A 69,630-nucleotide genomic window follows, 5' to 3' on the forward strand; every position below is an offset into this window, starting at 1 on the left:
CATCTTGTTTCTAATCTTCCATTTGATGGGCCGAAATTACCACCACGTACGGGCTGAATTCACCTATGGGCCGAAAGCGCCAGCTTTTACAGGCCAAAATTACCTGCACGGCTGCACTGATTAAATTGACTTCAATGGGCTGTGGGCTTATCTACCATTCGCTGAAATTGGCCTTCTTAACGCGCGATGTAATTTCAAATCCGCGGTCAAGTAGACTTGCTCCGTGGTCCGTGTCGAATGGGAAAAGAACGCCAACTTTCTCCATCTCAGGTACGTACAAACACTCTAGTTACCGTCTCTCTCGCTGCATGAGTGCTGAAGTAAAAGAGAGATGTATGAGAGATAAAATAAGTTGCTTTGCATGCTGTCAGCAAAACATCGATTCTTGGCGTATAAAATACAAGGAGACAACCAAAAAATTTATTTTGTACGTATGCTGACTCTAATTAGAGATGCCAAATGGATGGAACGTGAACGAGAAATTAATTAGCCTATAATTATGAAAAGTCGGCTTGAGAGACTGTCCCTTGTATGCGGAGTTTTTCTGCTGACGTGATTTAAGATAGAACCCATAATAGACTCTACCATTGAACATGCCCTCCGTTAAGATAAAATGTCATCATTTTATCTACCTAATATACCATTTTATCCGCCTAGTACGGTGTTGGAGGTACTAAGGATTACATGGTGAAAGGTCTAAAATGCTCCTTATTAATGCATAAACCAATTTTTCTTTTTTATACCTACAATGTTTAACTATTCGTCTTATTTTAAAAAAATTGTGATTAACATTTTTGTTTTTATTAGATGATATATTATAAATAGTCCTTTATATGTGACTATTTTTTTAGTTTCTTGTAATTTTTTTAAATAAGACGGATGAATAAATACTAGGCACAAAAACCAAAAGTTTGGTTTATTAAGGGACAGAGGGAGTAGGGTTTTGGTGGGATCAAGGATAGCATGGATGTGGTGCTGGCATCGAGGGCTAGTGAGGTGATAGGGGCCACTGGGGGGCAGTACATGGAGTAAGAGTGTCACGCCCTGAGTTTTATACTAGCCAAGAAATAATTAAATAATGCATTAAAAATAATTTGTTAATTAAAGTTCAGGAGAAACTCAGTGTAATAAATTAATTTAATTAATTAGAAGCTTTTCGGACATTCTAAAATGTCCCAAAAGCATTTTAAATTATTAACAGGATTTATATTTGAATTGCAGTCAGTAAAATTTTCTTAAATAAACTTAATAAAAATCGGCAAAATTGGAGGCAATTTCTTTTTTTCCCTCCTTCCTTTTTCTTTTCTTTTTCCCTTCTCCCTTTTTTCCCTTTTCTTTTTCTCTTTTCTTTTTTTTCTCCCTGGCCGATCTCCTCCTCCTCTCTCACTGTACGATCTCCTCCTCCTCTCCACACCATGCACACCACCACCTCACTCCTCCCTCGTGCTCCCGCTGCTCGCCGTCACCACCGCGCCACCCTCGGGTCGCCGCTGCTCCGCGTCGCCGTCACCATCGCTCGGTCACCGTGGCCGCTAGCGCGCTGTCGCCGCTTCGCCGCTGCCGCGTCTCCCCGGCCACAGCCGGTCCCTCTTCGCCTTTGCTCGCCTCTGCACGCGCAAGTGGCAGCCGCTGTCGGAGTGCGCCGCCTCTCCCCAATCCCTCCCCTTCCTCTCCTTGCCGCTCTCGGGCCAGCGTCACCTCGTTGTGCCGACCGCGTAGCCGCTCGCCGCTGCTCGACCGCTCTGCGCCGCGCCATGCCGCTCGCACTGCTAGTCGCTGCCCTGCGCCCGCGCACCTATCCCGTCGCGCCGCACCTCACCGTGTCGCCGCGCCGCTAGCCGCGCCACGCCACGTCAGCCTCGAGCGCTCGGCCGTGCCGCCCGCCGTGCTCGCGCCGCCCCTCCCTTCTTTCCTCGGCGCCGCTTCGCCGCCGTCGCTTTCCGCATGCTCGCCAACCACCACGCCGCAACTGCCGGGTGCCGCCTTCTCCGCATCCGCGTGCCGCCGCCAACCACCTCACCGCTTCTCCCGGCGTCGTCCCCTTTCCCGCGCCCGCTGCCAACGACCTCCCCGCCCTACGCGCGGTAGCCGCCACCTATAAATCCCCCTCTCCTCGAGCCGCCGCTGTGCCCATTGCCTCGCCGCCACCGGCCGAGCTCGCGCCTCACCGCCGGTCGCCATCGTGGGGCCGTGTCATCACCCATTCCCGCTCGTCGCCGATGCGCCGCCGCCCTCCGCCCGCCGGTGAGCCTCTCCCTCCCTCTTTTTCACTTCGGCCGCCACCGCCGGCCGGTGCGTCGTCGTCGCGCGCGCATGTCGTTTGCCGCCGCCGACGCACCTTCCCAGCGCCTTCTCCTTCGCCTTCGCCGTCACCGGTGAGCGCCCCCAATTCTTTCTCCCCGTCTTCTTTCTTCTTCGCCGCCGCCACCGGGCTCCCCGTGCCGTCGGCAGGCGCCAGGGGCCACGCGCCACCGCCGCCGGGTCTCCACCCGACATCGTCGCCGTGACACCGTCGTTTCGCTGCCCTCGCCTTCCCCCGCCGTCGTCCCATTGCATCTCTCTCCTCTTCCCCTGTGCACGCGCCGCCTGGCCATCGGCGTCGTGCGCCACGTTCGGCCTACCGCCGTCCTTCGCCGTGCGCCGCTTCCATTCGCCGCCGCCCGTCGTCGGTCGTCGCCGCCGCCCGTCGTCACGATGCGCCGCCGCCGCCTACCCGAGCCGACACCGCCTCGGGCCCGCTCCGTGCCACTATCACCGTCGACGGCGGTGCTCCGCCGCCTCTTGGCCATCGCCATAGCCGTTGTCTTCGCCGGTGCTGGGCGCCATGCCTCCACACCGTCGGCCGCCGACCGCCGCCGCTCGGCCACTCCCTTCCCCCTCCGCGCCGCCCATTTCCCCTTATCTCTGTTCTGTGTGGCCGGCTAGTGGGGCCTGCTTGCCAGTCGAACACCCTCCCCTCTCTCTCCCTTCCCAACGGGGTCCACCCGTCAGCCACCCCCTTCTTTCTCTCTCTCCTCTCCTCCCCGAGCCCACTTGTCATACTCCCTTCCCCTCTATCGTGCCACTAACCAGTGGGTCCCATCCGTCAGCATTCCCTCTCTCTCCTTGCTGACGTCAGCTCCTCCAATTAATTACGCAATAAATCAATTAAGGTTTTTCTGTTTAGTTTAAAAACACAGTTGATCTTCTAAAATTCATAGCTAATTCATCTAGTCTCCGTTTAGGTCCATTCAAGTTTCATTAAATCCAAAAAAATACCAAGAATCCATTAAAATAGTTTCTTTCTCTGTTTTAGTTGTTTCAGCCTGTTTTGTTTGTCGTAGGTTTTAACCCCGTCGCAGCGCCGTTCGTTCCCGAAGTCGTCGCCGAAGTTCCTCGTGGGTCTAAGCAAAGCAAGTGGCACCCTTCTTTGATCATATTGAATCTATGATTATAAAATCCCCTGCTTTTACATTCAAACATGCATCGTATTCAAAGGTATTTACTTTATTTACCTATTGAGCATTTACCTATATATATCCGTTGATTCCCACTTATTATTATTGTCATCCCAGGGTTAATTGACTAGACTTAGGGTTAGGCAATGCTTAGCCATGCTTAGTTCAACTAGCTCACCAATTATCATTTAATTAACGTTACACTTTGATAGACCTTTAATGGTTGTGATCATGATTAATCTCCCGATGTGGATTAATAACAACTAAAATATTGCTTATGGTGGGCTGTGGGTGCATGGTTTTGAGAGTCGCACCATGGCAATTAAGGACCGGTTCTCAGGAAACCCTGAAAGTCTTACACGTACTAACCACAAGCCAGAATGGGCAACGGTGAGACTCATAATCTAGCTTGTCCCTATTCGACGTACCAAGGCAAGGGTGAGCATGATGGAGTATGGACGGGCAATCGTGGTGTAACGAAAGCCTCTGCTGCTTCGGATTCACCAAGGCACAAGAGAGAACTGCCCGACTTGGTGTAAAGGAGGGGGTAAAACCTGAAGTGCGGTGCGATTGTCTAGAGAGGGTTAGGTGAAAGGTCTTATCATGGTTTCCGTACTGAGGTATCGTGGTGATACGTTGGGGCATGGTAACATGCTTGGGAGCCATGTCTTGTGGGTAAGTTGTACATCTCTGCAGAGTAAAACTATTCGAATAGTCGTGCCCGCGGTTATTGGGCGAACTGACAGATTCACTGGGATTAGTTGAACCCCTTTAATAATTTTATCAATCTTGGAACTGGTTTGACCCTGCACGTGGTGTAACGTTGGCAGTGGTTTGGGTCTGTCGCAACGTGGTGTAATGTTGGACAGAGGGTTGACCCTGTTGCAGTGTGGTGTAATGCTGGACAGTGGTTTGGGCCTGTTGTAACGTGGTGTAACGTTGAACAGCGGATGTTTATTTTTAAATATTTACTTTACTTTTATTTTAGTCTATTTTATTTACTGTTTTGCTAAATTACTGCAGCTTTGTGCAATTTAACCTTAGCCTATCTTTGACACCCTATTGCATTCACTAATCTCCCTCTCTTGGGTGTTACTTGTTGACTACGGTGGTTTGTACTCAGCCTTGCTTAATTTTTCCCCCACCAGAGCAAGTGCCAGAGCCTGAGTCAGAAGTCAGAAGAAGGTTGTTCCCAAGGTTGAAGTGAGGTTCAGTCCACCGTCTAGAATGCCTGTGGTGTGGAGCCGTCATCGCCAGCTGAAGCTGAAGATTAGATGGTTTTAGCTTTGTTTTCTTTTTCTGCTGTATTTCGATAGATAAGTGTTTTTATTTGTTTTTAAGTTGTGGAACTGTGTATTAATTTGTCATAGTGTGTACTCGGGCTGATTCCTGGACCGAGATTCAATACATGCTATTGTTTAGAAATTTGGTGTAAATTTCTGGGCGTGACAAAGAGCAAGTTTAATAGTATAGTCAATTACTAGCTCCAATTCATCTATAGTCAATCTAATAGTCAATTCATACAATAGTTATCTACAAAACATCAATACATGATCTCACATATTATACACATATTTTGTTTTGGAGTCTATGTGCAGCTGACTACAAATTAGTAGCTCACCTCTCTTCTCTCTCCCCTCTTATCTCTTTAAAATATGCTTATAGCTGTCTTATAGCCTGCTATTGTGCCTGCTCTAATGGAGTAAAATTCGCCCATTTCATATTCTAGGTAGCTATATTTGGAACAAGATTTGAATATAAAATTAGCTATATTTTAGGACCGAGTGAATATTTCTTACGTGAGCTAGGTAGGATATATATCATGCATTTCCTATAGAGCAGACTTGTTTCCATACATGCCATAGCCATATGACATGTATGTATGCATATGGTCATGCCTGTAACATCTCATTTGTTGTGCCAGGATAGTAGAGGCTGTTTGGATCAAGTAATTTTTTTTTCGTCCCTTGTCATATTTAGACGTAGATTAGAAGTATTAAATATAGACGGATAACAAAACTAATTGTATAAATAAATGCTATTTTTTTGATAAATTTTTTAAGCCTAATTAATCCATGATTAGCAAATGTTTATTGTAGCACCACATTCGTTAATCATGAACTAATTAGGCTCAATAGATTCGTCTCGCGAAATAGTCTAGAATATGAGGTGGGTTTTATTAATAGTCTATATTTAATACTTCTAATTAGTGTCTAAACATTCTATGTGATTGGGAAAAAAAAGTCCTAGCGATCTAAACACCCCCTAATGCTAGAATCTTGGAGTTGTTTGTACTATTTGACTGTTGTCTTCCAGCAGATTCACATTAAAATTCAGCATGTTATGGGCTTATGGGCCCAATCACGCGGGGTGATGGCACTGTAGCACAATGGGTACGGATTATGTGGGAGTCAGTTTCTTTATTAGTGATAAATTTGGTTTAGTTGATTTGGATGCATTTGGTTAATTTTTTTCTGTAAGTTAATTCTTTGTTAAGAGTTATCATCCCATTGAAAGGGGCAATATTCAACCTATACTCCTTAAAAAAATAGTAGTGGTGGAGTGGTGGCTCTACCACAACCACACCATCAACTCCCCACAATTCTGACATGTGAAAATGTCTAAACTTTAAACTTATGTCCTTTTTCCAACGTTTTTAAATTTGGTAACAATGTATTGGTATTTTACTACTTCTATTTTAAACGTGCGTCCTCTTTGCAACGTTTTTAAATTTGTTAACAATGTAATGGTATTTTACTACTTTTCTTAAATTGAGAATGAAAATTCTAGCCATCCTCCATTCAACCTAGCATGGGAACACCTTTACTGCTAGTACTAAGAGCATTCCCAGGAGAGCAGCCATCCAATCCTCCATTTTAAATTTAGCGTACACAGTTAAAAAAAATGAGCTCCAGCGAATCCGCCATGCCGTCCGCCAACAATAGCGCGTCCGCCAAACAAGGAGAGAGAAATCCCAAAAATGGCGTGTCTCTCTCCTCACACCATTCCCACTCCCGTGCTCCAGATCTAGTCCCCGCCACCTCTCCTCTGTCGCTTGCATCGGCCGTCGCCCGTCGCTCGCCCGTCGCCAGCCTAGCGCCGCCTTCCTCGATCGTCGCTCATCGCCCGCCCATCCAGCGCCACCTGTCTACGTCCTCGGGTCGTCGCCCGCCTGCCACCGCCGCCGCCCGCCCATTGATGCATGTCTCCTCGGGGTGTTGCCTGTCCGCCGTGGCTTGCCACCGCTTGCCGCCTCCGCCCGTCGCCCGTCGGACACCGCCCGTCACCCGCTGCCCGCCGCCTGCGTTCTCCCTCGGCCGCATCGCTCTTCGTCCTCTCCTCAGCATTTTTATTAATGAGAATGATAGCAGTGAAAAGGATAGGAAGACATCTTGATAGATACGTTGTTGACCTTAATTTTGTTTTGTTGCTACAAATTTCTTCACTCAAATGAAATATATCAATTACAAAATTGACAATTAAACATATATCCATTAAAATATAGCCATTTCTAATTATTATCGCGATAAATAACAACAACAAAATTATTCGTTCAAAATATATTCCTTAATAATACAAATATAAGATTAGTTGGAAGATATTACTAAATATAGGAGAGTGTGATATCGATGATGTAATATAGATAGTTTGTTGGAGTGGAAATGGATATGGATGAGAATCGGTATTTGGATGATCAAATATGGAGCATCTCCTGGAGATGCTCTAAGGAGCTATTCTGGAGGGTGATGTGATTTGCAGGGATTCAGGGCCTTGGCCTCAATTTTGGTCGGGGACGGGACATGGAAGGGTTTACACCCGTGGAGAAATTGAACGCCCAAAAAGGCTAAAAGCCCACTCGAATACAGAACAAGCTGTAGCTCCCACACACTCTCAATCTCTGGCTCCTCTTTGTCCCTCATGGGCGAGTAGACGACGGTGGCGGGTCGACACGGTGACTGCAGCCCATGGCAGCGCGGTAACCCGGTGGGGTGACGCTGCGGTCAATGTCCTTAGCCTCCTCTCACCTCCACACAAAAGCAGTGACCACTCGTCACGTAGGTGCCTTAGAGATCTGGCTGATGATTGATCGAGCTGACAACATCCATGCAGAAGTCAGTATCTGAAAGTGGCTTGCAAGAATTAACACTAACGATGCTTCCGGAAGCTCAATAGAAATACAGCTTAAATCCAATTGGTTACAGAAAAAAAAAATCTAGCACACGGTATTTTCTCAAATTGTGATTATTACTCTATACTCTCCCCATCTTAAAATAAACTTATTTTTCAGTTTTATATGATTGTTCATCTTTGATGATTAATATTTTAATTGTTATTAGATAATAAAACATAAATAGTTTAAAGTGATTTTTTGTTTTTTTAAATAAGACAGATATCAAACGCTAAACACAAAAATCAAAAAGCAAAAGTCCTTTTTTTGATCGAGAGAGTACACCACATGATAAACTTTTTCTCTGCTATTTCGTTGACGATACGGTTGCAATTCGGTTGCCGAATCGGAGTGGGAGTCCATGTCCGAGTGCGAGCTAGGCTCATGCGTGTCCCTCACTATATGCAAGATTTTGAGATGAGAAATTGATTCATCATCATTGCTGCATTTTGTTGAATCAATCTGTCAAGAAGCTCCGGTTCGATGGACACCGGCGGCAACTCGCTGCCGTCGCCGTCGTGCGCCGACGACAAGAAGCGGCGGGTCAGCTACTACTACGACCCGGGCATCGCCCACGTCAAGTTCAGCGACGACCATGTGATGGTGCCCGCCCGCGTCGCCATGGCGCACAGCCTCGTCGGCGCCCACGGCATGCTCGGCGACATGCGCCGCCTCCGCACGAGGCCCGCCACGGAGGCGGAGATCCGCCGCTTCCACTCGTCGGAGTACGTCGGCCTCCTCCGCGAGCTCACCCCGGAGGGCTACGCCGACGACGGCCCGCTCCAGAAGAAGGCCAGGCGCCACGGCGTCGGCGACGACTGCCCGGCGTTCGACCGCCTCTGGGAGTACTGCCGCAGCTACGCAGGCGGGTCGCTCGCCGCGGCGCGCGCGCTCGTCGGCGGCGACTCGGACATCGCCATCAACTGGTCCGGCGGCATGCACCACGCGTGCCAGGACATGGCCAGCGGCTTCTGCTACGTTAACGACATCGTGCTCGCCGTCAACGAGCTCCTCGGCCGCTTCCAGCGCGTGATCTACGTCGACATCGACGCGCACCACGGCGACGGCGTGGAGAAGGCCTTCGCGGAGTCCAACCGGGTCATGACGCTGTCGTTCCATCGCTACGGGATCCGGAACGGCCAAGCGTTCTTCCCGGGCACCGGCGCCGTCGGCGACGGCGACAGCTACCGCGTCAACGTGCCGCTGGACTACGGCGTCCGCGACGAAGGCTACCACGCGATGTTCAAGCCGATCGTCACCAAGGCCATGGAGGTGTTCCGGCCGGAAGCCATCGTGCTGCAGTGCGGCGCCGACTCGCTGTCCGGCGACCGGCTCGGTGGCATGGAGCTGTCGGTGCGTGGCCACGGGGAGTGCGTCAGCTTCCTCCGGGGGTTCAACCTGCCGCTGCTGCTCCTCGGCGGCGGCGGCTATACCATCAACCACGTCGCCTCCACGTGGTGCTACGAGACGGCGGTCGCCCTCGGCAAGGAGAGGGAGCTCCCCGACGAGATACCCCGTCACGGCTACGAGGACTTCTACCTGAACCAGGGGTACAAGCTCCATTACAAGATACCACCGGCGCCGGCGAAGAAGAAGTGCAGAAACGCGGCGCCGGGAACGATGCAGCAGGTCCTCGAGCGCCTCTCCGGCCTCGAGCTCGCGCCGAGCGTGCAGTTCCACGAGCGACGCAGCAGCAGCGCCGCCGCCGCCGGCGACGACCTCTACTACGAGCATCCTCCGAGCCTGGAAGACGAGGATTCCGCGCAGAGGCTGCACCGCCTCATCATGGACAAGTCTAGGGCACGCACATTGGACGGCACCCCCGACCCCTAGCTGCCACGTGAGCCCAAGCCTCTATTAGACACCACGGTCTACACTGCAAGCTACTATATAGCCATGGATTTCTGCCTCGGGACGACGAAGCGACAAGACCAAGCGTTCATGCTCATAATGTGGCACCCCGCGCAAAAGCCGATGGCTCCAAGCCGAGACGCCTGTATCTTCTGCAGGAGGCGCGCAGCTCTGCATAACACTCCCACGAGCCGAGCTGAAGTCGTGGCTCCTACGTGACTGAGCCTGAGTCGCTTATCATGTAGGAGCACTATGTGTGCCCTTAAAATGTAGGCGTACGTCAGCACACGCCTGACGTCTGAACTACATGCATCACATGTAAACTGTTGTTGTGATTGCTTGTCATTTAATAAAATCACACGAACATTTATTACACTATAATTAACTACAATAATTTATAATGCAATTACTATGTAACTAGCATATACTAATTAGTATATAATTCTAACGTAACTAAGTGTAAGCTATGTACAGTAATTTTTATATACACGAGGCTTTACAGCTAGTTATACACTAGTTATATTGTAATTGTATCATAACCACAATATAATTATATTTGTACTCATATTCATGTAATTTTAGAGGGGGGGGGGGAATTCTGTTGAGAGTGATATATAAAGGTAGTCTCTATTGTTATTTCTCCTCTTTATTGGTCCATCCTTAAAGTTTAATTGTGGATTATAGTTTTATGTGCTATTCTCTCTTTCCAAATAAATTATAAATATTTATGTTTATATTACACTAAAAATGAAAGATAAGCCTTTACTGGTATCTTAAAGGCAATTAGGGATAAGATAAATAGAAAGAAGTTCGAACAGAAGACGATCAATGGGATAAGCGGTACTTGGGATGAAAGTGCACCTAGCTCCCTTGTAGGTTTTGGATTATTGATGGCAAACTATACGATGGAATAATGATATTTGATGAGTTAACCACATATTTAGTCCTCAAAATGAAAAGTGGTATGCACGGGTGACCCCTACTAAAGAAATGAAAAAAAAATACTTAGGGATTAAGCCAAATAATTTTGTTTTTTTGGCTTTGAAATTAATCCTAGGGAAGTCCTACTATTAAGAGGGGATCTTGCATATCTCGATGTGTGTGTCCAAGTACTCAAATATATGCTTAATCGTTAGAGTGAGACACAAAGCACTGCACACAGAAGGAAAAATGATATCTATTGTTCAGTGGTGATTGAAAATTCTGATCGAGGTGATCGGAAGTTCCTATCAATTTCCTTTGTTTGGCAAAGAGGCTTGATCGAAAGATTCAATGATGATCATCTGAGAATTTCCTAGGTGTTGATGAGAAGTTCCAATGGGTGCTATCGAAATTTTCGATGCTTGAATCTATGAGTAACGACTAGTTTCATCCCACGTGTCACTCCTTGAGCAGTTTTGACAATCTAGATGGTGCCTTGTGGCGTTACAACAAAAAAAAAAGTAACTAAAAACACAGCGAGCTGCATGAGTTGGTGATCGATGGCCGGTGCAGGAGTTCACCGGCATCCCCTCCCGCCGTTCGTCTCAAGCGTTGCGGCTTCTGCTACTTGCTTCGTACCACATATCTGTTTCATTTCGTATCACATATCTGTTTCATAACGTAAGATTTTTGATTTTTTTTAGCAACGTTTGATTATTTATCTTATTTAAAAATTTAGTATAAATATAAAAAATAATAAGTTGTGTTTCAAGTTCTTTTAATAATAAAGTTATAAGTCACAAGCAAAATAAATGATATTTTCATAATTTTTTTGAATAAGACAAATGATTAAACATTACAACTAAAAAAGTTAAACATCTTACATTATGAAAGATCTTACATTATGAAAGAGTACCTACTTTGACCTCCTCTCTCTCTTGTTCGGATCCAACCTAAGCATCACGAGCTTGAGCTCTGATGTGCCGGAGCCGATCACGAGGTCTGGCCGCCCCATGGATGCCTGCTTGAGCTCCTCCTTACTATGGTCATTGTTGGAAGATAACGGCGATAAGGATTCCACTCAATAGTGGCAAAAGTTTTTACCACCATCGCAAGCTCATCTCCGTCAAGCTCCATGGCAACGACTACTTTGAGCTACGCTTTGGCAATAGCAAGAAGTGAGCAATGGCAGACCCATATGTCACTAACAAAAGATGCACACCATAACTTCGAACACAGAGGATATCATTCTGTGGCAAAAGGGGTGCTGTAGCGCACCTAGACCTCTACTGACATTGTAGGCCTTATTCTGTTGGCCTTAAGTGAATTGGGCCTTCCATATAGACCATAAAATACTGTTACATGGGTGATCATCATTCTATGTCTAGCATTTGACCATCTGTCTTATTTAAAAATTTTATATACAAATTCAAAAAAACTAGTCACGTGTAAAGTATTATTCATGTTTTATCGTCTAATAAAAATAAAATATTAATCGCAAAAAAATTTCAAATAAAACGAAGACTCAAAGATTATATCAAAAAACTAAAAAAATAAACTTACTTTGGAACGGAAGAAGTATGATTTATATTGACGGATCCAGATCCTCAACTGTCAGGCCAAGGATCACTTATGAATAGCATAGTAAATCATCGCAATGAATAGTGTCAATTTAGTATAGATACAGTACCACAAACACTAGTTATTACTGTAGTAAAGTTGCTGTAGCAGGGGACGTGAACCGTTCGATCTTGATCAAATGGCTACCAAAGCTCCCCAACGCCGAGCACTGTTCATCCTATACATTGCTACCTCCAGTGCAGAGGATCCCGATCATACATTGATAGTTTGATGCTGGTTTTTTAGGAACTGGCATATAGTATGCTGATTTCATGAAATATAGAATTGAGTAAAAGTTATTTATATGAGTGTAAAAGAGAGCTATACATGAGCTGAGGAAGAACTCTAGGTAGAGGCTACACAGTCTCTTTTCACCCATGTTATATTTTACTAGAATCATAGTGTTAGCCGTTGTTTTATTCAGAGGACTATTTGGTTCATCTCTTTCTGTAGCTCCTAGGTAGGGAAAGCGTCCCCTATTCATCAGCTCAGTCGATCTGATAAAATTCCTAAAATCTCTACTAAATCACTATTTAGATCCGTGGTTCACTGTGATATGCCATGGAGATAACCTCGGTGATATTTTCGACTACCTTCGCCTCTGATCAAAGTGGTCGTCTTCCATGTCACCATCTTGAGTTGGCTGTATGTGACCAGCTCGAGCAGATTCCTGATGCTTATCATAGGCAGCAGGTGTTATTTTGCCAGACTCGACTTCTTAGCTTATCGGAGGTCCATACCTGCCATATCCACATTCAGTTCATCAAATGAAAGAGGTTTCTACATGATGGAACACTGCTATGAGCCATCCATCAACAGCACGGAGAAAACAATACAAAGCAATCAATTGGTGGTTGCATGGAAAAACCAATATCAAGTAAGTGCTCCTTTGAAACTGATAAGAATGCAAGTCTAAAACAGAGGCAGCCAAACACAAAAAATATTCGAATAATCGTTTGAATAGACCTCGGGAAAAACATAGGAATTGGATAAGAGAAGTATGCTCAAATTTTTCAAGAGGATGAACTCTTGCTCACTTCCCTCAAAAATCTACATGCATTGTGTCATTCTTAGAAATTTCATATGATTTGATAAACTCCAATAGGATAAGTTCCTATAGAATTTGAATCCTACGGAACTGGTGCGCAAATCCTTTGATTCAAAAGATCCTTAATTTTGTTTTCCACAATCATGGTGTGTCAATATTTTTCTGCAGAAGTGCCAATATAGAATCATTTAGATATATTTCTTGGCTAGTACGATAATGAAAGGGAACTTCTACTCTTGTGAATTATCTCCCTTCATCTTTTGCTTAAATAGAGAGATCGGGACAGTGCACAAATTATGTTCACAAACTATATTGTGCCAAGTTTGTACTTGTTGGCTAGTACATCAGATATTCAAGGCTTCTCGCAGGGTGTGCAATTGTCATGAATAGTTTCACGTGGTATTAGCAAGCACCAATAAGAGAGAGCAAATTTGTGGTCTACTCCCTCAGTCAAAAAAGAATCAATTTCTAGAATCTGAATACCCAGTTATGTATATTCACCCCTAAAAGTTTTTTTTTTCTCGCGGCGGAGGGAGTATGTCAAGCCACTTCAAATAGTTCATTAAAGACTCGTGAATTGTAATATCAAGTCACTTAAAAGAAAGCGTTGCATAATAGTCATCAGTCTAAATTGTTAATAATAGTACCACAACTGCGAAATTAAGTAGAAGTACAGCATGCATACGCGCAACTACACAGTAATTGTTGACGCTAAGTCTGATATGTGAATGTATCTGGTCTGCTTGGGGGACATGATGCCATGAGTCTGTCTGGCAGAGTATGGGGGTGACTGTTTGGCTTTTCTAAGCCAAACGACATATTTACAAACGAAAGATAATTTATGAATAAAACTTTTATATATGTATTCTTAGCGATCTAAAAGCCAAGGCTAAAAAATAAACTACAATGCAAAAGACCCAAAATAAACTCTAAATTTAAGGTTGAAAATTCAAATTTTGGCTTATAACCATAAGCATAAGCAAAAAGACGATGGTGTATCTTACCAATAATCCCCACTGTTGTAACTCAGGTTCAGCTGCAAAGAAATTGCTCATTTTCTGTGTCTGGGGGAGATGGCTCACACAGTGATTCCATCGGCGTGGTTGCTGACATGATATATGAGGAACTATGAGAGAGGACATTTTGTTAAAGTAAATAAACCAAGCATCAATGAACTTACAAATCATGTGCAAGTAGTGTCGTCTGTGCAACGTGTCATAGTCTGTTGCAGTTGGCTGGTAGGAGATCCCCACTCTAGCCATATCACCAGACACACCTGGTGTTAAATCAGCCGTTCTCTTTTGTACAAGCAACCCGCGGCCATACCCTCTGGACAACTCGGTGGCAACAAACTTCATCCATATCAGGTTAGATTTCACCTCCAATAAATCCCACTTCCATCCTGTCTCACCCCTAACAGGCCACACAGCTTTCACGACTAGTCGTTCCGCAGGATTAATACCCAACAGATGATGTAACCATCCTAGCACATCATAGAACATCACTAGCTCCGATGAATTCAAACTGGAATCAACATACTGGAAGTTGGTTAAATCAACCCCGCTGTCACAATATTGCACAAATCCATCGCCGTAGAAAACCCTGAACATCACATTACCTGACATGTCTGATCCAACATCAAAAAAATGTTTATTATGTCTTTATGGATCAAACTCAAGACAATTTAGTGTATAACTGTTGGGTGCTAAAGTAAATACACAGTTTGTAATCCCTAATTTGTGTAAAATAAATCTTAATAACAACTAATATATAATCATTCGAAACTAAAGTAAATATACTGTTCACAATCCCTATGTGGTCTAATGTGGACTAACTTCTAAACCTCTCTAAAGAATGATTCAATTTAATCCTATAAATAATTACAACTTGACTTATCTTAGTATAATATTGACATAAACAAAGTATTACCCTCAAATTTAAACAGGAGCCTACACTGTTCATCAATCCCATCTAGTCGCCCATTGCTGGCCAAGTGGTCAACCCTCACTGCTGACTAGCCACCCTTGATTCATTGGCCCACCAGTGTAGGCTAGTGCGGGTAGTAGGTCCCGCTGCTATGTGCCACCACCCCAACGCACCAAGACTGCCCCAACCACCTCTGGCTGGTATGCCAGGTGAAAACAAAAGCCAACAGCATGAAGTAGTTCCCAACCATTTCAATTGTGGTAGGTTGTACTCATCAGATACAACATACGCCTGAGCCTAGTCGTACTCAGCCTGTGTGACGTGTTTTGGTGTTTGGAAGTTGTATCGGTCGAACTAGCCAAGTTTGACGTGACCTGTGTGCAATTGAAGCGACATAGTGCAATATGCACCATTCCCCTGATGTGGCGCTAGGCTGGACAGCTTATCGGTTGTGACATGGACGATATGCCCATGTTGGCTGGACTAGTTCCACGTGATCTCTACCATAATGCTGAAATTATTCTAAATCTGTGGTTTTGTTCACCTGTCAAACATTTCTACAATTTTCCATTAAAAACAATATTCCTAAAAATATCGCTTTCCATTTGCCAACAAGGTGCTAGAACCACTAAAAAAACTTATTTAGCTGTCCCCTCAAAATGATATTATTTCAGAAAACTAGCATGAGTAAAAGTTCTACAAATCCAAGCATTTAGGATGTTTGGTGTGAGACAGACCTTCAGGATAAAGATCAGCTTGTGGAGCCCTATGAGAAAGGGGAGGAGCAGAATATTCTGAAAGCTGGGCTCTGATCTCACAGAGGATCCGTCGCCACCACTGAAACTGAGATAAGGCCTGCTGCTGTTTCTGTCTCTGTGCTAATAACTCCTCCTGAGCTAACAGTTGATCAATTGTACTATTCAATCGAGCATTCTCCAGGGGGGAGACTTGTGGAGTCTGAAATAGATAAGGTCCAGCTCCTGAATCATCCGTAGGCTCTGTAGATTCATCGTTATTATTACCATTAATCATCACAACTGAAATTGGAGACTAGATGGTAAAAGCGTCGGCCATGTTACCTTCAGAATGTCTCACACTTCGTTGGACATAGATTTGCTCAATATTTAAGCTATATGTACTGAAGATCATTATAATTTTGTGAACTCTCAGATCAAACTTTTCACACTTGACTTCAACTACCTTAAGTTGCTCAGATGCAAACGGATTTTCTGTTGGGTTGTAACCCCCTTCCTTTTCCATCCAATTCACAGGTGTCTGTACCAAACAACATAATATAAATTCAATGGCCCATAGTCCATGCATCATATCTTTAAACAGAAGTATTCATCAAATGTATAAAATGCATACCTCGCAAAGTTGGAGAGTGAACTTCTCTAGAACAGGTGTATGTTGCAGAAAGCATATCAGTGCAACAAGATCATTTGCCACACACCACTCACTGAGTAACAACGTCTTCAACTTACCAAATGTTGGGCACCACATCAAATCCCTTCTAAATATGAACTGGAAAATAATAACAAATGGAAAAGTATGACAAACACACTACAATGATCAGTCATCAGAAATGGCCCATTGATTGCTCCACTGAAACAAGATGGTATCTGGTGCTGCTTAATTAGGTATTTAAGGGACATAGTTGAGCAGACATAAAATGAAATGTTAAGATGTAAGTGTGAACTTACCACTCTAGGAATGGCAATCAACTCCAAGCTTTCTGCCTCTAACAATCCCTCAAGTACCACACAATGTCCGGTGCTGGCCTCATTACCACCACAATTGTCACAAACGTTATAATCACATGAACCCCCAAATTCTTCTTTACCACACTGATCATCACAGTCAGTGAGTTTTATAGATCCTGTTAACAATGATGGCATACTTTCCAGAACAGGGGTACTCCCCCAAAGTGCAGTTAACTCCAGCGCAACAAGACTTGGGAGTGAAATTCGAGTCCGAGGATAGGAAGAAAATACGCAGCCAACTGCGGACAGCCGTTTGAGGGATTCAGACAAGATTCTGCCAGATTCAATATGGCAACTCCTCATCACTAGTTCCTCCAGTGCCGGGCAGGTCGAATAATTGAGGAAGCAGTTATTCAGCACCACATTGCAAAGCTCCAACCTTGTCAAATACCTGGAGACAAGAGACAGGCCTTCCAGTTCAAAGCTGTTGTTATCCACGCTTAGATGAACCTGTAGGAGTCGAGCTTGGCACAGCAGCGCATGGCGAATCCACAGGTTGATAAGTGGATCGTCCTGGCTCCGGAAAGTACCGAGTTTTATCTCACACGCATCCAGGCGCGCGCTGCGGTCACGGAGGAGCAACAGGTGGTTCACAAACCTGTTCAGCCGCCTGACGCCACGCCGGTTGAGCACCCTCCCCTCGCCGGTGATGCGCAGGACGGGCATGGACCTCCACAGGTGGCGCCAGCGCCTCGCGAGCGCGCTGGCCCGCACGGCCTCCGGCAGCGGCAAGAAGGACAGCACGTGCTGCAAGGCTTCGTCCGGGAGGGCGCCGAGCCGATCGTCTCCGCCCCGCGGCTGCGGCATTCCGTCGAACAGGTGGCGAGCGCCGGTGCTTGCTGGAGCACTGAGATGGGCGGCGCACAAGACGGAGAAAGCATCAGAGATGGATTCCTCGCTGCATCACCTGAAGATGGATAAAATCTTTAGCTGAGATTTCTTCACCTGTGGAACTCGGAGTCTCGGAGTAGAGGGCAGAGTGGTCAGCAGCGGGTGCCTCCTTCCACGACCACGATGCCGGCAGGACGGCGGCCACCTCTGGCCGTTGCCGGCCGGTAGTGGTAGGAAGACCGTGCGCGGTGGCTTGCGCTGCCTAGGTCCTTTATGCTCTAGAAGCTTCTAGAAGGCAGTGAAGAGGAAGGGGCGAGGTTTGGGGTTTTCGGCTTTTCGCGATCAACCGCAGGCTGAGAGCGGTGATTTCACTCCCCTCACAAATATTTGTACTTTAGAACATGATTTCGTTAAAACTTCTAAAATTCCAAATATAAATAATTTCATAAATACTTAGGATAAATACAAGACAAATGATATACATATATTCTTCTTTAAAAATATTATCATAATATCATAAACTTATTAGATTTTACAAATTTATTTTAACACGATTTGACTTGTCGGAATTTTAGAAGTTTGATCAAATATTAACCTAGATTATAAATATTTTTATTGGAGGGAGTACTATTCTCGTCTCAAAAATAATTTTATATTTATTTATTCTAATCTAAGTTTATTTTAAAGTAATATTATATTGGAATCTATAAAAGTAAAAGTAAAGAACAAATGTATTGAAACTAGATAAAGTGTTTGACAATTACATTAAGATTTAAGAAAGTTAATGGTATTCTAGACTTTTTGTTGTTGCATTAATATGTGTAAGATGGTTGAGAAATAAAGTTGAACGCAGTGTTTGATATATGACCTCGTTACTTACTGGGTCTATATATCAGTGATCACGTTAGAGGATCTGAATCCTATGAATTACTCGCTCCATCTAATTTTTTATCAATTTTATCTCAAAATAAATAAGAAATTTTGTTATGCTAATAATTTAATTAACTAATTCTTATCTAACCACTGAGAATCCATATACTGGTCCTTGATCCAGTGTTGTTATAGGCAGGGAAATTTGCCCTTGTTCATATGGTCATCGGGTATGTCATAATGCCCTCTCATCCTCTATTATCATATTGTATAAAATAACACATACATACATAATATCAGCGGGTTGTTCTTGTTCTCCTAGTCGTGCTGGGTGACGCATGATGGCCCAAATTTGTAAAACCCTGATAGCTCGTTCCACATCTTTTATTGCTCTTTCTTGATGGACTGCAAACAATTTATGCTTAGCACTTGGAGGTCCGTTGATTATTTTGACGAATGTGGCCCACTCTGGATATACACCATTAGCTAGATAATATCCCACGTTGTATAGTGAATTGAACAATAGGTGCTCTGCCTTGTAGTTGTTCGGTGAGTAATGGTAATTGGTCCAAAAACATTAATGTCATTGTTTAAACCATCAACTCCAAAATATCGAGTACACATATTTATTACAATATGGTTTAACCTATAATTAATTATACAAAGTTATAGTAATTACTACTATTTTGTCATAGTTAGTTCAAATAATAAAATTAATAAATGGTTGGTAGAAAATAAATTCAAATGTTTAGTTTATATATGACTATATTTAAAAAAATCATAATATCTTATTTATATTATTAAATTAACTCGTAGTGTTAGCACGTGTATAGCACTAGTAGCAATATAATCCATCGGGCCATCCAGCAACTGTTTTACAACATTGTCCTTTGTAACAACAGAATCAGGTCCTAGCTGAGGCTAAACTTCTAGCAAATTTAGCAACCCTTAATATAAGTGATGATAGAACGGTTGTTTTGAGCATCACACTCTAGAGCTTCAACAAATGGAGTGCCGAGCTGCACACCATCTCGCCTGAGTGCCTGATGCTGACGCATCGATGGGAAGAGCATGTCCAGGGGCAGTGGCATGGTGCGGCATGTAGCGCATGGTGGCTGTGGCTTGCTGGTATGTGAGGTCACCCTGCCAAACTTCCTTCCCCTCAGATGAGTGAGGCTTCCAGGATCTTCGTGCAGTTTGGGGAGGGCAGGAGCAGGGGCAGCAGCCGCAGGAATGGCTGGTCTGAAGGGCCAGCGCTCCAGTAGTCGGCCAGTGTACGCTTCATTCTTCGATTACCCAAGCTTTTGTACGAACAGGCTTGCTCTTATGCCAGGGGTAAGTGGAAGGATTTCACTGGAAGAGGTACAGAAGCTGTTTCATGCTTTTATTCAGGGTCGTTCCTGGGCCAGGGCGAGAGGGGCGATGGCCTAGGGCCCATGAAATCAAGGGGCCCCCAAAAAACATATACATATGTATATACCTGTATAATAAAATGGGTCAAAGAAAATACTTCGTATCAGGCCTAATGGCCCATCAGCCCAGGAGCAGGAGGCCAAGAGTCAAGGAGAAAGGATTAAGGAACGTTGCTGCAGAATTAGTGAAGATCGCTCCAGGCTGGCAGCCGCATTGCCCCATATCTCGACGTCGGACGCGGAAGCTATTTCTTTCTTTTTGCCATGTCCTCGACTCCTCGTCTCCTCGTTCCCCTTTCGTAGTTCCACTTCCACGAAACGCAACATCGTAGGTCGCAGCCACAGCGGCACAACGGCGCCACTTAATCCGTCAATCGTCAGTGGCGACGCTAGGAACATCCGAACATCCCTGGGACTGGGAGTCTGGGACTGGGAGAGATCAGTCGGCGCCAACGCACGGCTGAAGCCTAAAAGTTTTTGCGCAAGATGATCTCACTTTTTGCCCTGGCATGTGCCATGCTGTTTTGCTTGAATGTTACCTGTGCAGCGGGCGTTGCATGAGTGCATCATGTTTACCTGTTGGATTCAATTGTTTATTGATTAGTCCCAGTTACAAGTACTAGCAATAATTTATAAATCAAGCTATGTTAAAATTTTAAGCACGTTCATTGATAACCTGAACACAGTCTAGTGACCAATCTATAAGAGCTAGGGGGGCACAAAAACACGGAGGCGTGTACAGGCTACAGGGAAGCAGTTTTTTAGCACACGGGTGTATATACACCCGTTGCTTGCATGCCATCTAAATAGTCATAAAAAATTATGAAAAAATTTAACAAAATAGTTTAGTATGAGTTATATCACTCCACCAGCATGCAAGTTTAAATTAACTTCTACAAGTTATAGCAAAAATAACAAAAACAGTTATGAATATACGTATATTTAGTTTCAGTTTTGTTTGTTTTTTTGCTATAACTTGTAGAAGTTGAATTTAAACTTGCATGTTTGTGTAGTGATATAAATTATATTAATCTATCTTGTCAAATTTTTTCATAATTTTTTATGACTATTTAGATGGTATGCTAAAAACTATTTTCCTAGGCTATAGCTAAGTAAGAACGTTCAGGACAAATGAGAATAAAAGTATGTCATGCACCAAAAGTAATTAAATGCGTCATGCTAACTACTCCGTCTTACCAGAAATTGTAGGAGTCAATATTACATGCAATGTTTACAAAACAGGCATCGACAACAATCTAATTAACCCATAAAAAAAGAACCTAAAGATTTCAGAGTTTTTTTTTTCTTGTGAAGGTATACATGCTTTAAAATGAAACCAAAGGAAAATAGTTAGTGAAGGTAGTTTTAAAGAACAAATACACATATGTACTCCTTAAATTACCTGTTGGTGATCAACATGTCTTCTGATCTTGCAAAATCATAAATCTCTTTCTGCAAAAGCGCTAGCTTCTTTGCCATGGGAAAATTTAATTCCTAGCTGAAACTGAACCAGCAAGTGAGCCAGAGAAGGAGATGGATTTCCACTGAAGATCTCCACATGACGTCAGAACTGTTGAAAGCACAAAGTCATCAACTTCATGCCCTTCTCGCTGCATTAGGTACATGTACTTCAAAGCTTCTTCACATAGGCCATTCTGAGCAAATCCTGTAATAATCACTTTCCATGTTACCAAGTTGTGTTCTGGCATCGCGTCAAAGACTCTTCGGGCTTCATCGACTTTACCACACCTCATGTACATATCAATAAGTGAGCTTCCCACAAACACATTGGAGAAATCTTGAGTCTTGTTAACAAAGCCGTGGATCTTCCTTCCATATTGCAGTGCCTCCAATTTCGCACAAGCTTTCAGAGCTGAGGAGTAAGTGTAGGTGTTTGGTTTTACACCATCCCATAACATATCATCTAATGATTTAAGTGCTTCAACATTATGACCAAGATTATTGTATCCAGAAATCAGAGCTGTCCATGAGATGGCATCACGGTCAGGCATCGCTTCAAGAATTATTGCAGCATATGAGTACACTCCACATTTACAGTAGAACCAAACAAGTGTACTCCCAATTTGGAGATTGTCTTGCATAGAATTCTTTATTATCTGAGCATGCAATTCCTTTCCAAGATACAGTGATTGTAAGGAGCCACAGGCACTAAGGAGACCAACAATGGTGAGGTTATTAACAAACACTCGACGCATCTTCATCTTTCTGAACAACAAGATAGCCTTTTCACCATGGCCACTTTGTGCATAGCCAGAGATCATAGAAGTCCATGTAATAGTGTTTCTTCGTGGCATCATATCAAATACTGTCTGAGCATCAAAAATTTCACCACATCTGGCATACATGGTGACAAGGGCACTGCCGACATGGATATCATTTTTGTACATTTTCTTCACAACAGCACAATGCAGCTGCTTCCCAAACCTCACAGTTTTCTCTTCTGCACAAGCCTTGAGGACACTGCAGACGGTGAACTCATTGGGGCGAAATCCTTCCGACACCATTTCTGAAAACATCCTAAGAGCTTGGTCCCCATGCCCATGCTGCACATAAGCTGTGATCATTGTTGTCCATGAGATGACATCGCGAGAGGCCATCTTATCAAATATAGCTGAAGCACTAGCAACATTACCACACTGAGCATAGAAATGCGCAACAGCACTGTCCACAATCACATTGCTCCACCCACCTTTGACAATACAACAGTGGACCTGCTGCCCTAGCTTAGCATCGCAACGCTCGCCACAGGATTTCAACAAGCAAACAAAAGTCAAGCTGTTACCTTGCAACCCGCTCCCCACCATATCAAAGAAAAGCCTCACAACCTCGCCGTAGTGGCCCAATTTCAGATACGCATTCATCATCGCTGTCCACGAGACAACACTCCTCTCCGGCATTTCATCGAACACCTTCCTCGCATCCAAAACCTCGTCGAACTTGGCATACGCGCTGATCAAGTTGTTGGCCACGAACGTCCCCAGGCAATCGAGGGACCGGACAGCAACCGCGTGCACTCGCCGGACGCCGCCCGCGCCGCTGCTGGAACGCAGCCAGGACGCGAGCGCCTCGGCGTCCGGGAGGCACGGCGCCGCTGCCGAGCCCGACGAATCCCCAAAGGGCACTCGCTCCACAAACCCATAGCCACCTCCTGAGTGGCTCCGTGCTCGCAGGGGGGACCGTCTCTCGGCTGGCAGGGAAGATTGCGCGCGGAGGCGTTGGTGCTCCGGCTTCCTGCTCCCGCGCTCGCCGGGGAAGCTGTTCGTACGCAACGGCGGGAGCGGGAAGGCAATCTGTACTGGTGGGGGAGGAGAAGCAGGGCAGAAGAATAGCATCTGGATCCTCGCCCCGCTCCGCCGCGCGGGGGGGTTGGAGTCAGTCGGAGGAAGAAGAGTTGCAACGCAAAGACGCCACCGCGACGCACGGAGCGGGACCAGGAGGAGCGCAAGCCCAGCAAGCGAGCAGCGGAGGTAGCGGCAGCCGCAGCGGCTCTCTGGACGACGAGCACGGAGACGTCGCGGGCGGCGGCGGCGGCGAGTGGAGACTGGAGAGAGGTGTGGTCGTGTGGAGTGGAGTATGGAGGTGGCGATTTTTGTGAGGATTGCGGGCGGGTGGACGAAGATGGAAAAAAAAAAGGAAACTGCCGACTAGATGGGCCGGATGGGCTGCCAGTAATAATCTTCAGGCCCGAACAAATTCGGCCCAAGTATCAAATTATGCGTCGAAAGGAGTTTAATCTAAGGCAAAAATTTTTCCCAAAAACTAATTACACAGTTATGTGAGAAATCTTTGGATACCTAAATGAAGCATTAAATATACATGAACATTAAAACTAATTACATAGTTATGTGGGAAATCGTGAGATGAATCTTTTAAGTCTAACTAAGACATGATTAGCCATAAGTGCTACAATAACGAACATGTGCTAATGATAGATTAATTAGTCTCAAAAGATTCGTCTCGTGATTTTCAAACGGAATCTCAAATTTGTTTTTTTATTCTTGTCCGAAAACCACTTCTAATATCCGGTCAAACGTTCGAGCCGACCTTTTTACCAAAAAATTTTGGCAACTAAACAAGGCCTAAACTAAGTTAAATTAGGAGGGAGGAATTCGCAACAAATCATCTTATATTGGGGAATCTCAAACTCAATATGCCATTTAGGGTGTTCTTTCCCCGATTAACAGGCAGGTCATGAGGGGGGATGCTACCTAAATTCTAATGAATTCGATTCTTTTTTATAGCTTTTTTTTTTTACAGCGGGACTATTTGGACGTAATAAATGAACAAAAAATAAAACGTTGCAGGCAAATAAATAAATAAATAAGAGATAACTGAAACCTGGAAGAGACAAATGTCAAATTAAGTGATTGGATATTCTGAGAAGCAGCAATTTTCCGTCATTATAATGATGTGACATTCTCCTCACTATTTCCGTCTCATAATAATATCATTTTTCGTTTTTCTATGTCCAACGTTTGACTTATTTAAAAAGTTTATACAAAAATTTTAAAAAAATTAGTCACGTATAAAGTACTATTCATATTTTATTTTATCATCTAGTAATAATAAAAATTTTAATCACAAAAAAATTCAAATAAGACGAATAGTCAAATGTTGGAGGAAAAACGAAAAATGAGGTTATCATGGGATGTAGGTAGTACTTGGATACATTTCCTTTTGCCCAAATAATTTTGCTGGCTATGGTCCAGTTTATATATCTATCGAGACAAAATCATGGGGAAATGCAATGCTTACTACAAGCTCTGTACTAAAATAAACGAATTTACGTGTATTTTTAGAATTTTTGATTTTTTATCTTATTTGAAATTTTTTTATGTTTAATATTTTTATTGTTATTACATAATAAAACATGAATAGTATTTTAAATATGACTAATTTTTTAATTTTTTAATAAAATTTTCAAATAAGATGGATGATCAAACGCTCAGCCCGAAAAACCCAAAAATCTTTTTCTTTTTGGGACGGAGTAGGACAATTTTGGTCATGCAGGCATGGAAAGAACACACAAACGATCACACACAGCAGTGTGCGCACTGACACAAAGCCACTTGAAAAATGTAGATGAGTCAACAGTACAAGATAGTTTCTGTAATTTCTAGTTAATTGCACCAGTACTTCAGTAGTTCCTACAAACGGAATTAGCATGCATATAGGAAAAGCAGCTTTACAGCTGGGAACATAAATATGTTAAATTATATCTCAAATATACATTACTCCTAGTTCTATACAACGCCTATAAATATAGGTCATTCTTGGGTATTCTTTGTCTTTCGTGGTTTTTTTCTTCTTCAACTTGGAGGAGTTTTTCCACGTTAAATCATATCTCTTGATTTATTATCTCTAAACATAATTCATTGTATATTTCTAGATATCTCTCAAGATTATCCACGAATATCGCAAATCCTCTCACAATTTATGATTATCCACGAATATCGCAAATCCTCTCACAATTTATGCTTGAGGTTGGAACCTGTCCAAGTTCCAGCATAATTGAAATCTGCACAAGCAGAAACTAAAAACGATGGAGCACCGAGCACCTCAGCTTAAAGCTAGTCACCTTGATCAAAAATTGGACACTCTAAGAGGTGTGTGTAAATGTTGCGACACACGATCCTAGAAGGATGCCGGAAACACCTTGGCGGAAGGTGGTGTTAGAGCAAGTTGAATAGTATAGCCAACTTCTAGCTTCAATTCATCTATAGTCAATCTAATAGCCAATTCATACAATAGTTACCTATAAAACATATACTACCATGTCTCACCTATCATACACACACTGTGTCGTAGATTTCGTGCTACAGCTGACTACAAATCTATAGCCCACTGTTCTTCCCTCTCCTCTCTTATCTCATTAAATCTCTCATCTCTTATCTCATTAAAATATATTTACAGCCGGCTTATAGCCTGTTTTTGTACATGTAAGATATATTTATAGCCGGTTTATAGCCATAAGCCGGCTTTTGTACCTGCTCTTACAGGGTCTCGGGCTCTCTTGATTTGCATGCCGTCTGGGAGCAATCGGAGACGTTGCTAACATTCGTGAAGACTTTGCCACTATTTAGGAGGGACATTGGTGATGCCTATGGGAGACATAAATCATTCTTAAATCTTTGTGAAGATGATGTCACGAAACCTCCTATGTTTGGTTGAAAATCAAATGACGATGACATTCTAATGGTAATTATGGCAGCGTCCACATGAATTGTATTTAATGGTAATAGCGGTAACATGATCGGACATATGACTGGTCTACAGCTCAACTATTCTTCAGCATTATCTTCTACTTTAGTTTGACATCAAATGATAATGGTGACAGGAGTGTAATTCAATCTACCTAGTATCGATCATTAATTTCAAAGATATGTTTTTACTAGTTTGAGAAATATAAGAACTACATACAATTCATAGTTTTCTTGTTTCAGTCAAGCTGTTAAATTGTAATCTGTAGTCATTTGTTTTGTAATCACTATGATTGTTGACTACAACTTTTGTAAAAAGTTTAAGGCTGGAATGAATTAATTCTATTATGTAAAAAAAGGAACAGTTCATGCAGATTTATATAGGTCACCAAACATCACCAACGAATTTGAAGTTACACAGTCATTTTACCAAACCTCACCAACGAGTTTGAAGTCGGTTTTAAGATTTGCACAGGTTTCAGGCAACAGCACCTGGTGACTGCAAACTTGTTCTACATCCATAGCGAATTAAGGAGAATGATACGTTGATAGCTTGGATCTTCTTTAACTCTGCCTTGGGATGAATCCGGTCCAAACGAAATTAAAGCCTGTTAACAATGAAAAAGCGTTATGCATTTAGAGAGGCCTTTCGTTGAAACAGTAGTGTCAACTGTCAACACAACAAACGAGGCAATATAGCTCACTTCAAAATAAAAATGCAAGAAGACATATACGCAAGATAATGAACAAAGGAACCATAGAAACACAAGATAATGAACAAAGGAACCATAGATACACAAGAATCAAAATTTCACATGTTTGTACAAAATAGATCAGGCTGGCAGTAAATTCAAACAAAATTAACTTATATTGCATGGTGCGTGAGTAAAAAAAATGACAAACATTATAGTAATGTCAGCCAGCTACAGAAAATGATGTCCACAGTTATACAACTCGCAGGTCAGGGACTCAGATAAACTGAATGCAAAATGTGAAATTCGATACAAATACTTATTGCATCTCAGGTAAGTCTGTCAATCAGACGCATACAGTAAATTATGTACCTCGTTCTTTAGCCAAATATGAGATTTTATCCCCTTTTCCTAATTTGTTTAATATTTTCTTTGCTTATTTCAAAAGGATGTAAAAAAAGAGGGAAAATCATTTATGAACTATCTTTGATGATATTGTATAATATGTGTTTGATCAAATTGAACCCTAGGTAAACATCGATATTGAATATTTTTTTAAGGGACAGCTGACAGGCAGGAGCCTGCCTAATCAATTAATATAGGACACTTGGGGCTCATTTGGAGGTCGGATTCTTAAAACACATGAATAGGAAAAATGTAGGATTTGAGTGCCATATCAATCCAAATTCCATAGATTAGAGAAACACATGAAAACCACAGGCATAACCGTTTGGATTGAGCGCAGGAGTTAGAAGAAAGAGATAGATAACTTTTCCAAGAGGTTGGACCTCATGCTGAAAATTCTCCAAAATTCCTATGTTTTGAGTCATTTCTAAGAAATTTCAAAAAAATTTGAAAGAGACATTCCTTTGTTCCAAAGAGCCATGTAGGATTTTTTTCATAGGAATCTAATCCTTCAAAATACCCCAAAATTCCTTTGTTCCAAAGGAGCTGCCAAAATTTATGATCTTTGCTACAAGACACTAAAAAAACTTGCCTTTGCTAGAAGACATCGAACCATGTGGTAATTTGCTGTAGGGCACTAATGTGAGGTGTCTAGCAGAAAGTTACCATGGCTTTCAATGTTTTCTAGAAAAGACAAGTTTTTGGACTTTCTTACAGCACATACCGCAGCCTTCGAGTATGCTTTAGCAAATTTTGCCATTAATAAAGCAGAAAGAGAGGTCTTATAAAAGCCTACTCAGGAGTATGAGTTGTAGTTTAACTTTAACACATCTTATACATTGGTTCAATATACTTGAGGTTACTCCATTATTAGAGAACAAAATGTTTATTCTCAAACCAACTATAAAGTTTTCCAACTTTTCAGTTTGCACCAAATATGAATGTGCCAACTTCTATGCATACATTTTCTACAGTTTAGGAGTTTCTTTGCTTTAATTCTCAAAGATATAAAAGAGAAGTGTAGAAATAGAGGAAGTCTGAATATCAGCAGTAGAAAACTTACACTCATACGATGAAATTGTTTGTTGGATAGTAAATTTCTCAGGAGGTATGCCATAGCTGTTCAAGGACTTCATAAGTTTGTGAAGTCTCTGGTCGATATCTTCACATTTAACTTCAACTGTCTTAAGGTTTTCTGATGCAAATGGCTGTTCTATCAAATTGTATATTGCTTTTGATTGCAAATTGATTTCAGGTTTCTGTAGCAAGGAGAATATTATAGTAAGATAAATCATCTGTAGATGGTAGCTTTGATAGCATGTAGTTATCTACGATGAAAACAGATACCTTAAAAAGCTGAAGAGTAAGCTTCTCCAGAAATGGGGAGTGTTGAAGAATACAAATTAGTGCAGATTGTACAGGAGACTCAAACCACCCACTGAGTAATAAAGTCTTCAGATTATTAAATGTAGGGCACCATCTCAAATCCCTTCTGAGTATAAACTGGGCAGTTTGGAATAGCAACATCAACTCAAGGTAACTTTTAAAGTACAGTTGTATTGTAGTGAAACAGTTAGAAATTTATGGCATTTAGCAAGTATTAATTATAGGTATTCATTTAAACAATGCAGCACAATTACATAGCCCAAGCCATGCTAATTTCATTAATTTAAAAAAGAAATTCCATTTACTACATTCTACAGATATTGAATGAATTCATGAGAGAATTAATAGCAATAGGTTACCTTTCACAACATAATGTTTTGAATATACAGTATACCAGTATACATTGAATGATATAAAGAAACTCCATATATTTTATAACAGTCCTAAGTGAAACTTGGTGTTTGAAGCTCAAATTAATTTGAGCACATGCAACTTATCAAATGTAAGCAATCAAATATTTACTGATGGAAAGACAGAGGTGGGAAGTGTACCATTTCAGGATCAGCTACCAACTCCAAATGCATAGCATCAGCCAAACCTTTTAGAAGCACACAGCCTGCACTGCCATCGTCAATGCCATAACAATGCGCACAGCCAATAGGGCAATACCCAGGGTCATTGCTGCGGCAACGATCCTTACAAGAGGAGTCAGACAGTATAACTTCCGCTGTTACCAACACTGGCATATCCTCAAGGAAAGGAATTCTACCCTTGACAGCTGTTAGTTGCAAGAAGAGAAGACTTGGTACAGAGATAGTTGCCCTCATGTCAGACTTGAACTTGCATTCACAGATGCTCAGACGCTTGAGGGACATGGAAGAGATTTTGTCAGCAAATATGGTGCATTTGGTCATATTCAGCACTTCCAGCACCGGACAGCTCGAGAAATCAAGAAACATGCCGTATACACTCAGACTGCCAAGGTCCAACGTAGTCAAGATTCCCGAGACCACAGGCAGATTAATCAACCGAAGCCCACCGATGTGGAGAGTGAGCACGCGAACTCTGCACGACAAGACGTACCGGATCCAGAGGTTCACGAAGGACATGTCGTCCTTGGAGTTGGAGAAGACGCTGAAGTCGAACACGCAGGCTTCCAGGGGCGATCGGTTGCGGAGGATCAGCAGATGGTCCATGAACTTGTGGAGCGCATGGCCGCTGTCCCTGGCCGTGACGCGCAGGACGGGCATGGACGCCCAGAGGTGGCGCCAACGCCGGGCGAGCACGCACGTACGCACGACCTCCTTCGTCTCCAGGAACGACAGCACGTGCTCCAGGAGGACGTCCGGAAGGGCGCCGATATAGTCCACGCCGCCGCCGCCGCCGCCGCCCTCCACCGCCTCCCTCTTCCTCCTCCCACGAGGCATTCCGTCGAACACGCCGCGAGCGGCGCCCGGGCAAACGGCGAAACCTGCGACTACGACGACGAAAACCTCACCAACGTCACACGTACACGCCTGCGCACGTGCGTGCTCGCAGCGAAAGAGCTGGATCGCCGCCTCACCTGCGAGGATTGGATTGGGAGGCCGGAGAGGAAGAAGACGACGACCCGATCAAGATCAAGGTCAAGATGCAGGGAGGGGTGGGTCTAGTACGCGATTCTCGCGCGCGCGAGCTCGTTCAGATGGGCCTGAGAGATGCCACGTGTGATTTTTCTGCGAGATTCTGGGCGCGTTCGATATTCTTTTCCCGTTGATTCCGCCGTTTCTGTTCCGCATGCACCACGAGTCCACGAGCAGGCTTTCTCGTACTCTATAACTTATTTCACTCGTTTTCCACGAGCATGTTTCCTGAACCGGTAAACATTATATTTTTTACAAAAATTTTCTATACTAAAGTTGTTTCAAAAAATCATATTAATATATTATATATTTTTTACATACATAACAATTAATTAATTATATACTAATCTATCACTATATTTTTCGCTCCGGATAACTAACCCCTACCCCTCTAAACGAACGCAGCCTACGTATTATATATACATAAATTTATACATATAAACTTAATATGTACTATATATATAATAAAAAAACAAACTTAATACATAGAAAGTAAAAAAAACGGCTCAGGACATGCAACCCGTTGATATACATGTAGTAGTTAGATCACTCATTTATATGTAGAAAAAATTACTCTGTACATATAAATGTTTGGTATAGTGATTCTATATAAAGAAATATAAATTACAGAAACTCTCTTTATATATGTATATGAATTATAAAAATGTTTGTACATATTAACTTCATGTATACTGGCAAATCGCCTGTGCTTTACAACGGTATTTCAAAAATATCATTTAGTGAGAGTAGTTGACACATGTAATCCTTGATTATTTTTTTCTAAAAAAATACAAATAAAAAGAGGAGACATTATAAACTTTAAAACCCATTAAAAATAAAAGCCCACAAAGCTCATTTAAAAACCCTAACCCTACTCTCACCCTCACTCACTCCCTCCCTCGCTCCCTCTCCTGCGGTGGCGGCGGCGCAGCAGGCGCGCGCAGGCGACGAGGGCGGTTGGCGGCAGCCCAGTGGCCGGCGGCAGCGGGGCGAGGTGGCGTGGCACGAGGGCAGCCCGCGCGGCCACGCCACGAGGGCAGCCCGCGCGGCAACGGCGACCCGGCCACGACAGCAACGGCGTTGCTCCCTCTCCGATGGCAGTGCTCCTCCCACCTTGTCTGGGCCCACGTGGGGCCCAAATGTCATCCACTCTAGTGGTGGTAGCTTCTTTTAGAAATTTTTTAAAAATATTTTAAGAAATAATTTTATTACTAAACCTCCGGGGAAAATATTTTCAAAACTGAACTTTTTTGGCCATGCCAATACTAGTGGCGTGGCAAGACAACACTGTCACGTCGCCTGTTCGGGCATGGCATGACGTGTCAGTCTTGCTATGCCATTGTCAATGCGTGGCAGCGCCATTGACAATGACGTGGCAAGTCGTTTAGCTGCGCCAATGTTGGTGGCGTGGCCAAAAGGTTCATGGCATGAAAATATTTTCCCCTGAGGTTTAGTAATAAAATTATTTCTTAAATAAAAAAATTTCCTTCTTTTATACGTGGTATAGATAGTTTGTACGTGTATATATAAACCGTAGAAATGTTCATTATTTTTAACCTTAAATTTAGAGTAGATTTTAGAGTTTTTTATCTAGTTTATTTTTCAGTTTTTCTTTGAAGTTAATAAAAACATGTGTATAAAAGTTCTATTCACAAATTATTTTTTATTTATAAATATACCGTTCGGTTTTTTTCAATAATAAGCCAAACAGACGATCACCCATTTTATTTGCAATCGGATTGCAGTATGCCTTAATCGGTGCGAATCTAATACCGTATTATCTCTGATTTTTGTAGGGATTTGAATAATTTATCATTAATGATACACGTCACTCACAGTATGCCTGCAACTGCATCCAGATGACAGAGCGATCTGAAGATTACATCGCATCATATATCATATAAGAAATCACATATTTCCATGTGTTCCTTTGTTTGGGGAAGAGGTTGTTGCTACACGCCTCCGATTCATGGATAGTTTTATAGATGGGTGGAATATAACGTGTTTTGTACTTTTGAGTGATCAATGATATACCATTTGCTACACTCTTCATTTCAGGAAATCTGGGTGGTTCAAATATGTTCCAGCAGTCAACTTTCACTTCGGTATTTTCGCACCAGATACGTGAACAAACTTTCCTTCACAAAAAGATAATTTCAGTTATACCTTTTACATTTATGTGCTATTGATAAAAGGAAATTCATAATGCCGCAATTTTAAATCTAATGAAGGATTCAATTTGCAAGTATTATTTAGAGCCACTAACACAATACGGTGCCAACTCTGGTGCCTAAATCCAAGGTGCAAATATTCCGTCTTTCCTCAATCTTTTGCTCTTTCTTTGAAATGAATTTGGGAATATATAGCACAATTGATATTAACTATTTTTCTCCCTGCGATTTCGAAGGTTCATTCATCAATGCACTATCACCCCTGTAAAACAATCGAAGGTTCCATACTACATGGTTCAGTATTTGCTTGTGTTATTTTTTTTTCAGATTTCATTTCGCAACACTACAAATCTACAATGGTGCATGCATGGACCAAATACTGTCAAGCATTATGATTTTGCACAGTTGCTGTACTGTAATATTAGACTTATCAGCTGCATGAAGGAAACCAGGACCATGCTTAAAATATATCATGTCTCAGGTTGCTCGGTACATAACCCTGCGTGGTCCAACGAGCAGAATTTAGAACTATATACGGGGGCGGAAACCGAAATTTTCTAAGCCTAAGGCTTAATGATTAAATTTATACTTTTTGGATAAATTTTAACTAAAATTTAATACTTTTGTAATGCATCTTTTCAACCAGGCGTGGGGCTCAAGCCCAAGCTGCCCCACGCCTGGATCCGCCGCTAAATTACAAGCAAAAATAACCGTTTCTGGGTGGTTGACCTAATAGCAACACACAGCAAATCCAAAAGTCTGCCCTTCAAGCTATTCACAGAGAAAAACACAACGTGTTATCATCGTTGTGGTGTCAACCTTCTGAATAATAAAAAAGGTAGTGAATCAAGCATCATCATCATCATCATCATCGCCGTCTTCCTCTCCATACAACTCTTCGTCTTCATCTTCATCCTCATCCTCATCCTCATCCTCATCATCCTCTTCCTCTTCCCCTTGGTCATTGTCATCTTCAGAAATCTCGATTTCCTCAAAACTGAAAACTGCACAAATAGAAAAGTGTTGTAAGTGTCAAGACATCTCGGCTGAAAATTCACTTATAGATGTGGTATTTCAGTAACTCCAAAACTAAAATTTCAATTCCATTGACAAACTTAGTCCATTGGATCACTAGTCCAAAATACAAATTGACACCACTACATTGATCATCCAGCAATAAAATCTGATTACATCGACCACTTCATCCGAAGAAAAGAAACATAATAAAATACCCTCACCTGGAGAATGCACTGGCCCTTTTCATATGGTTGCAACCTATACTGCAGACTAGATGGATTCTCTAAAGCCTGGACACCACACAACGATAGAGAAAATGCCAAGGTACATGGACTATACTTGGGGATACGCAAAAGGCTTGGGTATCATTACATTCAATATCCCTGCCCAACTAAGAACAGCCAGCAACAACCCAATATACAGCAACTAAACTTAACTTCATAGAAGATTGAGCAACCCCTATGACAGAGCGCTATACTACTGGCTTGGCCATCTTCACTCTGTCCATGACGCAAAGACTTGCCTCTTCAGTGGTGGCTGTGATAGGTAGCGTCCAGTCTCTACCGATAGACCATGCGGATAGCTGTTGTAATCGGTAAACAAGATGCTTAGACTCCAGAGTTCAATGGCAAAGCACTGAGAATACAGCCCCCACCAACAAATATAATCTATTAACACTGAAAAACACTGAGACAAATTGGCCATACAAAATAACTAAGTATTCTCATCTAATTATTGGCTGCTAGATGTTCTGACGTAGCTGTGCATCTTAGTGGCTACACTTGGCACCTCTCGTAGGGTAAATCAACCATAACAGAAGAACAATATTTTCTCACAGTGGTAGAGTTTGACAAGGAGATAAGCCACCTGGGAGGCACTTGTTCACATGGCAAATGACATGCGAGTTATAAGAGCAAGTAATAAATCAGAATTCCAGATGGCAACATCAACTACGGCCGTGTTCGGCTGCCTAAGCTAGTTATCTTATCTCCCTCGTTTTTCACACGCACGCTTCCTGAACTGCTAAACGGTGTATTTTTTGTAAAAAAATTCTATAGGAAAGTTGTTTTAAAAAATCATATTAATCAATTTTATATTTTTTTAATAATTAATAATTAAATAATCATGTACTAATCTATTACTATGTTTTCCCCGCTGGATAACTAACCCACCCCTCACACCTAACGAATTGGGCCTACCTCAGATTAATAAAACTAATGCAAAAGAAAATCAAACCGAATGAACGGTGGATTTATACACAGCCATATTACATAGATGTCATGCTGGTTATGTGATGCAAGAAAATTTTACGAAATTTTTGTATGGTGTGTCGGATACTACCAGCCAAAAAAGTAGGTTAGATAATGTCTTCCAATCAGATCAAATTCAGTGCATGCTTTCATTTCTCTATTAATCTCTGTTCATAGAATACATTTCCAGTGAACTTAAGAGTAATTGCATTGCTTGCATGTTTCATGCATATGAAGATAAACTTTTCAGAAATACAGAAAGAGTGAAGAATGTTGTTTACGTATGCCAAATGTAGATAGATGCTTCAAGACTTTGAGTACACTCTTATCAACCGCTTCACATCTGATTTCAACTCTCTCAAGGTGTCCTGATATTGCAGCTGATCTATTCATTGGATGGCAGTTTCCTTTGATCTTCATTGCATGTTTAGGACCCTTTCAGAAATTTAAGAAAAACATTTTTATAAGAACAATACAAAATGTTTAATAACTTCAACAAGGAATTAGTTGTCCAAGTAGGGAGGGTATACCTCGGAATAAAGCTGAAGAATGAGATTCTCTAGAACTGGTGCACGTTCAAGAATGCAAGCTAGTGCACTAAAATCATCAGGGACACACCAGTATTCGTTGAGCAATAAAGTCTTTAACTTGCTAAATAAAGGGCACCATTTCAAATCCATATTGAAAATAAACTGGAAAAAAGAACGGAAAAAGAGATAAATAAGTCTCACAGTGAATGAGATAATTTAAATGACTATTTGACAAGAATGGATGTGAAAGGCCTAGCCAAGCATGTTGAAGTCTAGAAGTTGATACAGAAATAGTCATAGAAATAATTGGGAAAATGTACTTGACTATTAACATGTAAGCATACCGATCGGATTTCATCTATCAATGCCAAAGTTTTAGCTTCTGATAAACCATCCAGAAGAACACAGCCGTTGATGTACTTGATATCATAACATGACCTACAATCCAAATTACCACAATCACCAGAGTTGATGATACTATATCGACAACAATCCAAAGTCCTATGGGCAACTCTGACAAAAGCTTTAACTAATGATGGCATCCCCTCAAGAACTGGAGTCCGGCCATAAAAATCATCAAGCCGCAGTAAAACAACACTTGGGACACAAATACGAATCCGTGATGTTTGATTGAATTTGCAGTCACTGATGCTGAGAAATTTCAGGGACGTCGACGAGATCTTGTCACACAGCAACTCACAGTGCTCAAACTCTAGATGCTGCAAAGCCGGACATCTGGAGAAATCGAGGAATCCGCCCGCTAACCGTACACCAGTAAGCTCTAGCCTCATCAAGTGCGGCGAGACAAGAGGCATGATGTCTAGATAAATCTGGTGAAAACAACAGGCTCCATCCTGGATGTAGACTTGGAGGGACCGAACCTTACGCAGCAGAGCGTGCCTAATCCAGAGGTTGAGGCGGGCCGTGTCATCGCTGTCTTCTTTGAACTCAATGAACCTAAGCACGCACGTGTGGAGAGGCGCGCTCTCGCGGAGCAGCAGCAGATGGTCTACGAACCCCTGGAGGCCCTTCACCGTCCACGGATCCTTTTCGCAATCGCCGATGCGCAATGCCGTGACGGACTTCCAGAGGTCGAGCCACCGCCTGGCGAGCACGCACGTCCGCACCGCATCCTGCGACGGCAGGAAGGAGAGAACGTGGTGGAGAACCGTGTCGGGGAGAGACCCAATGCGGTCGACGCCGGCCGCCGAAGGCGCCTCCTCCTCGCTCCCCGTAGGCATTTCGTCGAACAGGCGGGCGGCCGGTCGGCGCTGTGCGTAAACAGAAACCTCAAATCAGACTCCGGCAACACCATCGCTGGAGAAGAAACACGGATACCGTCTATCCACAGGGGCACCTTTCCTCGCCGCCGGTGGCTTCTTCACCGGCCGGGGCAGGGAGGGGCGCGGCGCGCCGCTGCCGCCAACGGCGCGGCACTCGCTGGGGCCCGAGGCGGCGATCAGGCTGCACGGAGGGGAGGCCCCGCGGCGACGAGGTGGAGAAGCAGGTGCGGGATCGATGGCATGGAAGGATCGGGTGGAGCTCGACGGCGGCGGCGGCGGCGCCGCCGCGACGAGGTGGAGAAGCGGAGGCAGGCTGTGGTAAAGAAAGAGAGAGAGAGAGGTGTCCACTTTTCACGGCGGCCAAGTTTGGATGGGCCTGAATAAGCCCATCCAATTTAATGGGCCAGAAAAGGCCCACTCAGATGAGGCCCGATTAGGGGTTCACTCGATGTGGTAACTTTTATTATTATTATTTTTGTGATACGATACACTCCAAAGTGCAATCACAAGCGCTCATATACAACAAGCGCGTGCATGCATCCCAATATAAGCTCTTCGAAAAGAAGGGACCGACATATTTTAAGGTTAACGAAGTGATAGGTGCCTCGTTGTCTATAGGTTTATCGTCTACTATTAAAATAATAATTACTGCATCCGTTTTAAAATAAGTTTGTTTATTAATTTTTGGATACAATATTTTGATTTTTTATGTTATTTAAATTTTTTTATGATTCATATTTTTATTTTCACTAGATAATAAAACATAAATAGTAGTTTCTAGTTTTTGAACAAAATTTTCAAATAAGATAAATGGTTAAATGTTGGACACAGAAATTGAAAATTGAAGTTTTTACTAGTAGTCATAAATGGAAGCACACGTGTAAAATATGAGTTGAATTCATATAAATAAGTTTCGGAATTATTTTATTTTTTAAACATTTTTAATAAATAATTTTATTACTAAACCTTAGGAGAAAATATTTCTATCGGATAAACCTTTTAGCCACGTCAGTGCTAGTGGCGTGGCAAAACAACGCTACTGCGCAGAGTGGTTGGCGTGGCAGGCTTACCACGCCAGTGTTAGTGACGTGATAAGACAATACCAATAATGGCGTGGCAAAAACTTGACGTGGCAGCGTTGTTTTGCCACGCCAATTTTGTTGGCATGGCCAAAAGGTTCATCCGAAGAAAATATTCTCTCGAGATTTATTAATATAATTATTTATTAAAAAAGTTTTTAAAATAAAAAAATTTCTAAGTTTCGTCATCAGTTAAACCGATAATTAAGTGGAACCCTCCGATCCTACAATCCTGATTACTGAGACGGCGTAGACAATGGCAGTAAAATTTTGGTTCTTTTGTCTTGTTTCCGTTTGTGCCGGTTTTTCTTGGTGATATCGGTATGGAAAATACATAATGTTGTTTGTAAATGTTTAACGGATACTCCCTCTGTTTTATAATATAAAATATTTAACTTTTTTACGATCAATGTTTGCTAATTCGTCTTATTCAAAAAATTATTTCCAATTCGTCTTATTCAAAAAATTATGAAAATATCATTTATATATTTGCTAATTCGTCTTATTCAAAAAATTATGAAAATATCATTTATTTTGCTTGTAACTTACTTTATTAAAAAAAACTTTAAGCATGACTTGTTGTTTTTTATATTTGTACTAAATTTTTGAATAAGACAAATAGTCAAACATTGTAAAAAAAATCAAACATATCTTATATTATGTCACATTATGAAACGGAGGAGCTCGTTTGAAACGCGTGGATTTCACCGAATCTTCGGTTGGATTAGTTTTATTTCCTTTAGAATATATTCCTCCTTGTCGGAAGAGGTCACAGGTTTAGGTTTACATAAGCAGGCTAGCAGAGTAGCACCAAATACGGCAAATCACACTCTCATACACAACTAAAACTCCAGCAGTTAATAGAGTTTGTAGACTCATAAGCCATCATCCTCTAACAAGGCACAGAAGAAAGGAACTAGTGCTCTTGGCTTCAAGAGAAAAGCAATGATATTCCTCTACGAGGACAAGAGCACACCACTGCTCGAACAATCAATTCATCAAATGTAAGACAGCAATGAGATACGCAATAAACTAGGTATCGGCATGTTAATAACACACGCACCAATAGATTGGAGTCACAGTGCTAGCTTATAGATCAGTCAAGATATCTACCCCAAAATAACATGCATGATCCAAAGAGCAAAGAAAATAGCATATGACACGAGAAACCCAGCTCCACATAGACAATCCAAAAGGGGCATTACTAGCCAAAACAGTTATTTTTAAGGCACATAAAGTTAGAAGGACAGCAGCGTTCATGGCTCAAACTTCTAATAATAATAATCAAGGCATATTAGGCGTTGTTGCCGTTCGTCAACATCATGATCATCCAATTCTCAATGCTCCATTTCCTCGAAACTGAAATCTGCACGATACGAAAAATGAGTTAGGATTAGCCTTTCATTACATCCCAGAAATGACAGCTAGCAATTTGCACCAGTTCATGGCAAGAAAGATCAACCAATGGCTCCTCAAAACAGAGAAAGATCAATCCAACCTAGGTAGCAGAGTGGCTTGAAGGTGAAGGTAATTTTCAAAACTGTTTAAGAAGAAAAGGTATGAAGGCATTTTACATATTTTAAATGTTGACAGGTAGTTCAAAACTTTAACAACTGTGTCATCAACCATGACGCATTGAACTTCAACCATCTGAAGGTGTTCTAATATTCCAGCTGATCTCTCCATTTGATTGAAGACTCCTTTAATTTTACTTTTCTGTCCCTGTAGCAAATAAAAAATACTCCATATAGATAATAATATAAAAGAAATAGGTAATAACTTCAACAGGCAGAAGTTGTCCAGTTAAAGAAAATATACCTGGTAATCAAATTGGAAAATGAGTTTTTCTAGGATTGGTGAGTGCTCAAGAATGCAAGCTAGCATGTGAAAGTCATCACGCTCACACCAGTATTCATTGAGTGACAAAGTCTTCAACTTGGTAAATGTTGGGCACCATTTCAAATCCCTTTCGAAAATGAACTGGGCAGAATGCAAACAAACTAGATAAACAATTCCGCAGAGTTCATGTGGATATAAGCAGAGTAAGTGAAAATGTGGGATAACATAAACAAAGTTACAGATGGAAGTTCAAGCATACCGAGTCATGTTCATTTATCAGCACCATCGTCTTAGCTTCAGATAAACCTTGCAAAAGAACACTATTGTTATCCTTGATACCGTAACAAGGGACACAGCCCTCGCGATCACAATCCCCAGTGTCCGAGTCACTGCAGACGTCGTTAGTATAGTCCACTATTCTGACAAATGCATCAACTAATGACGGCATCCGCTCTAGCACAGGAGTCCGGTCACTTAAGTCATCCAGCCGCAGAGAAACAAGACTCGGGGTGTCAATACGTACCCGCAAGGTCTCACTGAAAGTGCAATTAGTTATGCTCAAAAGCTTTACGGAGTTGGATGAGATCTTGGCACACTCAAATGCACAAAGCCTAAACACGAGATGCTCCAATGCTGGGCAGCTCGAGAAGTTAAGGAAGCTATCATTCAGGCGTATACCGTAAAGATGTAGCCTTGTCAAGTGCCGGGAGACAAGAGGCAGATCATCTATCGGAACCAGCCAACGATCGTTCTTTCCATACAAGACGTGGAGCTGGAGGAACCGAGCCTTGCGGAGCAGAGCATGCCTGAACCAGAGATTCATCCGGGCAACGTCCTCATCCTCCATGTTCTTATTGCCCTCACGGAACATTAGAACACATGTGTCGAGAGGCGCACTATCACGGAGTAGCAGCAGATGGTCAAGAAACCCCTGGTTCTCCTTCACGCTTCGCAGGTTGATATTATGCTCGCCGATGCGCAGCCCCGTGGCGGACTTCCAGAGGTGGCGCCATCGCCGGGCTAGCAGGCACGTCCGGACGGCCTGCTGCGCCGGCAGGAAGGAGAGCACGTGGTGGAGCACCCCGTCCGGTAGGGCCCCTATGCGGTCGCCGCCGGTCGGGCGACGCGACGCTCTCTTGGCCTTCTTCCCCCGAGGCATTTCGTCGAACAGGCGGCGGGTGCCGTCGACGTCACCCACCCCGCCTGCGAGCCAAGAACCGCTCAGGCGACACGGAGGGAGAATGCAGATAGCAACCAGAAATGACGCATCTTCCTCTCGGGGTCGCCGCCGGCAGCCTCACCCGGCGGCCGGAGACCAGAGTGAGCCGAGGTGAGACTGCGCTAGCCCGAGCGGTCAAGTCGTACGGCGGAGAGAGAGAGAGGAAAGAACGTACCCGGGGGACGAGGCGGGTGGAGAAGCCGGAGGCCGTGACGTTGAGCGGAGGAATTGATCGCCGTACCGGAGAGGAGATTCGGAGGGAGCTCGTCGGTCTTACGGCGGACGAGGAGTCCAAGGTGCGGCTGCTGGAAGATGACGGAGGTCGGTTGCACAAGAGATCAAAAAGTAGGTGAGCTTTTAATGTGATTCCACCAAAATGTGATATATATATATATATCTTATATATATATATATATATATATATATAATATCGTAACCTGGGTTCGTACTTTTTTTTAAATAGGGTTATTTGAATCACATGAATAAAAAAATAAAAAAATATAAAAAATATTAAATTCTAACAGAAATGTGAGTGTAAGACAGAGAATTACAAAACATAGAAAAACACATAGGAATAGTCGTTTGATTAGACAAAAAAAATATAGAAATTTGAAGAGAGATAAAGAGACGTTTTTTTTCATGAGGTTCTACCTCTTGTTAAGTTTTCTCCAAAACTCTAATGGGAAGAGGCATTCCATATGAATTTCATAGGGTCTATTCCTTTCATTCAAAAGACTTTGTAGGAAAAATTCCTATAGCAATGAAATCATGTAAAATTTCTATAAATTTCCTTTGAGTCAAAGGGGGCCTTAATTAGATCATGTTATTATGAATATATCAGTTTAGAAAAATATTATTATAATTCAACTAATTGGAAATATATCATTACAATTCTTCTCTCTTAAAGACATACCATTTTCTATTCCATGAAGACCGTTGAACCTTCGTATTGTCCAAAATGCCCTTAGAGTCGGAGGTGGGCGTCAGCCGAGCAGAGTGGATGACGGCAGCTGAGCGGAGTCGATGACAGGAACTGACCGATGTGGCCACGACACGTAGACGAGGACGGTGGAAGGCTGGTGCGACGACGACGCAACGATGAGGGTGGCCTACCATCGCGGAGATGAGTGCGACTAGGGTCGGCGTGGCAACGAGCGGAGTCTATGGTGGTGCGGTTGAGCAGAGTCGACGCAGCGACCGATCGACACACAGACAAGGATACTAACCAACATGCAGACGAGAGTAGTAGGGGGCTAGCGTGGCGACGACGAGGGCGGCGGGGGACTGATGCGACGACGTGGGCGGTCAACCAGCGCAGCGATGGCACGGAGACAAGGGCGGCCGGGCCACAGCGACAGTGGCGGAGAAGATCGAGATGAAGCAAAGGACATTGTTCAAGGCGTAGAAAATAACATATGTCTAAAAGAGGAATAATTGTAATGGTATATTTTCAAATAGTTGAATTGTAATGTCATTTTTCTAAACTGACATATTTATAGTGGCATGAATCTAATTAACCCTTAAAAATATGGGTCGTGTCATCACTTTCACCTTATTCGATCCGTTTTTATCCCTACTTTAGGTTTAGTAGTTTAGAGTCGATAAGTAGATCGGTAGGTTGCAGTCGGCTGCTTCACCCAATCCCCGAAGAGCAAAATGAAATGTATGGTAAAAAATATTCAATAATGCGAGACGAGGTGACACTCGCTAACCCCAGTAGTCAAGTCATACGGCAAAGAGAGGGAGAGTGGCGAAAGAATGTACCCTAGGGAACGAGCAACTAAAAAAGCTGAAATGCGTGCGTGAGGTTGGGCAGAGGGGTGGAGGGATTGCTGGGTCGGAGTGAGCTCATCTTAGAGAGGACAAGGAGTTGAATGGGCAGTTGGTGGTTGAACACAGAGGAGGTTAGTTATAGAGGAGATCAAAAGATTGATGAGTTTTCAATGTGGCTTCGCATCCTACCTAGGGCTTAAAATTTTGAGAAAAAGGTGACGGAAAGCTTATCAATTAGCTTCTTATAATTTTGAAAAGCTAGTTTTTTTAGCTTTTATCTTCTAGTTTGTTTTATACATTCTATAATAACATATTCGAAAAATCTGGATGAGTATATAGACTATTTAGGAAGTTGAAGATTGTGGGAGAAGCTATATATCTAGCCGAAAACTTCCTAAATAGACCCTTGGTTTGGTTGGGTGTTTCATGCTACTTATGTCACAAATATTTCATTTTCATATCTTTATTTGTCCCAAAAACTTTATAACTTTGAAACAATTATTGTATTTGAGTTTGTGAAATTAGAGGGCAAATATATTAGAGTTTACGAAAATGAATTACTGTTACAAGAGTTGTGAAAATCAAGGATATTGTAGTCTGTTTTTAGCCTTTATATTAGTATACGTGAATATGAAAGTATAAGTCTTTTCGGGACATATATAGCGGTCTAAACCGGACAAATGGGCAAGCACCAACGTGTGATTTGTACGTTTAAAAATTTAGGGAAATCAGATTTCCCCCACATATCTTTTCAAAATCTATTTTCCAACTTTTTAAATATTTAGTTGAGTTATTTGCGACAAAAATCTGAATAATCTATAGAGTAATTTTTATATGACTGCAACCTTCTTTCTGTCAAAAATATCAGTTATAATACAACTTTGGCCAGAAATACTAGTGGTAAGACATTTTAGTAAACTACAACAATAAATAGTAAGCGTATGATTTTATCAAAAGCCTACACGTTTTGGGCCAACCTATCATACATACCAAATGCAATACCCATGCTGGTGTAACTTGGGCCCTATATGTCATATACATACAGTGGTAAAACTATAGTTTTGAGATAAAATCATTTGTTATTATCACAGTTTTATAAAATAAGCATATAAAGTTGTAGCAAAGCAATAATTTTAATAAAATAATTATCTACGAGCCTACTAGCTATTTTAAACAAGGCCTTAGTTTGTTGATTAAAAGTTTTGTGTGAAAATATACTCATTGCATTTTTTTACACATAATTCTGATGCTATTTTGTTCAAAATACTATTGGCTTAGAAGAGAAAAACAATGGTAGTAGGGCGCTACTGGAAACATAGGATTGCAGAACACATCAAAACACACATGAATAATTGTTTGAATTGACCATATAAAAACATAGGAATTTGAGGTGATATAAATAGTAAAAAATTTTCAAGAGATTAGTCCTCTTGCTAACTTCTCTCCAAAAACTTGCAAATCACTCCATAGGAATTGCATAGAACTTAATCCTCCGTTTTAAATAGTCATATAGGAAAAAAATACCATATATGGCTGAAATCCTATCAAATTTCTATTTTCCCAAATCCTTAGGTCACGTTACTTTTAAGGGTTGATTTTGGCTTATTAGTTGCATGTAAAACAAGAAAGATTGTTAGAATATGATTAATTGAGCATTAATTATTAAAAATAAAATAGATTTATTAATCTTTTAAAGCAACTTCTATATAGAAAGTTTTTGCATGAAACAGACCGTTTAGCCATTTGTAAAATGTGCCAACAAATATATAGAATAGATAAGCTATTTAAGCAAAAAAAAAAACAGACCCTACGACAGAAATGAAATATGCAATGAGCTATTCGCTTCATTCAAAGAAGACTTCTTTTTCGCCTAGCTTACAAAAATTAATACAAAGCCATGAAAACTAAAAATGCCCTTCATTTTTTTTAAAATCCTAATGCATTTGTCTCTTACTTATCTAAATTCCAATGTACTTGTTCTCCTGATTTACCAAACTCCAATGCAATAATTAACCTTCTCTAGGATAAATGAGTGAAGCTAAAAGTAAAATCTTCAACTGAAGGCTGAATAAAATCATAGGTTCAGAAACACGGAGGGGAGAGAAAATGATGCAGGTATTGTGGCCAAAATCCTGTCTGCTCAAACTTCGAAGTGACTGAACAGGAAAATATCTTGAAGCAAGGAAACAAGATAAAAAGAACAGATATTACCAGGATAGAAACTTGCTTAGCATTATGAGCAATCAGATCGTTACTACTGGTACTGTCGAAATCAGAATTCCAAAACAGATATTACCAGGATTGAACATTAACAATGAGCCTCAGGGAATGAAGCGTTGCATTAACCCAAGGCCTGAAAGATAACTAATGTCCAATACGCCCATGGAAAGAGGTTAATAGTTTGACTTTCAAAGGCAATTTCCAAAAAGTGCACATCAGAGTTGGAATACTGATCAATATACTTTGCTACAAATTCTTCGTCACGCATACATACACAACTGTAAAAGCCAAAACCTTCTTTTACCAAACCATGCCTCGGCACTAGCCGCTTCTCCAGGCTGAGCGCAAGCAACACAGTTACATAGGTCTCTGCAAAATGTAGTCAGGCTCCAATCTGACCTTGCTAGCCAAGAAAAAACTCTATCTTGGTGCGAAATTTCCTCTCCGATAATTCCAGAATTTGGACACTTGCAGAGCGCGGAGCAGAGCTTGTCCATGGAGCAACCAAGTGTGCTACTCAAGAATTCCATCGTTCAGAGGTATATATTCAAATAACACAAATCAAATCAAGAAGTAGACAGTTCCCAGAAAATCTTCCCAGCCAGGACCTTGGCTCTGAGAAAAACAATAAGCATATGAATGAGTACTGAAGAACCATTACAGGCACTTCGTGGAATATAGTTTTTTTCCCTATAAGTACCATCGATGTAAATATTCAAAGAACACTAATCAAATCACTCACGCCACCATTTGCTAAGACGAATGATCACTGCTGCTGCCTCACTCACCCAGGACAAAGGGTTCCACATGAACTTGAGGAACTTAATAATATACTCCTCCATAAAAAATAGAGAAAATGTCAGGCGTTCATAACAGGAATGTTTTAAGGTAAACGATGATCGGAAAAGGCAGTCAACTTACACACTTCTCCAATCTGTTTGCACCAAAAAGCTTGCAAGTGTTCAGCAGCATCTTCTGACAAAAGCCCCTATGAGATGTATTCAGCTATGCAAACTAGATTCTCCACAAAAAGCTTATAATTTTCATAGAATGCTTCCAACAAACTCGGCCATCCTAACAGATGTACTTACCAAATCAATATATTCTGTCACTATTAGTTAGTGCTGAGAAGCTATTTATGTAGACGTTAGCTGACATGAACTTAGAATTGCTGCTAGGAATTTTACCAGGCACCTAGAAGACATATGTTAAAATGATAAACTTTACTGTATCAACCAGTCATTTCTTCTCCTTACCCCAGATGCTCACAGGAGCTGATGGGGATCATCCTAACAACAATATAAAGAGAAAAGAAAAAGAGAAAAGATCAGGCAGCCTAGCTGGATGGCAGTGCCGTTTTTGAATGGTGAGGATGGAGCAGCAGTCAACAGTACACTCTAGCATGCCACAGGCCTTGATGCGCCGCTTAAGTCACAACCGGCACCATCAGAACATGCAGCCGCAGCACCTCATGCCTCAACATGCCAAGGTTGTATCAGCAGGCTATTAGCAGACGGGCCAGCAGCCATCAGAGCATACTGACGATTGAGGTTGCACATGGACTTGTATCACAAATATACATCAAAATTAAGAAATATACACTCGTACCTAGATATGCAATTGGAGTTGAAATTGATGGTCGTTCTTAGCATTCAAATTACCACATAGAAGTGAATCCCTCTCGTAGCGATATTGGTGTGGTCCGGCGGATCTGGAGGTGGCGGCAGGGGCACACCGGAGGCTATACCAGGGTGCTGTGGAGGTCAACGACGAGTTCCACCCAACTTGGATGAACAGTGACCAACAGTGATTTAGTGGGTAATTTGGGTATGCAGTGACAGAGTAGGGAGGGAATGGGAATGGGCGCCAATGGCGGAGGGCCACTCCCACTGGGTTGTAGTTGCCCCCCTCAACCTCCGTCAAGGTCGCCCTGGATGAGCGGAGGCGGAGGGGGCAGCAAGAGCAATGGCTGGGAGGACAGCGATGACGGACAAGGTTGGGAATTTGGTTGCTAATTGCAGTGTTAATTGGAAGGCTGATCCAACTTGATATGTTGGTCGTTAGATCCTAGGATACAACGGGTAGGAATGATCCGTTTACACACTAGTGTGGGTGGATCTTGGAAAGAAAAAATTGGTACATTTTAGATTAGTATAGATATAGATGAGCAATCAAGGGATGGAGTGATAATGGCATTTGCAAAATTTAACAGAACAAGAGCATAGATGAAGAAGCAATAAGACATCACATATTGACATGAGCCACATGCATCAAAATAAAGGCAATCAAGTAGCAGCATAATCTCCACAAATTGAGCATGCATAATATTACGAGGGATCAGATAATTGGTTGCTGTTGTACTAAAATCAATATTTGAAAGACATTACAAGGAGTGACATTAGCTGAGCCTGGATTACAGCAAGAGGTGTTCAAAATCTTGACTGCTGAAAGTACCTGAACAAAAATAGCTGCTGAAGCAAAGCAACAATCCATGAAATGAGAAGTAGGGCCAGAGAGGAACAGCATCAGTTGGAAGATGTTGGGTTAGATCTGGGCAGGCAATTTCCCAGCACGAACAGAGGCATAGGCATCTGCGAGCCCAGGAACAGCACTCTCGTGGCGATCAATATACCGTGCTACAAAATCTTCCTCAACAAGACATACAGACCTGTAAAAGTCAACATCATTTTTAATCAACCCCTTCACTGCAAGGACTTGTTGAACATAATGCCTCGGCGCCAGCCGCTTCACAAGGCTGAGCGAAAGCAGCACAGGCCTCTGCAAAATGTAATCAGGCCCCAATGCAACCTTGTTGACCAGGAACTCTATCTTGCTGCGAAGATTTTCCTCAGATAATCCCAGAATCTGCGGTGCTCTACAGACCGCAGGGCGGAGCTTGTCCATGGAGCAACCAAGAGTGCTACTCAAGAACTTCATCCTCGCAGCGGCCTTGCGTTCGGGGACGCAGTTATTGGTTGACAGCGTGTACTTGAAATAGCTGGAGCTGCGTGGCACACCAAGCTCGTCGGCACGCTGCACAAATGCTTCCACCTTCTTTGGATGGTAGGTTAGCAACCTTGCGGAGCATCCAGCCACCTTGACAATATCACAAACAGTTAGCCCGCACTTCCGCAGCAGCGCAATGTTTGGCTTGATCACCTTCTCGATGTCGGTGGTGAGGATTCTGTAGTTTCCTTTCAATGCCTTGAGAAGCGCCTCGAAGGAGCCATGGAACTGGATCCAGAACTCGAGCCTCGAGGTGATGTCACCGGAGCGGAGGGCTGCTGCCCCTCCGGCCAGGAGCAAGCTGCCAATTTGAGGGTCGGACAAGCCGACGCGGTCGCGTAGAGAGGCGACGCGGGGGCCGATTGTGTTAGCCCTGGCGCAGAGCAGCCGCGGGTCGGAGGCCACGACAGCGGCGAGCTCGGCACGGGACAGGCCGACGCCGGAGAGGAGGGCGACCACGGCATCCGGATTGGTTGCGGACTTGAGATGGCCGAGCTTCTGGGACGCTTTGACCGCTTGGTCGGCTGAGAGCCCGCAGGTGTCGACGAGGTACTCCTCCACGGAGAAGGCGGTGGCGGTGGAGAGGCGGCGGCGGCTGAGGTGCAGAGCGGAGAAGGATGCCGCGGAGGCGGAGGAGAGGAGAAGGTGGCGAAGGCGCAGAGGGGAGGCGGAGGTGGTGGCGCGGAGCAGCGGGAGAAGGCGGCTCCGGAGGTGGAGCATGGCAGCGGCGCCGCCGCCGGCGAGGGTAGGGGCTTTTGCTGGGCAGATCCGATGGGGACGACGGCCCAGTCTGACACTCTTATTTTAACTCTTTTTCTGCTATATAATTAATCTTCATATTATTAAAGAGTAGAATATATTGTCGTTGCTTAAACTTGCAATGGGATATTATCTAGACATATAAACTTGTAAAATACATATTTTAATCTTGGTCTAATGTATCATTTAAAGTCTCTGTGTAGATAGATAGCTCGCACATTAATTTGTTGGTTAACTATGGCGAGAATTTTACACGTGTAAACGACTTTTACTAAAATCAACTTCTCACGAACTCTCTTAAACCATACTCTACCACCGTAGGCAAGTAGTCAAGTCATACAGTGAAGAGAGGGAGAGTACTCGCTAACCCAAGTAATCAAGTCATGCAGCAAAGAGAGGGAGAACAGTGAAAGAATGTACCCTAGGAGACGAGCGACCAAAAAAGCTGAAACGTGTGTGTGGGGGTGGACGAAGGGGTGAAGGGATCACTAGATCAGAGTGAGCTCATCTTAGAGAAGACAAGGAGTTGAATGGACAGTAGTTGGTGGTTAAACATAAAGGAGGTTAGTTATAGAGGAGATCAAAAGATTGATGAGTTTTCAATGTGGCTTCACATCATGCTTAGGGCTTAAAATTTTGAGAAATAGGCGTAGAAAACTCATCAATTAGCTTATAATTTTGAAAAGCCAGTTTTTTCGGCTTTATCTTTTAGTTTGTTTTATACATCTATAATAACATATTCTAAAAATCTGGATGAGTATATAGACTATTTAGGAAGTTGGAGATTCTGGGAGAAGCTATTTGGCTGAAAACTTCCTAAGGGCATGTTCAAAGATAGAGTATATTATGGGCTCTTATCTGATCCATGTCAACAACAACAACATATTTTATAATGGTACACATAAAGTTAGAGTCAAGTATGGTTTCTTCATTAATATAATAAAATATTTTTATTATACTACTTTCTTTTTATCCACCATATGTAGCAAAGTTTTCTTTAATAAATACTAAGAGTCGGCTCTAAGCCGTTGTCATGCATGACAACGGTTTTTCTCTCTCATTCTCTCTTTTCTTCACGTCAATAAATTTGCTTACATGGCGATTAAACAGGACAGTTAATAAACATCTTTGTACGTGCTCGAAACAGATCCTTAGTTTGGTTGGGTGTTTAGTGCTACACTAGATGGATACTCCGTGAGTTGCTGCGGGAGAACTGTTTGATAATATAGTAGATATAAGTTCTAAAAAATTTCTTACCTGCTATACATTTTTTCATGTGTTTATATATTTGTGCATTTATCAATTATTCATAAGTTATAAATGATTGGGTTGTATGATATGTCTTTTAGGGAAGAGATGCAATTTATACTCTTGATGAGTCATCCAAAGTCTAAAAATAATTAAGGTAATGTGAAGAGATGCAATTTACACCCTTGATGTATTATCTTAAGGCAAAGAACAATTGAGGTGATGTGGTTTATTGAGAAAAGAAAGAATTAGCATTAACTACACTTAGTGGTTACTGACCGTCCAGATTAAATTCAATGGTTAAGATTTACAAAGATTTACAGGTGACGTAACTCAACCACAATTCAGCTTTGGAACTTAACTTTATAGAAATAAGGGATATGTCACAAAGATTTCATTTTCATATCTTTATTTGTCCTAAAACTTTATAACTTTGAAACAATTCTTATATTTGAGTTTGTGAAATTGAATGACAAATACATTATAGTTTATGAAAATGAGTTACCGTGGCATTAGAGTTGTGAAAATCAAGGGTGTTGTGGTCTTGTTTTAGGCTTTATCTATATATACTACTTTAGATGTCTCTAATTGTGGTAGTAGTGAATCTGCCACCCTATTTTTCTTTAGTTCTTTTGCAAAATAGTATATGGTATTTCGTGATATTATGAAATAGTGGTTCAAACAAATGATATGAGTATAGTCGATAAAAAATCTCTATAACATTTTGTAATATAATTCCATAGCAAAGTATGGGTATTTTGCTAGTATTAGTATATGTGGGTATGAAAATATAAGTCTTTTCGGGACATAGATGGCGGTCTAAGGGGAATTTAACTTTTTGCCACTTTTATAAGTTGCTACTCTTCATTTGCCACTTTTATATTTGTTCCTACATATTTGCCATGGGAAAGAGAGGATTTCCTAACTATTTGCGAGGATTTCCTAACTATTTGCCACTCTTGCTGGCATGCCAACTAAGCTAGTTTGTTTGAAACAATGTCACCAGGTACCCTTTTTGCCCCATGACTTGGCTGCTCCATCCTTTCTTGATTATGAGATTAGCACATCAATTGGCAGTATAATTATAATAGATGAAAATGCCCCTTCACCGGTGAAAATAAAAAAGAAAATAATTGAATCAAGAACAACATGAACATACATGAGCTCATGAATCGGGAAAAAAAGGATAAACTAGTATACTCAGGACATATACATCTGAACATATTGAGCTATATGAACTACTCCCTTCGTCCAAAAATAAATTATTTTTTTAGTTTTTACCTATAATGTTTGACTCTTTATATTATTTAAAAAACCTACGATTAATATTTTTATTTTTATTAGATGATAAAATATGAATAGTACTTTACATGTGACTAATTTTTTTAATTTTTTTTAAAAAAATTAAATAAGACGGATGATCAAACGCTAGACACAAAAACCAAAGAATTAATTCTTTATGGGACAGAGGGGTAGTTAATTCCAAACCCTAACAAAATAAGGACTTAATTAATTAATTGGTTAAGTTTAGATCTAAAGGAAAATAGAGGGACTGAGAGTGCTGCTTCGCCTCCCGTAGCAACCAGCACTTAATTAATTGGATAAGTAGGAATGGCTGAGAGTTAAATGCAAGGGAGGGCAAAAAGGACATTTCATGATTATGTGCCACGCTGTCAATCCTAGTTGGCCTGCCGCATTGACGAGAGTGACAAATAGTTAGGAAATCTTCTCTTTCCTGTGGTAAATTTGTAAGAGTAAATATAAGATTGATCGATGAGGAGTTGCCACTTTTACGCCACTTATAAAAGTGGCAAATAGTTAAATTTCCCGTGGTTTCTAAACCTGACAAATGGGCAAGCCCCAAGGTCCGATTTGTACGTTTAAAAATTTAGGGAAATCAGAATCCCCCACCCCCACATAACTTTTCAAAATTTATTTTCTAACTTTCTAAATATTTAGCTGAGTTGTTTGCGACGACAATCAGAATAATCTATAGAGTAATTTTTATATGACTGTAACCTTCTTTCTATCAAAAATATCAGTTATAATGCAACTTTGGCCAGAAATAGTGATAAGACATTTTAGTAAACTACAACAATAGTAAGCGTATGGTTTTATCAAAATGCTATTGTTTTATCTATCTACACGATTTGTGCCAATCCATACATATTTACTACCTGCAATACCATGCTGGTGTAACTTTGTAACTTTGGCCTACATGTACGGTAAAACTATAGTTCTAAGATAAAATCGTTTGTTATTGTCACAGTTATATAAAATACGCATATAAAGTTGTACAAAGCAATAATTTTAACAAAATAATTATCTACGAGCCTACTAGCTATTTTAAACAAGGCTTTAGTTTGTTGATTACAAGTTTTATGTGAAAATATAGTCATTGAATTTTTTTTACACAAAATATAGCCACAACTAATAACACCTATATGATGGGTCCCACCGATATAAACTATATGATCTTTATACATTATACATTGCTCATGCCATAAGGGTTATTTCGGCTGATTAGGTAAAACAATAAAGATTATTAGCATACTCCCTCCATATTTTTACATATGACATCGTTGATTTGTATGTTCACATTTGACTATTCGTCTTATTCAAAATATATATCCAAATATGCAAAATTATAAGGCATATTTAAAGTTCATATAATAATAAATCATATTATAATAAAATAATTAATAATTATATAACTTTTTTGAATACGAATGGTTAAACGTGGATCTAAAAGTCAACGGTGTCGTATAAAAAATATGGAGGGAGTATGATTAATTGAGTGTTAATTATTAAAAACTTAAAATAGATTTATTAAATTTTTAAAGCAACTTCTGTATAGAAAGTTCTGCATGAAACACACCGTTTAACAGTTTGAAAAATATGCCAACAAATATTTAGAGTAGATAAGCTACTTAAGCAAAAAAGAACATACCCTAAGATCGAGTATAATTGGTGACGTAAGCGGGCTTTAAAAATTGCCACGTTATATTTATGCTTACGTGGAGAAGAAAGAAGAAAAACGGATTATAAATTTGCATCCAACTGTAGCATAAACTCTAAGACACTATATATATATATATATATATGATATGTTTATATAACATATGTTTGTGTGTAACTATTGTGTAAGTTAGCTCTCTGTTTGCTCTTAAAGCATCTCCAACAGTTTATCTATCTCATCCTACATCCTGAAAATAGAGGATGAGAGATAAAAAAAATAAACTCCAACAGAACATCTATCTCATCCTCTATTTTTCGATGTCATACGTATTAGGAGAGAGAAACTCTATATTTAAATACTCTCCCTCTGTCCTCCAAAGAAATACGGAGAATGTCATATATATGGATGATTCTACTGAAGTATAAAGAGGTACGAAGGATAAAACTGTTTTAGATAATCATCTAAATAAAAATATAGATGATCAAATTTATATGAGTTGTTGGGTTGGTCCTAGTGACATAGAAAAATTTTGAAGCCAATAGTTAGCTCTTCTATTGAGCTTGCTCTAATACAGAAATAAGATATGCAATGAGGAGCTATTCCCTTCATTAAAAAAACTTCTTTTTCTCCTAACTTACGAAAATTAATTCAAAGCCAGGAAAACTAACATGGCCTTCACTTTTGTAAAATCCTAATGCATTTCTCTTACTTTTCTAAATCCGAGTGCAATGGTTCTCGTGATTTACCAAACTCCAATGCTGTAATTAACCTTTTCTATGACAAATGAGGGAAGCTAAAAGTAAAATCTTTGTGGAACAGATATACAAAAAAAAAAATGCATGATCCAAAGAGCAATGTCGTTCCAGGCTCAAATTTCTAGCATCAAGAGCTATGTAGATCAAGAGGGTGCTGTTCGTCATCTTCATGGTCATCTAATTCTCAAAATGGCACTAGCTTCCTCGAAATTGAAATCTGCACCATATGAGAAGTGCGGTTAGAATTAAGGTCATAGCCATCCAAGGAAATCTGAAAAACATTAACAAACTTATTTTATCATAGCTATCCAAACCACAAATTAACATAGCCTTCCATACAATCTGGAAGTGACGGCTAGTAATTTGCACCACGTCATGGCAAGAAAAATCAATCCATTGGCTCCTTATAACAGTGTTACAGCCTAGATAGCTGAGTGGCTTTCAGTCAAGTAAAATTTTCAAAGCTGTAAAAGAAAAGCTGCGGAAATTTTACATATTGACAGGTACCTCAAACTTTAAGAGCGCTATCATCAATCACATTGCATTGAACTTCAACTGTCTACAGTTGTTCTGATATTCCAGCTGATCTCTCCAATGGATCAAAAGTTCCTTCAATTTTACTTGTATGTTTAAGTCCCTATAGCAAATGAAAAACACTTCACAAAGGTACACACAAAATGTAATAAATAGTATCTTCACCAGTCAACAGTTGCCCATTAAAAGCAAATATACTTCAACTGAAGGTTGAATATCTGAACCCGTGCATTGTGCATCCCAATAATCCTAGCGAGCAATGTAAACTTCAACTGAAGGCTGAATAAAATCATAGGTTCAGAAACACAGAGGGGAGAGAAAATGATGCAGGTATTGTGGCCAAAATCCTGTCTGCTCAAACTTCGAAGTGACTGAACAGGAAAATATCTTGAAGCAAGGAAACAAGATAAAAAGAACAGATATTACCAGGATAGAAACTTGCTTAGCATTATGAGCAATCAGATCGTTACTACTGGTACTGTCGAAATCAGAATCCCAAAACAGATATTACCAGGATTGAACATTAACAATGAGCCTCAGGGAATGAAGCGTTGCATTAACCCAAGGCCTGAAAGATAACTAATGTCCAATACGCCCATGCAAAGAGGTTAATAGTTCGACTTTCAAAGGCAATTTCCAAAAGGCGCACGTCAGAGTGCAAATGCTGATCAATGTACTTTGCGACAAAATCTTCGTCACGCATGCATACACAATCGTAAAAGCCAAAACCTTCTTTTACCAAATCCTCCTACAACATAATGCCTCGGTATTAGCCGCTTCTCCAGGCTGAGCTCAAGCAACACAGTTACAGAGGCCTCTGCAAAATTTAGTCAGGCTCCAATCTGACCTTGCTAACCAAGAAAGAACTCTATCTTGGTGCTAAGTTTCCTCTCCGATAATTCCAGAATTTGGACACTTGCAGAGCGCGGAGCAGAGCTTGTCCATGGAGCAACCAAGTGTGCTACTCAAGAATTCCATCGTTCAGAGGTATATATTCAAAAAACACAAATGAAATTCAGAGGTAGACAGTTCCCAGAAAATCTTCCCAGCCAGGACCTTGGCTCTGAGAAAAACAGTAAGCATATGAATGAGTACTGAAGAACCATTATGGGCACTTCGTGGAATATAGTTTGTTTTCCTATAAGAACCATTGAAGTAAATATTCAAAGAACACAAATCAAATCACTCACACCACCATTTGCTAAGACGAATGATCACTGCTGCTGCCTCACTCACCCAGGACAAAGGGTTCCGCATGAACTTGAAGAACTCAATGATAATATACTCCATAAAAAAGAGTTAAAATGTCAGGCGTTCAAAACAGGAATGTTTTAAGGTAAACGATGATCAGAAAAGGCAGTCAACTTACACACTTCTTCAATCTGTTTGCACCAAAAAGCTTGCAAGCGTTCAGCAACATCTTCTGACAAAAGCCCCTGTGAGATGTATTCAGCTATGCAAACCAGATTCTCCACAAAAAGCTTATCATTTTCATAGAATGCTTCCAACAAACTCGGCCATCCTAACAGATGTATTTACCAAATCAATATATTCTGTCACTATTAGTTAATACTGAGAAGCTATTTATGTAGACGTTAGCTGACATGAACTTAGAATTGCTGCTAGGAATTTTAACAGGCACCTAGAATGCATATGTTAAAATGAGAAACTTTACTGCATCAACCAGTCATTTCTCTTCTGATGGGGATCATCCTAACAACAATTTAAAGTGAAAAGAAACGGAGAAAAGATTACGCAGCCTAGCTGGATGACAGTGCTGTTTTTGAGCGGTGAGGATGGAGCAGCAGTCGACAGTACACTCGTAGCATGCCACAGGCCTTGATGCGCCGCTTAAGTCACAACCCGCACCATCAGATCATGCAGCCGTGGCACCTTGTGCCTCAACGTGCCAAGGCTGTATCGGCAGGCTATTAGCAGACGGGCCAGCAGCCATCAGAACATACTGATGATTGAGGTTGCACTTGGACTTGTATCACAAATATACATCAAAATTAAGAAGTATACACTCGTACCTAGATATACAATTGGAGTTGAAATTGATGGTCGTTCTTAGCATTCAAATTACCACATAGAAGTGAATCCCTCTCGTAGCGATATTGGTGTGGTCCGGCGGATCTGGAGGTGGCGGCAGGGGCACACCGGAGGCTATACCAGGGTGCTGTGGAGGTCAACGACGAGTTCCACCCAACTTGGATGAACAGTGACCAACAGTGATTTAGTGGGTAATTTGGGTATGCAGTGACAGAGTAGGGAGGGAATGGGAATGGGCGCCAATGGCGGAGGGCCACTCCCACTTGGTTGTAGTTGCCCCGCTCAACCTCCGTCAAGGTCGCCCTGGATGAGCGGAGGTGGAGGGGGCAGCAAGAGTGATGGCTGGGAGGACAGCGATGGCGGAGGGGCACCGACGGCGAACAAGGTTGGGAATTTGGTTGCTAATTGCAGTGCTAATTGGAAGGCTGATCCAACTTGATATGTTGGTCATTAGATCCTAGGATCCAACGGGTAGGAACAATCTGTTTTACACACTAGTGTGGGTGGATCTTGGAAAGAACAAATTGGTACATTTTAGATTAGTATAGATATAGATGAGCAATCAAGGGATGGAGTGATAATGGCATTTGCAAAATTTAACAGAACAAGAGCATAGATGAAGAAGCAATAAGACATCACATATTGACATGAGCCACATGCATCAAAATAAAGGCAATCAAGTAGCAGCATAATCTCCACAAATTGAGCATGCATAATATTACGAGGGATCAGATAATTGGTTGCTGTTGTACTAAAATCAATATTTGAAAGACATTACAAGGAATGACATTAGCTGAGTCTGGATTACAACAAGAGGTGTTCAAAATCTTGACTGCTGAAAGTACCTGAACAAAAATAGCTGCTGAAGCAAAGCAACAATCCATGAAATGAGAAGTAGGGCCAGAGAGGAACAGCATCAGTTGGAAGATGTTGGGTTAGACCTGGGCAGGCAATTTCCCAGCACGAACAGAGGCATAGGCATCTGCGAGCCCAGGAACAGCATTCTCGTGGGGATCAATATACCGTGCTACAAAATGTTCCTCAACAAGACATACAGACCTGTAAAAGTCAACATCATTTTTAATCAACCCCTTCACTGCAAGGACTTGTAGAACATAATGCCTCGGCGCCAGCCGCTTCCCTAGGCTGAGCGCAAGAAGTACAGGCCTCTGCAAAATGTAATTAGGCTTCAATGCAACCTTGTTGACCAGGAACTCAATCTTGCTGCGAAGATTTTCCTCCGATAATCCCAGAATTTGCGGTACTCTACAGACCGCAGAGCGGAGCGTGTCCATGGGGCAACCAAGAGTGCTACTCAAGAACTTCATCCTCGCAGTGGCCTTGCCTTCGGTGATGCAGGCAGTGACACCCAGCGTGTACTTGAAAATGCTGGAGGTGCGTGGCACACCAAGCTCGTCGGCTCGCTGCACAACTGCTTCCAGCTTCTTCGGATTGAACGTGAGCAACCATCCGGCTTGTCCAGCCATCTTGACAATATCACAAACAGTTAGCCCGCACTTCCGCAGCAGCGCAATGTTTGGCTTGATCACCTTCTCGATGTCGGTGGTGAGGATGCTGTAGTTTCCTTTTAATGTCTTGAGAAGCGTCTCGAAGGAACCATGGAACTGGATCCAGAACTCGAGCCTCGAGGCGATGTCACCGGAACGGAGACCTGCTGCCCCTCCGGCTAGGAGCAAGCTGCCAATTTGAGGGTCGGACAAGCCGACGCGGTCGCGGAGAGAGGCGACGCGGGGGCCGATTGTGTCAGCCTTGGCGCAGAGCAGCAGCGGGTCGGAGGCCACGACAGCGGCGATCTCGGCGCGGGACAGGCCGACGCCGGAAAGGAGGGCGACCACGGCATCCGGATTGGTTGCGGACTTGAGATGGCTGAGCTTCTTGGACGCTTTGACCGCTTGGGCGGCTGAGAACCCGCAGGTTTCGACGAGGTACTCCTCCACGGAGAAGACGGTGGCGGTGGCAGTGGCGGTGGAGAGGAGGAGGCGGCGGCTGAGGTGCAGAGCGGAGAAGGATGCCGCGGGGGCGGAGGAGAGGAGAAGGTGGCGAAGGGGCAGAGGGGAGGCGGAGGTGGAGGTGCCGCAGGTGGCGCGGAGCAGCGGAAGGAGGCGGCTCCGGAGGTGGAGCATGGCCGCGGCGCCGCCGCCGGTGATGGTGGGGGGTTTTGCCGAGCAGATCCGATGGGGACGACGAGTCTACGACCCAGTCTCACTCTTATTTTAACTGTTTTTTTTCTGTAGTTAACTTGGTTTATTTATTCATAACATAGAATATATGACTTTTTACTAGATTATTTGTCTTATTAAAAAATTATAAAAATATTATTTGTTTTTGTTGGTTACTTACTTTACATACTTTACATGAAGTTTTTAAGCAAAGGATTCATAAATATAAACATGTACGCCCCTTGTCAGAGTGGTAACCCGCGATGACTAAAAATCACCTGGATTACATGCCACGCAGGTTTGGAGTGGTAACCCGTAATGACTAAAAATCACCTGGATTACATGCCACGCAGGTTCGGAGTGGTAACCCGCGACGACTAAAAATCACCTGGATTACATGCCACGCAGGTTCGGAGTGGTAACCCGTGATGACTAAAAATCACTTGGATTACATGCCACGCAGGTTCGTTCAGTACTGTGGTTTTCCACGCTGTTTTCTTTACAGATTGTTTTTCTGTTATACAATACCATGCTATAGCTTTATATTATACTATCTTTTAATCTTTTAAGGATAGTTTTCCACCGTGTTCTTTTTACAATACCATACTATAGTTTTTCACGCTCATTTTTTTGGTTTTTGCACATGTTTATAAGCGAAAATTCAAATCCTCAACATTAAATTTAGAATTGATTTTGAGATTTTTTTTATCATAGTTTATTTCTCAGCATTGGTTCTTAGATCGATATAAATACATATATAAAAGTTTTATTCATATGTTTTTTGTTTATTTTAAGTTTTACAATACCATAATATAGTTTTTAAGTGTCATAGTACCATATTATAGCCACTGTGTTCAAACTATCCTGATAAATGCTAGAAAAGTTACATTTTTTTAAAAAATACTTTTCAATGTATTTATGGTATAACATAAATCGAGATTTTTACATAGACAATAAAAAATAATGCATTAAAGCGGATTTAACTCAGCCGTTTAGGTTATTTTCGGTTGATCCAGCCCATCCAAGTTGAGTGCCTTAGTCCGTGGAGCCACCCTTGTTGTCGCATGAAGGAACGTGTGAAATTTTCTGTTTGGTGATGATCACTTTCATTATTATTTAAACTGGTATTGAAATTATAATTCTCCCATTGTAACGCATGAGCACTTTTCTAGTAAAATATATACATTGATACCTGAATAAATTTAGTCATACCTAGAAAATCTTATAATATAGAACAATGAAATATATAGATTTATCATAGTGTTGCTTAAACTTCCAACAAGATATTATCTATTATCTAGACACACAAATTTATAAAATGCATGTTTAAAGCTCGAATATTGGTTTAACGTACCGCCTAAAGTTTAAGAGCAGGTACAATAGTAGGCTATAAGCCAGCTATAAACATATTTTAAAGAGATAAGGGAGGAGAGAGAAGAGATGTTGGCTACTAATTTGTAGTCAGCTGCACACGGGCTCCAAGACAAAATGTGTCTATGACATATGGGATCATGTATTGATATTTTATAGGTAACTATGATATGAATTGACTGTTAGAGTGACTATAGATAAATTGAAGCCGGTAGTTGGCTATACTATTGAACTTGTTCTAAGTGCACATATGTAGTTAGGACCCTAACTTGCTGGATAAAGATGGCGAGAATTTTACACGTTTATACCACTTTGCTCTATTATGCCCCGAAATAAGTTTCCGTCGCTCACAAACCACACTCTGCCCTCTGTCTTAATCGTGGTTTCTCCCAATCTTATTTGGTAGCGGTGGGTCAATTTAGGGGTGTAATATAGTGCAGCTGCTTAAATATAAAATTCGCATAATTTGCGACAACCACATCGCTTTAGACATCAAGTAATATATTAAATCAGTATTAGTGATTTAGACGTGTATTTTACAGGTTTCTGACCCAAGATGATATCTAGGGCCACCTTGAAGGACCTGTCATATATTTTGCTTTCTTCGCATAGGCCAAGATGCAAATCCCTTCTTTCTCTGAGCTAGGGATGACAACGGGAAATTTCCTACCGGGTTTCACGTCCCCATACCCGTCCCCGCGAGTTAAAATTTTCACCGTCACCATCCCCGCGAATTGCAACGGGTAAAGAATTTCCCTGTACCCGTCCCCGCAAAGGGAATTAATCCCCGTGGGTTTCCCGTCCCCGCTTAAACAATACAGTATACATCTCAAATCATATATATAATCCATATTTTATATTAATATAAATGAATATATATTCATTAATCCATATTATAAAAATATAAAATTATTTATATTGAATATAACAGTAAATTAATCTCATGACATGAAAAAAATAAACTTAAAACTCATATATTTCTATTAATCGGGTCTTCACGAGAAACGGGGACGAGAACTAAATACCATACCCGCCCCCGCGAGACTCGACAGGGACGTGTTTTCCTCTATTTAATTCCCCGCGGGGAATCAGTAAGAACCGTCCCGTCCCCTAGTAGGAGAACTCTCTACGGGAAACGGGGCCCATTGACATCTCTACTCTGAGCGCTTATGGCTCGGGTTCCGTTCCACCTACTCTTGATGATAGCTATTTGGCATGGCAATCTCCTATAATCTTAGAATCAGTCCTTTTAGTTTATAATAATACTCCCTCAATCTCTAAATGTTTGACGCCGTTGGCTTTTCTATACACATTTGACTACTCATCTTATTCAAAAAATTTACATAATTATTAATTATTTTTATATCATTTCATTTATTGTTAAATATACTTTTATGTATATATATAGTTTTACATATTTGACAAAAGAATTTGAATAAGACGAATGGTCAAACGTATATAAAAGAGGTCAACAGCGTCAACCATTTAGGGACGGAGGCGGTACAAGCCAAGATATAAAAGACTTGAGTTTTAGATAGGTTAGGCATCTTGTTTGGGTCATTTTAGTGTTATATCAAAGTCCAGAAGCCTGTGTTGCAGCTCGAAGGCCGAAGCCAAGCTGCTCAAAAGGGTTCATGTGGTGTTATGGGTGTTGGGCCGAGAGGTGGAGGCCCACAAGCCTAAAGCCAGAATATAAACGACCAAGTTTCTGATATTACTGCTAAATACAAGCTGTCAACTTGACATTATCTGTTGAAGAAACCAGGGCAATTTCAGCCTGTTCCAACAACGACTCCTCTTCCAGATCATTTCATCAATCTGTACCAACAATTGTTTAGGTGTAATTCATCTGGGTGTTGAGCTAAACTTTGGAAGGGGCACGACTATCATACTGAAGTTAGGTAATTGGAAAGCTTGTGAAGCTAAATGCCGGTACAATTACACAGGTCATCTTTTGGATTTTCAAACAAAAGGCCAAAAGGCATACTCGTAAATGAAAAATAATTTACGAATAAAACTTTTATACATGTATTCATAGTGATCAAAAAGGCAATGCTGTGAAATCAGGACAATTTCAGCCTGTTCCAACTTCAACTTCTCTTGCAGATCATTTCATCAATCTGTACCAACAATTGTTTAGGTGTAATTCTAGCATGCATCCAATGAGTAGTTTTAGATAAATTTGGGTGTTGAGCTAAACTTTGAAAATGGCACACCTATCAAACTGAAGTTAGATAACTGGGAAGCTTGCAAAGCTTAATGCTGGTACATTTACAGACTATCGGGCATGCATAACTTCTTTTTCAGTGGTAAGGGCAATCAACAATAAGAGATGGAGTGAAAATGACTTTTCAAATTTTACCAGAAGAAGAACATAGATGCAGAAGCAATAAGACATCAATATTCACATGAACACCATGCATCAAAATTCAGACAATCAATAGTAGCTGCATAATGTCCACAACATGAGCATGCATAGCATTAGGGGGGATCAGATAATTAGTTGTTATACTACTGTAATGAGTATTCGAAATACAGCAAGAGGTGTTCAAAATCTTGATTGCTTAAAGTACCTGAACAGGAAATCTGCCGAACCAAACCATCCATGGAATGAGTAGTAGTGCCAGAGAGAATTGACCAACATCAGTCTGAAGACGTTGGGTTATACCTGCACAGGCAATTTCCCAGCACGAACAGCGGCATAGGCATCTGCGAGCCCAGGAACAGCATTCTCGTGGCGATCAATATACCTTGCTACAAAATTGTCCTCGGCTAGACATACAGACCTGTAAAAGTAAACATCATTTTTTATCAACCCGTTCACTGCAAGGACTTGTAGAACATAATGCCTCGGCACCAGCCGCTTCTCCAGGCTGAGCGAAAGCAGCACAGGCCTCTGCAAAATGTAATCAGGCTCCAATGCAACCTTGTTGACCAGGAACTCTATCTTGCTGCGAAGATTTTCCTCAGATAATCCCAGAATTTGCGGTACTCTACGGACCGCAGAGCGGAGCGCGTCCATGGGGCAACCAAGAGTGCTACTCAAGAACTTCATCCTCGCAGTGGCCTTGCCTTCGGCCATGCAGCCAGTGGATGCCAGCGTGTACTTGAAAATGCTGGAGATGCGTGGCACACCAAGCTCGTCGGCACGCTGCACAAGTGCTCCCACCTTCTTTGGATTGAACGTGAGCAACCATCGGGAGCATCCGGCCATCTTGACAATATCAAGAACAGTTAGCCCGCACTTCCGCAGCAGCGCAATGTTTGGCTTGATCACCTTCTCGATGTCGGTGGCGAGGATGCTGTAGTTTCCTTTCAATGCCTTGAGAAGCGCCTCGAAGGAGCCATGGAACTGGATCCAGAACTCGAGCTTCGAGGCGATGTCACCGGAGCGGAGGCCTGTTGCCCCTCCGGCCAGGAGCAAGCTGCAAATTTGAGGGTCGGACAAGCCGACGCGGTCGCGGAGAGAGGCGACGCGGGGGCCTATTTTGTTAGCCCTGGCGCAGAGCAGCCGCGGGTCGGAGGCCACGACAGCGGCGAGCTCGGCGCGGGACATGCCGAAGCCGGAGAGGAGGGCGACCACGGCATCCGGATTGGTTGCGGACTTGAGATGGCTGAGCTTCTTGGACGCTTTGACCGCTTGGGCGGCTGAGAGCCCGCAGGTGTCGACGAGGTACTCCTCCACGGAGAAGACGGTGGAGGTGGCGGTGGAGAGGAGGAGGCGGCGGCTGAGGTGCAGAGCGGAGAAGGATGCCGCGGGGGCGGAGGAGAGGAGAAGGTGGCGAAGGGGCAGAGGGGAGGCGGAGGTGGGGGCGCCGCAGGTGGCGCGGAGCAGCGGAAGGAGGCGGCTCCGGAGGTGGAGCATGGCCGCGGCGCCGCCGCCGGTGATGGTGGGGGGTTTTGCCGGGCAGATCCGATGGGGACGACGAGTCTACGACCCAGTCTCACTCTTATTTTAACTGTTTTTTTTCCGTAGTTAACTTGGTTTATTTATACTAGCTCTTTTTGATGTTTAAGTTTTTTTTAGTTTCTCAAAAATTTAGTATAAATATAAAAAATAACAGGCCGTGTTTAAAATTCTTTTGATAATAAAGTAAGTCACAAGCAAAATAAATGATATTTTTATAATTTTTGAATAAGATAAATGGTTAACATTGTAAGCAAAAAAGTTAAATACATTATGAAATGCAAGAGTAATAAATCTATTTATGCCTCTTGTTGGAGTGGTAATCCACGATGACTAAAAATCACATGGATTATATGTCACGCATGTTCGATCCTTGCGGTACTCCCTCCGTATAATAAGGGATTTTGACTTTCTATTTGTAATGTTTGACTACTCGTTTTATTCAAAAAATTTAAAAATATTATTTATTTTGTTATTATTTTTTATTATTAAAAGTAGTTTAAGTATTACTTATAAATTTTTATATTTGCACTAAATTTTTGAATAATACGAATGGTCAAAAATTATAAGTGAGTAGTTAAATCTCGTATATGGGACATAGGGATACACTTTTTTTCTCTTATTACAGTACCGTAGTACTGTGTTTTTTCATGTTGTTTTCTTTACAGATTGTTTTTTTTTGTTATACAATACAATGCTATAGCTTTTTATACTATTTTTTAAAGATAGTTTTCCAGTATGTTCTTTTTACAATACCATACTATAGTTTTTCACACTCATTTTTTAGTTTTTGCACATATTTATAAGCGAAAATTCAAATCCTCAATCTTAAATTTGGAGTTAATTTTGAGATTTTTTTATCGTAGTTTATTTTTTCAGCCTTGGTTTTTAGATCGATATAAATACATATATAAAAGTTTTATTTATATGTTATTTTTTATTTTAAGTTTTACAATACCATAATATAGTTTTCAAGTGTCATAGGATACCATATTGTAGTCACTATGTTCAAACTATCCTGATAAATGCTAAAAAAAGTTACATTTTTTTTAAAAAAAACTTCTCAACGTATCTATGGTATAACATGCATCGAGATTTTTACATAAACAATAAAAGATAATGCATTAAAGTGGACTTAACTCAACCAGTTAGGTTACTTTCGGTTGATTCGGCCCATCCAAGTTAAGTGCCTTAGTCCGTGGAGCCACCCTTCTTGTCGCATAAAGGAACGTGTGAAATTTTCTGTTTGGTGATGATCACTTCCATTATTATCTAAACTGGTATTGAAATTATAAGTTAAAGTTTAGATTTCTCCCCGTTGTAACGCATGAGCGCTTTTCTGAATAAATCTAGTTACCTAGAAAATCTTATAATATGAAACGGTGAAATATTAAATTTATCGTAGTGTTGCTTAAACTTGCAACAGATATTATCTAGACACACAAATTTATAAAATGCATGTTTGAAGCTCGAATATTGGTTTAATGTATCTCCTAAAGTCAAGTGCATATATGTAGTTAGGATTCTAACTTGCTGGATAAAGATGGCGAGAATTTTACATGTTTATACCACTTTGCTCTATTATGCCCCTAAATAAGTTTCCGTCGCTCACCAACCACACTCTGCCCACTATCTTAATCGTGGTTTCTCCCAATCTAATTTGGTAGCGGTGGGCAATTTAGGGGTGTAATACAGTGGAGCTGCTTAAATATAAAATTCGCATAATTTGCGACAACCACATCACTTTAGAATTTTTTATTAAATAAACTTTTTTAGCAACTAATTTTATTACTAAACCACGGACAAAATTTTTCCAAAACTAAAACTTTTGGCCACGACAACGTTGGTGGCGTGGCGTGGCAAGACAACGTTGTCACGCAGCCTCTTCGACGTGGTGTGGCAAGACAATGTTGCCACGTCACCGATAATGATATGGCAAGCCATTTCGTCACGTCAATCTTGGTGACGTGGCCAAAAGGTTAATACGTTGAAAATATTTTCTTCGAAGGTTAGTAATAAAATTATTTATTAAAAAGGTTTTTAAATAAAAAAATTCCATCACTTTAGACATCAAGTGATATATTAAATCAATATTAGTGATTTAGACGTGTATTTTATAGGTTTCTGACCCTAGATGATATCTAGGGCCAAGTTGAAGGACATGTCATATACTTTGCTTTCTTGGCTTATGCCAAGATGCAAATCCCTTCTCTCTGAGAGCTTATGGCTGGGGTTCCACCTACTCTTGATGATAGCTATTTGGCATGGCAATATCCTATAATCTTAGAATCAGTCCTTTTAGTTTACAAAAATACAAGCCTAGATATAAAAGACTTGAGTTTTAGATAGGTCAGGCATCTTGTTTAGGTCATTTTAGTGTTATACCTAAGTCTATAAGCCTGTGTTACAGCTCGAAGCCAAGCTGCTCAAAAGGGTTCATGTGGTGTTATGGGCGTTGGGCCGAGAGGTGGAGGCCCACAAGCCTAAAGTCAGAATATAAAAGACGAAGGGCTCCATCGTTTCGCAGCTACAACTGCTTATAAGTCAAAATTTAAATTTTAGAACGTAATTTTAAACTAGATTTTGTGGTTTTTTCAGCATGGTTTGTTTTACACATTTCGTTTTTGAGTCGCTATAGACACGTATATAAAAGTTTTACCTACAAATTATTTTTCGTTTGCAGAAACGCGTTTTCGCTTATTCCTCCAAAAAGCGAAACGATGGGAGCCGAAGTTTCTGATATTACTGCTAAATACAAGCTGTCAACTTGACATTATCTGTTGAAGAAACCAGGGCAATTTCAGCCTGTTCCAACAATGACTCCTCTTCCAGATCATTTCATCAATCTGTACCAACAATTGTTTAGGTGTAATTCTAGCATGCATCCAGTGAGTAGTTTTAGATTCATCTGGGTGTTGAGCTAAACTTTGGAAGTGGCACGACTATCATACTGAAGTTAGATAATTGGAAAGCTTGTGAAGCTAAATGCCGGTACATTTACACAGGTCATCTTTTGGGTTTTAAAACAAAAGGCCAAATGGCATATTCGTAAATGGAAAATAATTTACGAATAGAACTTTTATATATATGTTCATGGCGATCTAAAAGGCAATGCTGTAAAAATAAACTTCGGTGCAAAAACCTCAAAATCAACTTTAAATGTAAGGTTGAAAACTTAAATTTTAGCTTATAAGTATAAACAAAAATCAAAAGATGAGAGTGACAGACTATCTAACATGCATAACCTCTTTTTCAGTGATGAGCAATCAAGAATATGAGATGGAGTGAAAATGGCATTTCAAATTTTACCAGAACTAGAACATAGATGCTGAAGCAATAAGACATCAATATTCACAAGAACACCATGCATCAAAATTCAGACAATCAAGACTAGCTGCATAATCTCCAGTTCTCCACAACATGACCATGCATAGCATTAGGAGGGATCAGATAATTAGTTGTTATACTACTGTAATCAATATTTGCAATACATTACAAGGAATGACATTCACTGGGCCTGGCTTACAGCAAGAGGTGTTCAAAATCTTGATTGCTAAAAGTACCTGAACGGGAAAAATCTGCTGAAGCAAAGCAAACCATCCATGGAATGAGAAGTAGGGCCAGAGAGAGCCGACCAACATCAGTCTGAAGACGTTGGGTATAGCTGCACAGGCAATTTCCCAGCACGAAGAGCGGCATAGACATCTGCGAGCCCAGGAACAGCATCCTTATAGCCATCAATATACCGTGCTACAAAATCCTCCTCGACAAGACATACAGAACTGTAAAAGTCAACATCATTTTTGATCAACCCCTTCACTGCAAGGACTTGTAGAACATAATGCCTCGGCGCCAGCCGCTTCACCAGGCTGAGCGAAAGCAGCACAGGCCTCTGCAAAATGTAATTAGGCTCCAACGCAACCTTGTTGACCAGGAACTCAATCTTGCTGCGAAGATTTTCCTCCGATAACCCAAGAATTTGCGGTGCTCTACGGACCGCAGGGCGGAGCTTGTCCATGGAGCAACCAAGAGTGCAGCTCAAGAACTTCATCCTCGCGGTGGCCTTGCCTTCGGTGATGCAGCCAGTGGCACCCAGCGTGTACTTGAAAACGCCGGAGGTGCGCGGCACGCCGAGCTCCTCGGCACGCTGCACAAGTGCTTCCACCTTCTTTGGACTGAAGGTGAGCACCCACGACGCGTACCCGGCCATCTTGACAATATCACAAACAGTTAGCCCGCACTCCTGGAGCAGCGCCACGTTGGGCTTGACCACCTTCTCGATGTTGGCGGTGAAGATGCGGTAGTTCCCTTTCACTACCCTGAGAAGCATGTCGAAGGAGCCAGAGAACGGGATCCAGAACTCGAGCTTCGAGGCGATGTCGCCGGAGCGGAGGCTTCTTGCCCCGCCGGCCAGGAGAAAGCTGCCGATTTGAGGGTCGGACAAGCCGACGCGGTCGCGGAGGGAGGCGACGCGGCGGGCGATGCCGTCAGCCTTGGCGCAGAGCAGCATCGGGTCGGAGGCCACTGCCGCGGCGAGCTCGGCGCGGGAGAGGCCGACGCCGGAGAGGACGGCGACCACGGCGTCAGGCCTAGAGGCGGACTTGAGGCGGGAGAGCTTCTCGGAAGCCATGAGCGCCTGCGCGGCGGTTAGGCCGCAGGTGCCGACGAGGTACTCCTCGACGGAGAAGCGCGCCCCGGCGGCCGCGGGCCTGCTGGCCGTGGAGAGGAGGAGGCGGTGAAGGCGTGGAGGGTAGGAGTAGGAGGAGGCATGGAAGGTGGCGCGGAGCAGCGGGAGAAGGTGGTTGCGGAGGTGGAGCATGGCGGCGCCGCCGGAGGAACGCCGGCGCCGGCGAGGGTATTATTACGGGCTTTTTGTTGGGGACGACGGCCCACGATGACAGATAGAAAGCCTCTCTTATTTTGGGAGTACTTTATTTTTCTCTTATTAATTGTTTTTCTACTGTAAATCATCCGCAGCTCAAATAGTGTACTCCCTTTGTTTATAAATATTTAATCGATAGGATTCATTTAATATGTTCAAATTTTGATTATGAATTTTATATTGGAATGAGCTTGTAAAACTTTTTTAGTTTATGATATTACGGTCGTTTTTTATGGGTGCATACAGAATTGTTAACACCAAAATTTGATAAAATTTTTTATTGGGTTTGGATAAAAAAATGTAAATCACCGATAAAAATTTTATCCTGAAGAGTTCGAAATCGATAGAGAATCGCGAAAACCAAGGCATGGGGTATAATTTTGTCTATTAATTAGAGTTAGTTTAGGATTTTTTTTCTTTATCACTAAGAAAGTTAGAGTCCGATTGAGACTTGTTTGTTATTTTTTTTATCTATTAGGAGTTGTGTGTTATGTCCGGCATGGACTACTATCCACCCATGGGTATAAATATGTATGTTCGGAGTCATTATAAATTATCTACTTCTACATAATATAGATCAATTACTTTCGGCGCATCGTCACCCTCTTCACTGAGGTTTCATCAACGGCGGAACTTGACACCTGACGCGAGGTTGCATTGTCTCGATCTCCGACGAAGGGGTAAATCATATGTTCTGCCGGCCAAGGTAATCGTATTGACTAGATTAGAACTGTCTCGATTTAGTTTGATCTTCTAATCTGGTTGTGCAATTGCTAGTTATCCTATCAGTTTCAGCTTAGATTATTCCTATATATTGAGTCGATCTGGTCGACCATTTACATCGATTTGATATTTGTCATTTGACATATTCAATCTCGTACTATCTCAGTTCAGCCGATCTATTAGATTGCATTTATTAAATAGTTTATATCATGTTGATGTATCTTGCTCATTGTTTTATTGAAGTACCAGCCGATAAGTTATTAGTCATCGGCTCATCAGATTGATATGGATCTAGATTTGTTTAGTATCTATCCTAACATCGCTATGTGTAATCTTGAACTGTCTCGGTTTGGTCCGATCTTCTATGATTATTCGTAGTGAGGCTAGATATTTTATATATCTTGGTCAGTTATTAGTTGGTATAGCCAATGATCCTTAATGAGAAATTTTTATACCGATGGGTTATTGAGTTTTTGGGTATGAGTAGGTAGTATTTATACCCATCATTCAATGGGTATCCATTAAGAATAAATAAAAATAAATTATACACTTGATCCATCAAAACTACGCCCAACACCAGTTATGTGTCATGCTATGATGATACACTACTAGTTTATTTAGTATTTGGTTGTGCGATGAAATTTCTAGTTATACTTATGCTTTACCATTAATTTTACAAATCATGTTGATATTGATCATA

General features: G+C 41.8%; 7 protein-coding genes, 1 long non-coding RNA gene and 3 pseudogenes across 10 annotated transcripts; 1 reads left to right on the top strand and 10 right to left on the bottom strand.

Moving 5' to 3' along the window:
- Positions 1 to 8,057: 8,057 nt before the first annotated feature.
- LOC102707163 (histone deacetylase 19-like) lies at positions 8,058 to 9,438 on the top strand. The gene has a single exon (XM_040528784.1). The coding sequence runs from the start codon at positions 8,089 to 8,091 to the stop codon at positions 9,436 to 9,438; it is 1,350 nt and encodes a 449-aa protein (XP_040384718.1). The 5' UTR covers positions 8,058 to 8,088.
- Positions 9,439 to 11,949: 2,511 nt separating this feature from the next.
- Positions 11,950 to 17,933, bottom strand: LOC102707441 (MEIOTIC F-BOX protein MOF-like). Its single transcript, XM_015842322.2, has 8 exons — positions 17,680 to 17,933; positions 16,675 to 17,581; positions 16,340 to 16,495; positions 16,051 to 16,246; positions 15,709 to 15,969; positions 14,226 to 14,672; positions 14,050 to 14,151; positions 11,950 to 12,737 (listed from the first exon to the last, which is right to left on the bottom strand). The coding sequence occupies exons 2-7, from the start codon at positions 17,539 to 17,541 to the stop codon at positions 14,078 to 14,080; spliced, it is 2,001 nt and encodes a 666-aa protein (XP_015697808.1). The 5' UTR covers positions 17,542 to 17,581; positions 17,680 to 17,933; the 3' UTR covers positions 11,950 to 12,737; positions 14,050 to 14,077.
- Positions 17,934 to 19,252: 1,319 nt separating this feature from the next.
- LOC102707721 (pentatricopeptide repeat-containing protein At4g18520, chloroplastic) lies at positions 19,253 to 23,444 on the bottom strand. The gene is made up of 2 exons (XM_006663217.3): positions 21,250 to 23,444; positions 19,253 to 20,423 (listed from the first exon to the last, which is right to left on the bottom strand). Exon 1 carries the CDS (start codon positions 23,198 to 23,200, stop codon positions 21,335 to 21,337), a length of 1,866 nt encoding a protein of 621 aa, XP_006663280.1. The 5' UTR covers positions 23,201 to 23,444; the 3' UTR covers positions 19,253 to 20,423; positions 21,250 to 21,334.
- Positions 23,445 to 26,398: 2,954 nt separating this feature from the next.
- LOC102708007 (F-box protein At5g03100-like) lies at positions 26,399 to 30,194 on the bottom strand. Its single transcript, XM_006663218.2, has 5 exons — positions 30,116 to 30,194; positions 29,103 to 30,028; positions 28,513 to 28,668; positions 28,229 to 28,424; positions 26,399 to 26,676 (listed from the first exon to the last, which is right to left on the bottom strand). Exons 2-5 carry the CDS (start codon positions 29,976 to 29,978, stop codon positions 26,633 to 26,635), a joined length of 1,272 nt encoding a protein of 423 aa, XP_006663281.2. The 5' UTR covers positions 29,979 to 30,028; positions 30,116 to 30,194; the 3' UTR covers positions 26,399 to 26,632.
- A 2,857-nt stretch (positions 30,195 to 33,051) lies between these two features.
- On the bottom strand, positions 33,052 to 36,747 carry LOC102708288 (F-box/FBD/LRR-repeat protein At5g22660-like). 2 transcript variants are annotated; one of them, XM_006663219.3, is made up of 5 exons: positions 36,499 to 36,733; positions 35,486 to 36,412; positions 35,142 to 35,303; positions 34,893 to 35,046; positions 33,052 to 33,348 (listed from the first exon to the last, which is right to left on the bottom strand). In XM_006663219.3, exons 2-5 carry the CDS (start codon positions 36,380 to 36,382, stop codon positions 33,191 to 33,193), a joined length of 1,371 nt encoding a protein of 456 aa, XP_006663282.1. In that variant the 5' UTR covers positions 36,383 to 36,412; positions 36,499 to 36,733; the 3' UTR covers positions 33,052 to 33,190. The 2 variants fall into 2 exon arrangements, with proteins under 2 accessions (XP_006663282.1, XP_015697768.1); XM_015842282.2 differs by lacking the exon at positions 33,052 to 33,348 and adding an exon at positions 33,377 to 33,944 and having other exon boundaries at positions 36,499 to 36,747.
- A 1,557-nt stretch (positions 36,748 to 38,304) lies between these two features.
- LOC102708568 (MEIOTIC F-BOX protein MOF-like) lies at positions 38,305 to 40,890 on the bottom strand. The gene is made up of 5 exons (XM_006663220.3): positions 40,737 to 40,890; positions 39,602 to 40,545; positions 39,322 to 39,483; positions 39,078 to 39,225; positions 38,305 to 38,869 (listed from the first exon to the last, which is right to left on the bottom strand). The coding sequence occupies exons 2-5, from the start codon at positions 40,499 to 40,501 to the stop codon at positions 38,841 to 38,843; spliced, it is 1,239 nt and encodes a 412-aa protein (XP_006663283.1). The 5' UTR covers positions 40,502 to 40,545; positions 40,737 to 40,890; the 3' UTR covers positions 38,305 to 38,840.
- A 5,758-nt stretch (positions 40,891 to 46,648) lies between these two features.
- On the bottom strand, positions 46,649 to 48,368 carry LOC102708846 (annotated as a pseudogene).
- A 4,662-nt stretch (positions 48,369 to 53,030) lies between these two features.
- Positions 53,031 to 55,867, bottom strand: LOC107305338. 2 transcript variants are annotated; one of them, XR_001551500.2, is made up of 4 exons: positions 55,185 to 55,867; positions 55,006 to 55,099; positions 53,789 to 54,878; positions 53,031 to 53,498 (listed from the first exon to the last, which is right to left on the bottom strand). It is a non-coding gene; the product is annotated as an uncharacterized LOC107305338 (long non-coding RNA). The 2 variants fall into 2 exon arrangements; XR_001551499.2 differs by having other exon boundaries at positions 55,006 to 55,867.
- Positions 55,868 to 56,436: 569 nt separating this feature from the next.
- LOC102717010 lies at positions 56,437 to 58,172 on the bottom strand (annotated as a pseudogene).
- Positions 58,173 to 61,907: 3,735 nt separating this feature from the next.
- Positions 61,908 to 63,354, bottom strand: LOC102709122 (annotated as a pseudogene).
- A 3,342-nt stretch (positions 63,355 to 66,696) lies between these two features.
- Positions 66,697 to 68,220, bottom strand: LOC102717289. The gene has a single exon (XM_006662746.3). It carries the CDS (start codon positions 68,142 to 68,144, stop codon positions 66,966 to 66,968), a length of 1,179 nt encoding a protein of 392 aa, XP_006662809.1. The 5' UTR covers positions 68,145 to 68,220; the 3' UTR covers positions 66,697 to 66,965.
- Positions 68,221 to 69,630: the final 1,410 nt, after the last annotated feature.

Source organism: Oryza brachyantha, chromosome 11, assembly GCF_000231095.2.
Source record: "Oryza brachyantha chromosome 11, ObraRS2, whole genome shotgun sequence".
Classification (NCBI taxonomy): domain Eukaryota; kingdom Viridiplantae; phylum Streptophyta; class Magnoliopsida; order Poales; family Poaceae; genus Oryza; species Oryza brachyantha.

Coding starts and splice junctions, on each gene's coding strand:
- LOC102707163 (XM_040528784.1), top strand. CDS start 8,089: ATGGACACCGGCGGCAACTCGCTGCCGTCGCCGTCGTGCGCCGACGAC.
- LOC102707441 (XM_015842322.2), bottom strand. CDS start 17,541: ATGCCGCAGCCGCGGGGCGGAGACGATCGGCTCGGCGCCCTCCCGGAC. Junction 16,496..16,674: donor TGATTGCCATTCCTAGAGTG/GTAAGTTCACAC, acceptor ATTATTTTCCAG/TTCATATTTAGAAGGGATTT. Junction 14,152..14,225: donor ACACTACTTGCACATGATTT/GTAAGTTCATTG, acceptor ATATCATGTCAG/CAACCACGCCGATGGAATCA.
- LOC102707721 (XM_006663217.3), bottom strand. CDS start 23,200: ATGCTATTCTTCTGCCCTGCTTCTCCTCCCCCACCAGTACAGATTGCC.
- LOC102708007 (XM_006663218.2), bottom strand. CDS start 29,978: ATGCCTCGTGGGAGGAGGAAGAGGGAGGCGGTGGAGGGCGGCGGCGGC. Junction 28,669..29,102: donor TGGTAGCTGATCCTGAAATG/GTACACTTCCCA, acceptor CAAACTGCCCAG/TTTATACTCAGAAGGGATTT. Junction 26,677..28,228: donor AACAATTTCATCGTATGAGT/GTAAGTTTTCTA, acceptor CATTGTTAACAG/GCTTTAATTTCGTTTGGACC.
- LOC102708288 (XM_006663219.3), bottom strand. CDS start 36,382: ATGCCTACGGGGAGCGAGGAGGAGGCGCCTTCGGCGGCCGGCGTCGAC. Junction 35,047..35,141: donor TTCTTCAGCTTTATTCCGAG/GTATACCCTCCC, acceptor AATTTCTGAAAG/GGTCCTAAACATGCAATGAA. Junction 33,349..34,892: donor TCTATCTACATTTGGCATAC/GTAAACAACATT, acceptor CTATTTGTGCAG/TTTTCAGTTTTGAGGAAATC.
- LOC102708568 (XM_006663220.3), bottom strand. CDS start 40,501: ATGCCTCGGGGGAAGAAGGCCAAGAGAGCGTCGCGTCGCCCGACCGGC. Junction 39,484..39,601: donor TGATAAATGAACATGACTCG/GTATGCTTGAAC, acceptor CATTCTGCCCAG/TTCATTTTCGAAAGGGATTT. Junction 39,226..39,321: donor TTTTCCAATTTGATTACCAG/GTATATTTTCTT, acceptor TATTTGCTACAG/GGACAGAAAAGTAAAATTAA.
- LOC102717289 (XM_006662746.3), bottom strand. CDS start 68,144: ATGCTCCACCTCCGCAACCACCTTCTCCCGCTGCTCCGCGCCACCTTC.